The sequence below is a fragment of the Chiroxiphia lanceolata genome, chromosome 2 (assembly GCF_009829145.1).
Source record: "Chiroxiphia lanceolata isolate bChiLan1 chromosome 2, bChiLan1.pri, whole genome shotgun sequence".
Taxonomy (NCBI): Eukaryota; Metazoa; Chordata; class Aves; order Passeriformes; family Pipridae; genus Chiroxiphia; species Chiroxiphia lanceolata.
The window spans coordinates 70,916,739-70,988,827 of record NC_045638.1 but is presented as its reverse complement, the minus strand read 5'-3'; the positions used below and the strand labels follow the sequence as shown (position 1 = coordinate 70,988,827).

The 72,089-nt window shown below is 41.8% G+C and overlaps 1 protein-coding gene across 2 annotated transcripts; it reads right to left on the bottom strand.

Moving 5' to 3' along the window:
* Positions 1 to 45,177: 45,177 nt before the first annotated feature.
* Positions 45,178 to 69,016, bottom strand: HSPH1 (heat shock protein family H (Hsp110) member 1). 2 transcript variants are annotated; one of them, XM_032678785.1, is made up of 18 exons: positions 68,773 to 69,016; positions 67,875 to 67,932; positions 61,836 to 61,976; positions 59,947 to 60,069; positions 58,596 to 58,695; positions 57,664 to 57,797; positions 56,923 to 57,167; positions 55,782 to 56,010; positions 54,755 to 54,861; positions 53,235 to 53,368; positions 51,002 to 51,207; positions 50,092 to 50,223; positions 49,212 to 49,349; positions 48,688 to 48,813; positions 48,061 to 48,168; positions 47,834 to 47,953; positions 46,515 to 46,676; positions 45,178 to 46,040 (listed from the first exon to the last, which is right to left on the bottom strand). In XM_032678785.1, exons 1-18 carry the CDS (start codon positions 68,877 to 68,879, stop codon positions 45,840 to 45,842), a joined length of 2,571 nt encoding a protein of 856 aa, XP_032534676.1. In that variant the 5' UTR covers positions 68,880 to 69,016; the 3' UTR covers positions 45,178 to 45,839. The 2 variants fall into 2 exon arrangements, with proteins under 2 accessions (XP_032534676.1, XP_032534677.1); XM_032678786.1 differs by lacking the exon at positions 50,092 to 50,223 and having other exon boundaries at positions 68,773 to 68,944.
* Between the last annotated feature and the right edge of the window lie 3,073 nt (positions 69,017 to 72,089).

Below are 72,089 nucleotides of genomic sequence, written 5' to 3'. Positions count from 1 at the left end.
AATGGCTGCTTAGAAGGATCCTATGGGTTACGGACCTGGAAAGAAGAAGGGTCCAGAGGAGATGGTTAATTTTCAAGGATCACTCCCTGCAAGCTCAAGAACAGTCCATCCCCACAGGACACACAGGACATCAAACAAAAGTGTCAGGAAGCTTGCATGGAGGTCCTGACAAAACCCAAACACAAAAAAGAAGCACACAAGAGGTGGAAGCGGGATCAGGCACCCATAAGGAATACAGAGTGTGCAGGGATCGGGTTATGAAAGTCAAAGTCCGCCTGGAGTTCAATCTGGCAACAGATGTGAAGAACAGCATGAAGGACTTCTATGGATTTATCAGCAACAAAAGGGAAACCGTGGGGCTGCTGCTGAAGGGGGAAAGGGATCTGGTGACAAAGGATATGGAATATGCTAATGTACCCAATGCCACCCTTGTCTAGGTCATTCCAGTAAGGCCTACATTCAGCAATCCCATGGGTCCTGAGACTCATCGGAATGCCCGGAGCAAGAAAGAGTTACTCTTACTGGAAGAAGACCAGTTTAGGGAATATTTAGTCCAATTAGACATAGAGAAGTCTGCGGGACCTGATGGGAGTCACCCACGAGTGCTGAGAGAGCTGGCCAATTGTAGCTAAAGGCCAACCTCAAATATCCTTGAAAGGTTGTGGTGATCAGGGGAAATACCTAAGGACAGGGAGAAAGCAAATATCACTCCTATCTTCAAGAAAAGAAAAAAAAAAGCAAATATCACTCCTATCTTCAAGAAAAGCAAGAAAAAAGGTATTGGGAACTATAGACTGGTCAGCCTCACCTCAATGCCTAGGAAGATAATGGAGTAAGTAATTCTTGAAACCATTTCCAAATATATGAAGAAAAACATGATGACTACAAGAAGTCAGTGTTGATTTATGAGGGTTATGAAAGTAGAATTATGTTTGGCCAGCCCAATGGCCTTACAAGATGAGATGACTGGTGGATGTATTGAGTTTCTGTGGCTGGGTTTTGGTAGCGAGGGAGGCTACAGAAGTGGCTTCTGTTAGAAGCTGCTAGAAGCTTCCCCAATGCCAGCTGGCTCCAGGATGGACTTCCTGCTGCTGACCAAAGCTGAGCCAATTAGAAGTAATAGTAACACCTCTGTGATCGTATATTTAAGAACAAAAGGTTGTTGCACAGAAGAAATTGCTGCCAGGGAAGAGCAGAGTGAGAACATGGGAATAACAACATAGACACTAAGGTCAGTGTAGAAGGAGGGGCAGGAGGTTCTCCAGGCGCCAGAGCTGAGGCCCCTGTAGCCTGTGGTGCAGACCATGGTGAAGCAGCTGTCCCCCAGCAGCCCATGGAGGACCATTAGGGTGCAGAGACCCACCTGCAGCCCATGGAGGAGCCCATGCTGGAGCAGGTGGATGCATGAAGGAGGCTGTGATCCCTTGGGCAGCCCAGGATGGAGCAGGGTCCTGCAGGAGACCTGTGGCCCGTGGAGAGGGAAGCCCACGCTGGAGCAGGTTTTTCTTGGGTAGAACTTGTGGCCCCTGTGGGGGACCCATGCCTGTACAGCTCATTGGTGAAGGACTGCACCCCATGGAGGAGTGACCCACGGGACAGCAGTTTGGGAAGAACTGCTGCCTGAGGGATGGACTCATGCTGGAGAGGTCCATCAAGGACTGTCTCCTGTGGGAGGGACCCCACGGGAGCAGAGGAAAGACTCTCCTCCCTGAGCAGCAGCAGAAACAACAACTGACCATAACCCCCATTCCCTGTCTCCCTGAACCACTGAGGGGGAGGAGGGAGAACACGGAAGGAAGGAGGGGTGGGGGGAAGGTGGTTTTAAGACTATTTCTCGCTCTTTGGCTCTTATCCTGTTAGTAATAAATGTAAGTGCTATCCCAACTTTGTGTCTTGTTTTGCCCGTGAAGGTAATCAGTCACTGACCCCTCCCAGCTCTTATCTCAACTCATGAATCCTTAGCTGGTTTTTTTTTCTCTCTCCTCTGTCTAGTTGCAGAGGGAGGGTGAGAGAGCGGCTTTAGTGGGTGCCTGGTATCTGGCCGGGGTCAACTCACTACATGGATGAGGAGAGAGAAGTGGCCTTTTTACTCTGATTTTAGTCAAGTCTGTTTCCACAGACAAACTGATGAAGTTCAGGCTAGATATATGAATGCTAAGGTGGACTGAAAACTAACTGAACTGCTCAATTCAGAGGATTGTGACCAGTGACATAAAGTCCTGGTAGAGGCCAGGCCCTAGTGGAATGCCTCAGGGCTTATACTGGGTCAAATATGCTTAACAACTTCATTATTGATCTTGATGATGGGACAGAGTACACCCTCAGCAAGTTTGCGGAGGATAAAAAATGAGGAGGAGGGTTTGATGCACCAGCTGGTGGTATTGCCATTCAGAGGGACCTCAAGAGCTGAAGAAAGGGGATGGCAGGGATCTCATCAAGTTCAGCAAAGAGGAGTGCCCAGCTTTGCCCTTGGAGGAATAACAATATGCACCAGAACACACTGGGGACCAGCTGAAAGAGCTTTGAAAAGAAGGACTTGAGGGGCCTGAGGTACACCGAGCCCTGGGGTACACATAAGCCAGCAGTGTACCGTTGTGGCAAAGGTAACCAGCCACCTCCTGGCTGCATTAGGAAGAGTGTCACTAGTAGGACAAGAAAGGTGATCATTCCCATCTGCTCAGCCCTGGTGAGACACACGCAGGGTGCTGTGTCCAAGTGTGGGATCCCCCGTACGAGAGATATGTGGATACACTGGACAGAGTCCCTCGAAGGACCAAGAAGATAATTAAAGGGTTTGAGCACCTGACATATGAGGAAATGCTGAGGGAGCTGGGACTGTTCAGCCCAGAGGAGGCTCAGGGGGGCCTTACAAATGTACACCCAATGTTGAGAGACAGTAAAGACTGGTCCTACATGGAAGACCGGGAGATAATGGGAATAACCTGAAATACAGGAAATAAATTTTTTTACAAGTGATCCAACAGTGGAACAGGCTGCTCTGAGAGGTTGTGTAGTCACCATCCCCTGGGTTTGGTGTAGTCACCAAACCCATCTGGACATGGTTCTGGGCAGCCAGCTTTAGGTGGCTTTGCTTGAGCAGAGGTTTGGGCTAGATAAACCCCAGGTGCCTTCCATCCTCAAACATTCTGTGATTGTTTTATTCTTTAAATAATCTTGTTTTCAATAAAAGTTAAATGAATATTTTTCCTGAAGTGAGAGCTGAGGCCAAGAAATGACACACAAAGATGAATCAGTGAAATCTTATGATTTCAGAAAATGTTTTCAGTGATATCACTGTTCTTTAAAGTAATTGTGTGACTGAGCCTTGTTGGTAACTTTATTCCTTGGAAACTGAAAGCTTGCTTAATTCCAATCCACATAAAAATCATCCTTGCCAATACCCTGGACACCAGACCAATAACCTACCTCCTCCATCACCATTTGGGCTAAACAAAATACATTAGGCATCTTAATTAGGTACATGCAGTCATCTTGGAAGGCACATAGAAAATGACCTAATCCACAATTAGCTCACTGCGTCCGGATTCTGTGGGAATTTTCTTATGCTCTTGGTTTTGCTGCATACATTACTGTACCTCTGCAAAAAACCTCCGAGGCTGACAAGAATGCAAAAGCACACACGCGACTGCATTGTCCTTGTCCCTCTGGTCTTACTGCTGGTCTGTTTTGTCCCTATGGTGCCCCACAGCGGGAGCTCTCTGAAGCTCTGTTCGTGGGCATCCCAAGCACAGTGGGGCCCTCTTGACTCTGCTGCATATAAATACACCAAATTGCTGCTCTCCTTCTCATTTATGCAATCCCCAGGGGAGCATAAGTGGTGCTTGTGTCAGAAGAAGAAGGGTAAGAGAAAGCTTACCTTACCAGTCCTCCCTCAAGAGTCAGGTACAGCTCCAATCTCTGCACCGAGAAGAGGACAATACTCAATATCCATTGGAGAACCTGTCTTCCTAAACCTGAAAGGAGGGAGGGAGGGACATGCATAGCTGTGATATTCACAAAGGAGGTGAGAGCAGGAGGCACAGTCACAGTAGTCAAAGAGAAATGAGTACACATGTGCAGTCCTAGAAGATGTTTCATTTGGTTTTACTCTTTTGAGCATAAACAAGGTAAAAATAAATCAAAATAAACATTCCAACTTCTACAGGTTCACTGAGGAACAACCCAGCTGTAATAACAACAAATCATACACAGTGTATAGCTCATTTTCCCTTCTGTAGGTTAACCAGAGAAGGTCACAGCAATCACGTGTAATAAAAGAAGGTTTCCCTTATTTTCTGGCACTGGCTTTGAGCAACTGGCCATAAGAGCTGCTTCCGAAATCCCTCCCTGGTTATTCTGTTTCTTTTCTGCTCAATATTCTACTTGCAGCCAAGTTTATTATTTCTCTTTTTTTTAAAAAAAAATAAAATGTTAATTTAGCTCAGATTTCAACCAACAATTATAAGTCTCTGCAGATTGTATATTAGCATGGGAACTTTGAATACACATTAATTGAAATATATTACATTCAAATAAAGTCTCTAGAGGGCAGTTTCAAATGCTGGTTTAATTCTACTGTTTTTTTTAAAGTCTGTGCATGGTATGAAAATAAGTCACTGGGAGAGATTTTCCCTACACTGATGAACTGTTTTACTACTTTCTCCAAATGGTCTCTTTTTTAATTTGACAGCTACCCCAAGCATTTGGTTTCATTATCAACAGACCTTTTAGACTCTAACCCTGGCTACAAAGTGGCCTATGTGTTGCAAACTGTCCTTGTTTTATGCCTTGCCTGTAACCTAGCACACAGTCACTTCTTGGTACATGTTGAGCTGTGTTACTTGCAGCTACATCCATCCTTCCCAAAAGCAAACACGCTGCCCGCATACCCAGTCTAGCTATCAACTCTCCTGCATTTCTGCTCACAGGATGACCCTGCCAGAGCCTTCTCAGGATGGCAGCAGGCTCCACAGGCACCTTCTCATCTGGAAACACCATCCTTTGGGTCTTCTTCACCAGGGCTGGTGCTGTGCCAGGGCTAGGCAATGCCACCAGGCCTGCAGAGCTGAGCTAATGCCCACAGAGAATGACTCAGGCAGCACAGCTGTCACTGCCGCCTACCCAAGGAACTGAGAGCCATGGCAATGGAGAGTGAGCCTGCAGCTCGTCCTAAAAACAGTGCTCACAGGGAGTGGGTGGTCATGGACATGCCACCACCAGGGGATCTTCAGGAGACTGACCATGCATGAGCCTCAGCCACAAGTGACACTGTCCTCAGAGCAGCCTGTTTGTCGCTGGGTTAAGATACTGGACACAGAGATGGCATCTGGAAAAGGGAGGGAACCAGACAAGCTTTCCCCAAGCCACTATTGTACTGGTCACAGATGCCCTTCTGGGAAATCCACCTCAGGCTCCTCAGTAGCTGAGGAGCAGACATCCAGGGCTCTACACCTTCCTGACACCCCAGACCCTCCTACCAGCACAGGCCTTGAAATAGCCAGAGTCTTCTACCTGTCAGTGCCCTGTCTTCACTGGTACTGCTCCAGCCTAAAGGAGTTCACAGACTTGTGGGATTTCTGCTTCCCCTCCCTCAGCTCCTTTTCCCTGTCTAGTAATAGGAAAAAAACCTCAACTGTATTTTAAGTCAGCTGGGTGCAATGAGCTCTTAAAGCTGGATGCTCCCTTGGAGCCTCTGAGGGAATAGTGTGAGAAGAGGAAGACAACCCTTGATGTATCCCCATCAGAAGGCTGTCTAGATCCCATGGACACCCTTCTTGATTGGAAGGTTTTAGTGGGAACTGTGATCCAGCAGCTTAAGTCCACAGAAATCAGCCTTCCTGTACTGCTGGTCTGCATCTCTCATCCCTGCTGCCTACACCCCAGCAGCTAAAGTTTCCACCCCAGCCTGCCCACAAATGGACCTCTGACCCCAAACCAGTTCCCCTCCTACCTGTGCTCAAATCAGTTGCTCCTGCTCCTACACCAGTCTCCTGCTCCAGCTACTGTGGCTCACGTGCTGTATCTTGCAAATGAACGTCATCTGCACCAGGAATTTTAGTAGAAATCAGCCAGCAGAAGAGGTAGAAGATGCCTCACACTTTTCAGGCCCTAGGGAACTCTACAAAACCAAAATATTTCAGGAATTAATTAAATGCTTGTCCACTGTTCTTATCCCTAACATCAGGTTCAACAGCCAAGACTAGTCACCAAGATGTGCCCTTTCATTGGTAAGCTCCAGGCAGAGGTGGAAAATGGCTACAGGGCAAGGAAAGTGCTGAGGATCGTAGTACCCTATGAGCAGGAAGGCAGGGTAGGGAAAAGCCAACAGGTGAATCACTCCTCTTATTAAAGTCAATTAGAAATAGCTCCCATTAGGATGTTTCCAAGAAGGAATTACGGTTTACCAAGAAAGGCCAGGAATGCCAGCATGGATTAGCCAAAGGACAGCTATAGTTACTTAGAAAGCTTAGAGGTGAAGAAAGCTTACTGTTATTGAAACAAAAGTACCAAACTCATCTCTGCAGAAAGTGTGCAGGGAGCTGGGGGACTGCCTTGGCCAGGCAGGCACAACAGCAGTGACAGCTGTGGTGTGGGATTGCTGGCAGCCCAGGAAACACGTGTAGACAACCTTGGGCTACAGGCTGCAGACACCTGGCAAAGCCTATGTGTCTGAAGGCTGTGGAGAGGGCACAACACAGCTTCAGAACAGGCCCTTACTTTGTAGGGTCATTTCGGGCTCACTTGAGACAGGTATCCATGCAAACAAGTCAATAGATGTGTAAAGTAAGACATATGCAGGTATTCTCCAAAAAATGCCAAGGTAGTGGAAAGAATTTGAAAAGGTTTATTTTGGAGACAAGGACACTAAAAAGTGACAAAGAAAAAGCTAGCAGTGCTGCAAGACAGCACTGAGCCTCAGGGGAAAGGCAAGTCCCCACGCTCCCCGGGGCTTTTTGTCTTCTTTCTGTCCTCCCCTGCCCTCTCTGGGCTGAGGAGGCCCTGTTTTCTCTCCTGCATACCAGAGAGAGAGCAGGACCTCACTCACAGCCCTCTCTGCAACTTTCTCTGAAATTCAGAAGGGAAAGGAAAATAAAAAACCATCTAACCCACTTGAGAGATGCATTTTGCAGGCAGAAAGGCTTCCTGAGTGAAAATGAGTTCTAGCCCTAATTTCCCCATTACAAATTCTTCCAGAAAAGGGTACCTATTCCTACAAGATGTCATTGCAATGCCTTCACTCTCAACTGGAAAAGAGGCAGCATGGCAACAAAGCCTTTTATGTACGTATCCCTCTGAAATCCCAGCACCCTCTGCAAGATGGTAAGCAAAGTGATAGACCCAAATTGCTAAAGGTTTCTGAGAAAGAATTTAAATATTCACATAGGCAATAGCACCAAAGTCTAGATGGGAATAGGATATTATAGCTTATTAATTTTTGATGCTACAAAGCACTGTTGCTCTACTCCAAACCACAACAGGACAGCTGAAATCGTTGTCTCCTACAACTCTTACTTTAAAGTGACAACATGGAGTGAAAATGCTAACAATGCTCAGGTGTATGTTTTCCAAGATGTGCTAGTCAATATATTTTTTCTACCACACAGAGATTTTGAAAGTAGGAGGGATCTTTTAGGATTTCTGGGCAGAGAAAATAACTTTGAACTGATTCATCTGTATCTTTGGGATATATGAACACAAGTAGGTTTATGGAATAACAGTTTCACTAATCCCAAAAGGATAGATTTTGATAAAATGAGGAGAGGTAGTTAATGCTTTTAACTATTAAAGGGCTTGCCTGCAGAAAAGGCTGAGAGTATCTTTACTCCAAAGATATAAAAACTATGTATGTTAACTCTGATGAGTTTGTGTTCTAACCAAAAGGAATATCTCCATGATCAATTGGATGAAAAATTATAATTTTTTAAAAAAATATTGGGAGTAAGGAAAGAGCTTACTGAGAGTGAAAGGAAGACATGAACAACAAAACATGCTGTTTCTTCTTGATTAAGAAATACTGGGAAGAAGTAAGCATTGCCAAATATCAAACTGAGTTAGAAAATGAACAACAAAACAAGAAAAATATGGCAAAAGGCTCTTAGAGCAAAGGAAGCTTCTTGCAGTCAGTACAGGGTAAAGATTAGAGACTACTCATGTAGTCCCCAGACTAACACCCATTTATAGGCCTTTGCTGAGAAATTGTCTGAAATACTGTGTACAGTTCCCATAGATCAACTTCAGGGAATATCTGAAGTGAAACAAGTACAGAGTGTGAATACAAAGAGAGGGAAGAGCTCTTCTTCATGGAAAACTGGTTGCAGATGGGTCCTGGCTGGATATCAGAGGGCAGCTTTCAGCTCACAGAGAAGAAATCTGTAATAATTTTTCAGAAAAGGTAGTAAGAGCAAGTAGATTGAGCCATTTTGAGCCTAGCTCATGCAAATCTTTTCTAAGTACTCCTGAAGGTGACATTGCTGTAGACAGCATATTTCTGGTGCCTGCAAGGGCAGAGCACTGGCTGCAACAGACGAAGTGTTGTCATCAACACAAATAAACTTATACAAACAGATTGTAAGGGGGTTCATCTCCAATAAAAGAAACATTATTTTCTCTCTTACATATTTTCACTACATGTCAAATAGGACTGTCATGTTGATTTTTTTTCATCAAGCATTTTACAACCCAGGAAGTAGCATACAAGAAAATCTTGGAGTCATGGAAGAGATGTTAAGTGATAACACTCACCATTTCCAGTACAACCCGATTACTACCATGAAGATGACTTCTTGAATTTACAGAAAGCATTGCTTTGGTTTGACAAATTTCGTAGCAAACCTCTTAACTGCAGTGATTGTTTAGCTCATATTTTTCCAAGATCCGTGTACGCTAAGTACAAATGTTGCTAACTTTTCAGTTCAAGTTTCCTGCTTTGTCCTCAGTAGATTATTTGCAACACTGTGAATTTAAAGTTGTTCCGTTTCTCCAAACAGTTATTTTGTTCACTCATAATGGAAATACCTTGGACCTGTCCTTTCCATTATTATCAGAATAACCAAGAAAGAAGAGGGAAATAACACAAGCAGAGCCCTATCTCAGCATCTAGGCTGCGTCCTGCATATTCCTAGGGTAAAGTCATCACAGAAAAACCTGTCCCACTTGAATGGTGCCCTGTGCTTTTCTGTTCTCTGTGGGGCTGCCAAGCTCCATGGGCCATGGACTTGCCCAGGTTTCCCCTGGGCCTGGAACAGTAGATCTCGCTGTTATCCTTGCAGCTCCACACTGATAATGCCACATGGTTTAGCAGGATAAATATGATCCTGAATAAGAGTAAATACCAAATTTCCCTTCTATTAGATTAGCCTAAGCGAATCAGGATATTTGTTCCAACTCTATGCTTCATCCGGTCTTCTGATGTGTTGTGGAAGGACAAGCGATGCCTTTTCTGGTGTGCAATTACAACAGCTGACAGCAAACCCCACCAGGTGTGTAGCGTGTACTTTCACAAGCATGGGTGAACACTGCCTGTATACCTTGTGTTGTATGGCTGCAGGAGTTTTGATTCATTACTGGGTCATCTAAACCCAGATTTATGTCTCTTAGACCTGCACCACTGCTCTAATTAAATGATGTCTGAAAGGAAGGATGTTTCTCCCTCTCAGGGGTCTGATTAAAGACCAGTTGTTCTGATCCAGGAGGAACAGTGGGCTCTTTTCTGCCCTGAATTGTGCAGTACTTTGCCTGTGCTCCCCTCATTGCCCCGTGGCACTTATGGCAGTACCAGAGCAGAGCCTGGGGCTGGCATCACAGCAATACTGGCGGAGGAAGTAATGAAGGGGAGGGCTCAGCCCTGCCTCAGCCACAGACCAGAAAGCCAGGTAGGCTGTGCAGCAGAAAGGCAGGCTTGGGAACAAGTCTGTCATGTGTTTTCAGACTAATTTGGTTTGTCCTTGGTTGTCATTGCAATATCTTCCACGCTCATTTAAAAATACATTTCTGCAGGCTGAGCAGTGACTAAAGTGGAGCAGTGCAGTCTGATATGCTGTAGGAGGCAGGACAATAGCAGCATACTCAGGTTTTCTTCTTTCCCAGAGGTGCTCCTGAAGCTGCAGTTTTGCTGTTGGCTCTCAGGACACAACCCCAGAGGTGCCAGCACTTTGGAGCTGAGCACACTCCAGCTTCCCTGTGCTTGGTGCCTCCAGCTGCTGCAGGGGCAGCCAGGGGCTTGCTGACAAACCACCTTGTCCTGCTCTTGACTCCATCTCATGCACGATTTGGTTGTCTTCAGTTAAAAACTGTACTTGCATAAGTAATACTAAAACCAGGCTTTTCAAGGAGTTTTACTTCATTATGTCCTTAAGGTACTTTAGCTCTTAGAAAGAGTAGTTCATTGTATAAAACCACAACGTAGTAGCGAAGTACTCCAGCCTTCAGCTTATGTATCACAAGTTCCTTAAAATCCAGGTAGGTTTAGAAATAAAACCTTCAGTTATTTAAAATTAGAAAGAAAAAAGTGGAAGCACATTTTTTTCTGCATGAACAGTGTGTGGATGTTGATTGGTCCTCAAAAACCTCTTCAGAAATGTTTGACATGAATTCTTGGTGGTATTGTTTTGTATCTATCACATATGCTCCCATCTGTAAGATTTGAATCATTCTTGAAGAAAACAGGAGGATCTCCATGGTGACAAACTCCTTTGGTCTAAAAAAAATATGACAATATTTTGTCTATATCCTAATATTTTTACTTTGTGATTTTTTTCTCCCCAAGATGAGTTTACAATGATAAATGCATGAGTGCATGGTTGTAATATTCAGCATAAATAAAATCTTCCTGAATGTTCAAAGCATCTGTCCTCTCTAATGTACACCTGCAAAAAGCTATCAGCATGCTCCTATGTAGTGAGAACTCTGCAGGATGGACACGTTAACACAAACTGCTGCAGTCTCACCCACACAAGAGTTGCCAGAGCTGGAAAATGCTATTTCCTTAGCCTTCCCTTATGAAAAATTAACACAGAAACATCTCTCTCATAGATCCTACCAAGATGGATATTGTAGCATTATGTGTTTATACACCCTAGTGAGTGACGCCTGTGAGGCTGCTCTAAGCAAGTGGTGCAGTGGGAATCCCCTTGAAGGGGGCCTGGGCTTTGCCCCCTGCTGTGATGACAGCAACACTCCGAGGTCCCTCTCGCATGGATAACCCACTGTGCAAAGGCATGTACAAGCCATCAGAGGAAATGCAACATTTGTCCCAAGGGTCTCACACTCCTAGTTACAGAATTTGAGCTGTTTTTCCCAAATCACTGGAAATTATAAAATACAGAATATCCATCGAAGTAAGGGGAAAAAACCTCAGCCTCTTGTACTTCACACCAGCTTGGAATGGGTCGGTCTAAAAAATACCATGGGATTCAACTGTGATTTTAGCACAGACTCCACTCACATTATATAAGCAAAGTAATTCTAGCAGTTGTTTTGTTATTGGTACATTGTACAATCTGTGTGAATAAAACTATTTGGGTTTTAACTGGAAGATTATATGGTGCAAAATGGCTGGCAAAGAAAGTCCAATTATGTTTTACTCTTTCAGTACTCTGTATTCACATTGATCCTGTTAAAAACAATACAGAACTTTCCAATCCCACGTAGGATAGCAACCAGCTGAGTTTATACATTTTCCCATTGTTCCCAACACATTAAATAACAAGTTCACTTGTGTTAAGGCTTCTTGTAAGATATTCCAGATCACACTTTTCTCAGTAAATTGCTTTTCATGTCGAGTTTTTTTCAGTTTCTGTAATTATGATAGGGTACTGGCACAACAAGTTCTCTAAGAAAATGGCCTTGGCTTCCCCTAACCCTATACAGGTTTTATAGCAGAATATTTGTATTTATTCAGTAGAGTAGCTCCTGATTTATATAGGTTTGTTACTGAAGAAAAAAGAAAGGCAAAATAGACAGACCAGTGAATTTTAAGTGTCGTGGTTTAACCACAGCCAGCAATTGAGCCCTAGCAGCCTCTCACTCACTACCCCCAGTGGAGTGGAGGGAGGGAATTGGAAGGGTAAAAATGATAAAAATTCATGGGTTGAGAAAAAGACAGTTTATCAGATTAAGAAAAATTGTACATTCAAGGAAGGCAAAAAAAGGAGTTAATTCACTGCTTTCCATGGTCAGAAAGGTACAGTCATCCCCAGGAAAGCCAGGTTCCATCACAGTAGCTTAGGAGGACAAACATCGTCACTCCAACATCCCCCTCTTCCTTATTCTTCTCCCAGCTTTAGATGCTGAGCATGACACCATATGGTATGGGATATCCCTTGGGTCAGTTGGAATCAGCTCTCCTGGTTTTGTCCCCTCCCAACTCCTTGTGCACCCCCAGCCCACTCACTGGCAGGCTGGGGTGAGGAGCAGAAAAGACCTGGACACTGCATAAGTCCCTCTCAGCAGTAACTAAAATACCCCTGTGTTATCAAATCTGTTTCCAGCACAAAGCCAAAACTCAGTCCCACACCAGCTATGGCAAAGAAAATTAACTCTAACCCCAGTCAAAGTTGGCACAATAGGATAGGTTTTTTTAAACTTTGAATTCTGAAAAAAAAATTAAAATACTAGCACAAATTAACAATTTGTAGGCATGAAAATGAGTAACAGATAAAATGCATTTGTCAAGGACAATCTGTCAAATTAATCCACATCTCTTCTGGGTGATAGGTCTCGTGAGTAAAAGAGAAAAAACAGAAGTTATGCATCTAGAATTCAGCAAGATTTCTGCTTTCATTGGCAGAACAGGGAAACATGGACTAAATGAAATTGTGACTAAAAGGTGCAAAAATAATTAGATCATGTACCAGACTGAAATGAACAAAGATTAACTCATCAAATGAGTGGATATATTGACTGTAGGACATCTGCTGTCTGTCCTGAAATTAAGTTTTTTTGTGTGTTTTCATTAATAACTCGACAGAGGCATCAAGCACTCACCCAACAAACCTGTCTGGCACAAAAGGCAGGTTGCAGTTGTTTGACACCCATCCAGTGTGGCACTGGTACAGCTGATTCTGTCATCCCTGAGGTGGGGGGATGAGCTCAACCTGCTCTTGGTAACGCTTTTTTAAGGGTTCTTTCACAAAGCTTCTGTTCTCAGCAGCGAGTGCTGATTGTGTAAGTTCTTCTTTGCTTTTAGCAGTGGTGGTAAGAATTGAGCATTGGTCAGTACAACAGTGGTCACTGACTTCAGGGGGAGTGGTGGTGTACTGCTCTTCTAACCACTGCTAGTGAGAATCCTGGGCTCAGTTCATTGGTCTAAGCAGGGGATTCTTGGGGGGTGTGAGATTTGTGGGGTTGGCACAGGTTACAGAGCACTCAAATCCTTCTGTATGAGCACTTAGACCCTAACTGGGATGTCCAGGGCATCTCAAGCAGCATTGGGTGCCTATACTGAGGCAACACATCCAGTGGAGCCTATCAGGCACCTCCATTTGGCCATCTGAATTACTGTCTAGACTATGCTGATAGTACCAAGTAATCTCCATTGACTGTAATAAGAGCTGAGATTCTCGTTTCACATATAGACCCCCACATTTTTTCTTAGTCAACAGCTGAGTCAACTTCAGCCACTTTTTATAGAAGTTTTGTTGGACATTCAGTAGTATAGGTCCAATAGCAAACCATTAAAGAGAATAAAGGTTTTGCCCTACTCTTCATAGATTGAAGAGGCCTTCAAGTCTTAGACGCAAAATTCCTTCATTAGGTTCATTTTATGGTTCTGCTCTTTCTGAAAGATGGAGAACATTAGCTCCTATTACCTGTTTTCTCCCCACTATCACCAAGCACTTTACAGACAGGGTTAGGTAATCCTGCCTTTAATCCTGCCTTTCTCCAGACACAGAAATAGAGACAACAGACTTGCTCCAAGATACATGAAAAATCAGTGCCAAACTGAGAACAAGACCACATGATTCTTAGCATATCCACCCATCAAGTCTTACTGATCTGTGACAAATTTTAACTGCAAATTGTCTTTTTCCTGCTCTAATAGTATTCTGCATTAAGTTTTCATGCATCAAAAGACAGCAGCAATAAAGAAAAAAGGATGGAGAAAAAGAAGTTTTAACCTACTGCATATGTATTGAAAGTATTGTTTCTGTCTTGCACTTGTCATCAGGGATTCTAGATCTGGATACTTCATTCGGGTATGTTTGGGATCACATCATGTTAAACAGAAAAGACCTGGTGTCTCCTTTTCCTCTCACTACATAAGGTTTGATCGCACTGTGAGAATGTTTGGCCCCCAAAAGGAGCAGAATCAGGCAAGAAGAGAACAGGTCCTTCTGACGCGATTAAAGCATTTGTGTTCATTAAGATCACAGTTGGGGAAAAGTACAAAAATGGAGGCTTCCAGCCAAGCAAAATATATTGTAGAATATTGAAAAATTGTGAGTAATGAGATGTATGATCCAGCATCATTCAGCTTTTGCATTTCCAAATTGCAGTGAGATCTGAAATTGCCCATTTTCTCGTCATTTACCGAGGGTTAACAAAAAGACCCATTCTTTCTCACACTGTGCTCCCTAGAGAATTTCTAAATCATGTGATTTTGTCATCATGTCCCTTTCTGCTTTCTGAAGTGTCTCTGGAAAAATATCTATTGTCCCCAAATGCCTGTTAATTGTGCTCAGTTTACTATGAAATGATTGTTTTTTTCTTCTAATGGCTTATCCTGCAAATCAAACAGAGATAAGCTCATCCGTCTGAGCTCATGCTTTCTTGCACATTAACAACAGTGCAGAAGAAAGCTAAATTATGCCCACAGTTATTGCAGGCAGTCATGATCTTCCAGCTAATCTCAGAGTAATGTCACTGAATCCCATTATCTTCAGCAGTAGAGATTAGGCTGATTTAAGCAGTTATTTTCCACCAAGTTCCTCCTCCAACATTTACTGAAGTTGCAGGCTAACACAGAGGATTAACAATTTTCCAACACAGATTGGATTTAGTGCTTCAGTGAAGCACGTATTTTCTTGGCTACATTGAGAGTGTACATGTGTGTTCAGAAAGTGGGGTGTTGAGGGCAATGCAAGCAGACAAAATTAATTTGCATCTAACTTCAGCAGTGTATAAGTATTTGGTTTAAAGATGGTAAATATAGGCCATCACTGAACAGATCAACACTGACAGATTTTGCCCCAGGGCACTCAATTTCCTCTTCTTTAACTGCAAATTAAATCCCTACTCTCTAGAAGACCCACCAGGTGGTATGACATGAGCTACAGTTTTACTCAAGGCACCTGCCAGTTTGCTGAAGGCTCCTCTGAAGTTGTCTGCAACATCCTTAGTGCCAAGACATGTCCAATAGCTCAATCAATCTATCAGTCATATTGAACTGAAGTACTTAAGCATAAGTGGCTGGATGTTTCAAGAAGAGCCCTGACACTTCTGTATCTGAGTAAATATTGCCATAAGTTAATTTTTCTGGAGTTAAGATTCTCCATTTGTTCATATTTCGTATGGAAATACTGAAGGGTATTCTCAGTTTGAAACATCACCCCTGCTACTGCTACCATGGATCAAAACTGCCCTTGCTTGGATAGCTCATGGGAAACCTCTGGCAGCAGGGAGATCGTGTGGAAGGGAAGAAAAAAACCTGAAAGTCTTCAAGGTGGCTGAAGTTTGTAAGGTGGGAAACTCATGTATCTTTAAGGTGCTTTCTGTGAAAGCTCATAAAGCACCTTCTCAGATTAGTTTTGCACACTTCCAGAGGCCACTAATGGATGTGAACACTGGATGTTTTCTCTGGCAGCTGCAAATAGAGGATCATGCATGAAGTCTTACTGGAGCCAGCTGCAGGCCATGTGGTCTAGCTGAGCAATTAAAATACCTGGATAATGCACTTAGTGCAATGTGTACAATTACTGTATCTTCTTACCACCTCATAATCTTGAGACTTTCAAACAACAGAACCTCTGTTCTGGCTTCTGAACACAAGCAAAGAGCAGCAATTCATTAAAAGACTTGTTAAGTTGCCTAGAATAGTTTCAGTGTTGTAGTACGGCTTTCATGCTGAGAAATCAATGAAGCCTTTCCAAATATCCATAAATCACCTTGAAATATTTCTTAATAATTTAAACTCCTGCCCAACCCTGATGAAGCCAACAGCATTGAACAGACATGGTTGTTAGACAGAATTCAGTAAAGGACTCAGCCAAGGGGGAGATTTAGGAAAAGCGGCAGAGGTTTGAGTAGGGCTCGTAAGTTAAGCAGTGCACGGTGGCCCTAGGACACCTCCAGCAGAAAACCTCCTGCAGAAATCATTTTTAAAAGATCACTTGAAATTTTACCAGTAGAGGGAAACAAAGCACCTTGGCTGCAACCTGCTCAGAGATGCAGGGCTGTCTCTGGCATCTTGAGTGTCCCTTTTCTTTGATGATGAGCTGTTCTCCTGGCTCTTCTTCAGGTGATTGCCCAGGTTGATCACTTGTGTCCCACAGCCACGCATTCACATGCAGGATGCAGACAGCCCCATGCCTGGAACCAGGCGAGGGCCCTGGACAGGCCATCTCATCTGCTCAGGTCAGAGGTAGAGCAGTACCTTTAACATTTTGCTGTCCAGGCTTGTCTCTTCCCAAAGCTGGGATAGTTTGCCCTTGCTATGTAAATGAAACCTTCAGCATTGGTGTCATGAAGTTAAGTTGCTAAATCTGCATTAAGGCACTTAAATACAAGTAGCTTAATCTTCAAAGCTGTTACATACAGCTCTGACTTAATGGAATTTGTGGCTTCTTAGCACTTCTGAAAATCCGGCCCCTAAATGTGTACTTCATCACTCATGCCTGGCATTAGGATCCTGGCTAGAGAGACAGAGTTGTTTGTAGCAGGGTAAGTTGATTTGTTTTCCTCAATCTGTTATGAAATATTTAAACATTTTTATATTAAATCTATAATTGCTATTTACCTTGCTCTTCAGACACTGCTTTTTTCATAGATGTGACTGTGGTGTACAAGTTCAGACAAAAAGAAGTATGTCTATGTTTTGTGTCGTATGAACACAGCAGCAGTTCCTTGAAAGCAATGAGATCATAAAGTCTTGAAGGGAAAAATAATTCCTTGCTTTCCCTGGGATGGATCCTGTCATTGGTAGCTGAACAGAAATAGCGTGGTCAGAGAGATTTTCTACTCATGCAAATGTGTGTGCAATTTGTGCTTCACCATCCAGCCCAGCTTCCTCTTCTCTGTCCCATGCTCTACAGTGGCACACTCATGTTCTAAAAAATTGCTCCTGATAGCAGTGGTAAAGGAGGGAAGCTGGCATGCTGCATTTTAAATCTGCCATTACTAGTACAGCGGTTATACAGTTATGTCAGGCTGGTCATTGTAACCTACAGCAAGTTGTAAGTAATTTTTTAATGGATTTCATTTCCTGAGGTTACATGGCGGGGAGGAAGAGTGCTCTGAGGTCTGGGTCTCCCATCACCAAAGTCAGGTGAGGTACTGTTGTGCCTTTCGCCAGGACTTGTTGTCTGGCAGCAGTACTTGCTCAAGCACGGAGCCGGGATGGGACTGTGGTGGGCAGATGGGCCAGAAAGGCACTTCTGGATCCTGAAGCTGAGAGCATCCCTTGAACAGACCTAAACATGCAACCCATTATCTGCACATACAAAGGCAACAGCTTAAATTGATACTTTAATTCCTGAAAGCCCCAGTCTCAAAGCAAAGTAGTCAAGAAAAAAAAAATTGTTCTATTCCAAAGTGATAGCTGATAGCAGTACTAATGATGTTTTGCTTTACTGAGCTCTAATGCTCATCATCCATGGTGAGTATGAAGTCTATAGACAAAATCATCTTAAATAAACCATTAGTACTCTTTACAAATGTCTAAATAATAAAAAAAAGGTATCCTAAAACAGTATGTACTTTCTACTCTACTTTTTTTCTCCTTTCATTTAAAACTGTTTCAATCAAAAATAAAGAGTTCACCTGGTGCTACCTGTCCCAGTAAAACTGTGTTTGTTGATCATTTTGTCTGCAGTAATGTATCTCCCTCTAATGCTACTGCCATTTTCCGGTAGCTGTTGTGAAGAGTGACTGCTTGACCTGAAGTTATTTACACATGTTTTGCCACCTATTTTTCCCATGTTCTTAAGATTTAAGCAAATAGCAACTCAAATTCGGAGGTCCAAATAACATATAAAAATACACTTCATATTTCATTAAATTTATTTACATTGGAAGATATACCTTCCTGTGGCAATAAGCTTCAACAAAAAATACTTTATACAGTCCAAGTGAAAGCCATCTTTGCATCTGTATCTCTGTAAATGTTGTCATACCCTTCTTAAGTGCTTTTAGCTTGTAAATTATTCAGATGGAAACATTACACTGCATATGATCACACCGAATAGCTGTGAAATGAAGAGTGAGGCACATGGACTGAAGGGAAGTGTGTAGAAGAGACTTTGAAAGTATCTTGTTCTGTTCCTGAAAATCTCAAATCTGTGAGGATACGAAATTGCTCTTGAGTGCTTTACTTGATGGGGAGCACTCTCCTCACCCTGCCATGCCATTGCTTCTGCTGAAGCATTGCAGCAACACACAAATACAGTTCATAGCAGATGCTTCTGGGGTTTTGTGCTTTTTAGCTATTTGTGCTTCATAACACTATGAAGTTTAACATTGGACCAGCTTTATTCTTTCCTATGTAGCCTCTACTGTCTGGCCTCGTTTTTATTTTGTTAACTCCTTGTAGCACCTAAGGCAGTGGAGCAATAAAGACTGCTGAAGACAAAATAAAACATCTGATACCACCCAGTTGTGATTACAGCTGTCTCTGCTAACTGGCTTCTGCATGGACATGACACAAATTCCAGCCTATGTGAAAAGAGCTCAGGACTGAAGAATTTCTGTTCTGCTTGTAGATTTATGCATGCATTTCATGCTAACAACTCAATGTGGCAGTCACGTAGAGCCTCCCTCCACCTCCTCCCCCACTGCTGGTATGTTAGGAGAAATAATTCTCACTCTGTGGCTGCAAAAGATAATGAAAAAATCCCTGTAATGCATAAACCAGGCACTCCCTCACCGATTCAAGCTCAGCTGTGCTGATGAGCCGTGCTACAAAATGGCCTCACATATGACCTGGAACACCACCTACCATATGGACCACAGCTCCATTGAACAATTTTGTAAGGATGCTCACAGGCATGATTTACAGGAGGCAGGGATTGTTAGTGTTATGCCAGTTGTAGTCTGTGCTCAAGTGTGTATCAGCAATGTTTAGATTTTTTTTTCTGCATGCTGGAGCCTGGAAGAAACAAGCTGTTTTCTGATTATAGGGATCTGAGCTACATGCATATTGTTCTCAGTTACACTGTGTGTTTGATTACTAACGTTTTGGAAATCATCAACTCTTCTTCTGGCAAAAACTGATTCTTTTCTGCATCTCACAGCATGAGCATTGCTGTCACTGAAAATGAGTTTTTCAGGATTGTGTTTTATACCACAGTTCTCTTCTTCCCTTAATTTAGTTTTCACCTATGCTTTTCATAGGTGCAGCTAGAGTACATGTTGGAAAGCACAAACCAGGGCATCGTTCTGTTGCTTTCAGTACTAATATGTTCCTGTTGATAGTAGCTGCTGTGACAAGTGGGAGTCCTGATTCTGGAGCAGGTTCCCACTGAGCAAGCGACTCCACAAACGCAGGAAGTGATGAGCTACACCATGGGAGTTTACAGCTGAGGTGTATGTAATAGGCATATATCAAGTACTCAGAGCTCCATCCAACATGGCCAGGAACACTTCCAGGGATGGGGAATCCACAGTTTCTCTGGGAAACCTGTTTCTGTGCTTCACTACTCTCACAGTAAAAAATTCCTTTCTAATATCTAATCCAAACCTGCCCTTTCACGTTGAAACCCCTACCCCTTGTCCTGTCACTACCTGCTCTTGTAAATAGTCTCTCATTGTAAAGGCATCAGAGAGTACAAGGGCTCAACATCACTTCAAGCCTGCAAAGAGCTTCTGGAAAGGAAAAGAGTGATGAGCGCTGCAGTGTGCATCCCTCAACCTCTAAATGTCTCTTCTGTGAATAGAATTTGGCAAAGAGGAGCCAGACAGCCAGACACAGAACTGTCACTGGCAGTTTGGGAGAGCTAATCACCTAGTAATGTGGGAAAAAAACATGGGTTTGGCATGCTGAATTACATGGCTGTCTGTGGAAGGTAGAGTATAAACCAAAAACATATCCAAGTGGCTGTGCAATTCAAACTTCAAATAGTCCTAGCTATTGGCTCTGCAATGAGCATTTCTGATCTGGCAGAGAAATTAAATCTCTCATTTTCATAGCATGAGCTTTCCAGGCTGATGTTTGTTGCTCAGGCAAGCCATTCCCAGACACCGACATGAGTCAGCCAGGCCACAAGCCAACGATGAACCTACTAAGTGTAGAGCTGAGGTACAACTCTGTTTTTCCTAACTGAGCTCAGCCTCCAAATGATGGAGGAGAAAATACAAGAATGTGTGGATGGGTAGGAGGTAACACTAAGAAAGGGAAGCTGGGATGCTGGAGCATTCTTCTTGTCTGAAGAAAAGCTAATGGGATGTGAAACCTCTGGCAGCAGATGCAGCTAGACAGGCATAGGACAAACTATTAACTGGAAGAAATTCCTATCCATGAATGTTGTCTGCTGCATCTTCTGAGTCAGGCTGGGTTTCTGAGAGGACACAGTGACATGAACTGCTTCTTGGGAGATAATAATGCTGAAGTGGTGTGCAGGACCTGAGTGCCCATGGTGTGAATAACAGATTTCCACAAGCCCGATCACTCTGAATAAAAATATGCCATCTCTTTCATCAGTCAATTATTTATTCACTTTCAAGAAAGCAGGATGGGGTGAGAGAGTGAAAGACTAGCAGCAGATATTGATATTCAAGGGCAGAATTAGAATTTTAATATATGTCTGCTGCTCAGGAGGCAAAATTCTTTATATAAATGCTAAGTATTGCATGGTCTTATTATGATGGTTGCATAAATACGCATTTCTGCTGCTGGTGTGGAGACCCTGCCTTGTCAACATTTGGTTTTTAACACAGTCAGGGTGTACCAGAAAGAGAGTTAAGGAAGGCAGTCAGCAGCTCTACCTGAGGACATCAGCAAGAGAAGGAGCCAAGACTGGGATGGCTGTAGCATGAGGTTAAAATACAGTTAAAGTCAAGTCTGCCTGAGATCTCCCATTGCAGAGTAGATTTCTCTCCCTTCTCATGCTCTGGGAAACACAAACTTGGGGTTCACCCATTTCCTCTCCCCTCCCATGCAGTGGTAGGGACAAAAAGGGCAAGTCAGATAGAGATCCCCCTAATAGGAGCACTAGCTGGAGCTAACAGGGCTGGGCTTTGCAGTCACTTGGAGGTGCCTGCACAATTCTGCTGGGACAAATTCTGCCTCTGGAAGGTGAAGAGCTGAGCAGACTTGCATCTCTTCCAGTATTACTCCTCTTATCTCCTGCTTTCCTCAGCTCTCTTCCCAAAGGTTTCCTGTGCTTAATACAAAAGTGTCTGCTGTGACCAATCCATTTGCTGCTCTCATCCAGCTGCCTCTCCTGTAGGATCTACCCAGTGTCTGGCTCAGCATTTAGACCCTGGCTCTAGGCTGTTTGTACAGTGTTAATAGTACAAGAGCGTGGCTCTGGATCGATCCCTGATTGATGCCATCAGCAGTATGGGTACTGGTAATGAAGCATCATCACTTACCATCTCAGGATCTTGTTAATTACTACTGCTCAAGGAGCTTGTTTACGCAATAAATTATTGATGACAGCAGCTCTGTGAAAATTTGAAGCCGTTGTGTCTCATTCTGCTGAATGACTAAGGGTACATGGAGCACTTGTAGCAAACACCATGTCTCCCTGCTCTGAAGAAAGGGAGGGGAAAATAGACAAAAGCACTTTCCCTGGATGACTGCAAAAGCCCAGAAAATATTTTGCTTCTCTATAATCGTATTTGATTTTATTAGGAACTATATACACATTAAGGAGTGACTGCACATTGGAATAGATTACCCAGAGAGGTTGTTGAGTCTCTCTCACTAGAGTTATTCAAGAATCATCTGGATGCAATCCTGTGCCATGTGCTCTAGGATGGCCCTGCTTGAGCAGGGAGGTTGGACTAGATGACCCATTGTGGTCCCTTCCAGTCTGACCCATTCTGAGATTCTTTGAGTGATAGTGAGCTCCCAGCAGATATCAGAAGACGCTTAGCTTGCAGTGAGGAAACAGCAGTGGATTAAATATAGGATGCTCCCTTCAAAGCATTGAATCCTTATTGTTTTGTTTAGGGAGAGTATACAGAAATGGGATCTTGCTTGCATAAATACAGTAAATTGATTAAGGAAATAATCTGAGGGGAAAAAAAGTGTCTGCTAACTAATTCAGACCTGCCCCTTCTGGAAATATGCACTCCAGGCATTTGGACAATGCACTGTACAGCATTACTGTGAGTGTGACTAACAGCACCATGGGTGACTTTTGTCTTTAACACTTGCTTTCTTCTGTTACTTTGCAACTTTGAACAACAAATGACTCTCGAAGAATTTCAGCAATTGAATTCTGTATTTCAGGTATGGCTTTGCCAGCGTAACTGTTATCTCTATAAGATCATGGGAACAAATGCTCAGAGCAGGCCAAGAACCATGTTCCCGGTGACTGGATCCTCTGAGGCCATTGGGACAGAGTCAAGAGGCTGCAAGAGGTGCGACCCATCAGTCAGAGGGATCTCCTTACCCAGCACAAGGTTTAGGAGGAGGGAGGAAAGGCTCCTCAGTGCAGAGCAGTTGCCCAGCCTGTGGTTGGTGGCAGCACATGCGCTTTTCTGGAGATACGTTTACTCTCCTTCAGCTCAATTTCTTGCTGTTTGGCCCTGGGGGAGGAAGCAGCATAGGAAGAAGAAGAGAAAAGGGAGCTGTGTTCTGGGATTAGACTCCATCTGCTTTGGGGAGCCTTTGACAGGGAAGGAGACAAGAGCTGTCAGCAGGGAAAGATCTTTTCTTCTGGAGGAGGAAACCTGGCACCTGCCTAGAAAGGCAGCTGTAAGTTGGGCAGCCTACACAAAGAGGGCCGTGGCACTGTGTAAGAGGCATTACTGTTCCTTTGCTCACCCTCCAAACTATTTGCGCTCAGGCAGCTAAATACACCCTTTCTCCTGCTGCTGTTCACAAGTTGAGGGGCTGGAACTGTGCTGGGAGGTTCTCCAAATGGCCACGGGTAGGGGGAGCAAGGTTAATAGAGATCTTTGCCTGTGCTCCCAGCTATGCCCCAGCTTGGGATGTTGGTCCAGACGGGAAATTTTGGCAGTAATGGAAAGAGCGGGTTTTTAGTTTGGCAAATTGCTTGCTGCGGAGTCAAGGGTCCAGCTGCAGGAGTGGGGAAGATCTGCAGGATCTGCAGGACACAAAGCCTGTCTGAGGAGGTGACATAGGTTGGGCAGAGACTGTGGGAAGGGGATGCAGCATTCACCCAGTTTCTCCAATTTTTCCGTGGAAATTGCTCTGTGTCCTGGACTCTGCAACAGAGTGAGCCTCAGGAAGGAGAAGAGAGAAGAAATGAAGACCTGAATGGGGAAAAAGTGGAAAAAAGAGGTCAGACAAAGCAGACGAGCCCAAGGAGCCAAGGAGGAGGAAGTGTCAGAGGCCAGGTTAAGAAATTCAAGAAGGAAGAAAATCAGCCCAAATCAGACAGTGAGCTTCAGAGATAGCAGGAGAGTGGAAAAGTGCAAACAAATTGACCACTTTCAGGTTAGAGTATCCTGGCAAGCACATTTGCACATTTTGAGAGGAGCAGAGGAGGGCTGCAGTGGGGGCACTTGTCTGCACTTCCAGGTACTTGGGGACTTGACTTACCTGCCAACCACTGCTTGAAAGCTGCTTTCCTCCTTCGTCTTGCAAGCCCCAGGAGGGCAAAGGACAGTATCACTCTGCAGAGGCTTCAGGGGAATTTCTGTCTTGGCCACCCATTACTGCCCAGGCAGGTGGCAAACACCACCAGCTACCTGCGTCCTGGGCCCCTTTGCCATCTTCAGCCTGTTCAGATCGGCCACCCAAACATGTTATACCTTTCTGAGGATACAGGGAATGGATGACCAGGATGTCTCAATCCTATTATATTACAAAGTCTTGATACTCCAGGCACTGAGCACCATTCAGGTAGATCCACTCTGGCCCATCAGAAAGGAGTGATGGAGGTTTCCACTCTGCAGGGTGGCAAGAAGACCACTTTTGGGTATCCAGAAAAATTGTCCCACAGTTGTACACATAAGATACATAATTTAACCCTAATCCATAACATTTGTAAAGCACTTTTCCATACTTACATAGAATTTTCACAAGCTCAGACTATGCTTTCTCAACAGTGCACTTCTAAGGAGATTGAAATTACCAGAATTTGCTTTGTACTGCAGAGAAAGCCCTTGGCTTATTTCCTGGCATTTGTTTTCATTCATTATTCAACAATAATTATGCCATCGTATCCAGATAACTAAAAAGTAGCCAAACAGGTTTTCATTTTATTTAATAGTATAGACAGGCTGCAAAAGTAGAAAGGATTTAAGCACAGTTGCCATGATCTACTGGAGGCAGGTGACAGAATCATTCCCAAGGTCCTAAGCTAATGCAAAGCTAGATTTTCTCAGCTACTGGAGTAATTAACTCATGGTGGATCTAAGAAAATGAATGTATTTCTAAAGAGAATTTTCCAGAAGTGCAGGCTCACATTAACACACTCAGTAATTAATGATTCTTAAACAAAACCAAAATAATCTTTCTCGGAAATGTTTCTTCCATTACCAGGAGCTGGAAAAAAAGGGCTATAAATCAATGCAAGTTCAAGTGGATAATAAAGAGGTGCATGAGTCTACACGTGACCTACAATTTTTAAAAGCCTAAAGAGCAAGACCCTTTTTTTCTAAAGCATAGCTCTCTTTCTGTGGACCTAATCCTCAAGATAGGAGATCCTACAACAGCATTAAGATATTGTAGACACTGAATTTCCCAGAATATTCTTAAACACTGAATATTAGAAATTTAAAAATATGTAATATGGAAAAGCTATATTTTAAGCATAAAGTTTCTCCCCATGTCCAGAATGGTTACTTGTTTATGGTTTTGAAATGCACAAGGGTGAGCTGTTAGACTTAAATAAAAGCTGTAGGACTGTAGGATAGCTCTGCAAACAGAACTAAACAATATTTGGACCACATTCATATTTGCTCAGTCATGGCAGATATGATATTTTTATGTAAAATAAACCATAATTGTATTAATTTGATCCATTCTTGGAAAAAAAAGTTATTCCTAAAATTCTGATGCTTGTCCAGAAACCAACATGGAAACAAAGACTCCAAAACCCTATTATTTCCAGTTGAGTAAAAATCTACTATGAAAATAAAGCATTCTAATTTAATTACTCTTCACATAACATGTTTGTCTCAAAGCTGTCTTGTACACACTTTTCAGAGCCATAAGTAAGTTGAAAAACTTTTCATGAAAAAGTCTGCATTGCAACAGGAAGAATTTAGTGGGTAGGTGTGCATAGAGGACAGCCGTAAGGTCTTTTAATTTGTTTTTTCAGACAAAAACAGGAATAAGAACTGCAGCCTCAGAAGCTCATAAATAGGATTTTAGTCAAGGTTTATTGTATATTAGAGAGGAAGTATTAAATGAGATTCAAATTTTCACATTAAAATTCTTCTGTAAAATGCAATTTTTCATTCTATTTTAGATGAGAGTTTGCTTGGAACAAGATCTGAGCTTCCTTCTTGGGTTTTGCACAAATTGAGTAAGATATTAGGAAAATTGTCCTAATGTCCTAATCCTGCTCAAATGGGCCCAAAGTCAGGATCCACATTGCTGCCCCTGCTTCTCTCGCTGTGCAACAATAAGCACATGCTGGACACTTTTTCAAAAACCACATGAGCCTCACCATGGCACTTCAAAATGCTGCCAATGCATTGTGAAGATATGAGGCAAGGGTCAACCCCACCAACAGAAAAGGGCGTTGTGGAATAATAGATTAATCAGTGGAATAATAGATTTTTCAGTGCTGTAAGTGACAAGCAAGGTGCATATCCCGGGTGGAATTTGTTGGCTCTTTGTTCTCCATTGTATTTAATAGGATGCTATCTACACTGCACTCAGTCTGGTGGGGGTCAGATGTTATTTGCCTTCAATCTCTGCCGGGTGTCTGAGGTGAGCCCTCAGAGGCGTGAGAGTGCAGCCTTGTGCAGAAACCAGACCTGACAGCAGCACCCTGTCTTTTCATGTAACGTACTTTTTAGAAAGCTTCAAGGAGAAGCCTAAGTGGGTACTGAATTTCACTGCTTCACAGTACAACAAATTCCTTCTGGGAAGAGCGTGAATGGTTCCTGCTTGCACTATTGGGTCCCTCCGGCCTTGACATCAATTAGAGTCTCATGTGATGTTTCTCCACAATATGCTGTTGGATATATGAAGCCATATCATTAAATAGGTCACTTTGTCTCTCCTCATTATAATCTTAATTTTATCACTCTACCCACATTATGTGGTGGGGTGTTTATTGGCCTTGAAGTCAGACATAAATGGTAATGTACGGGTGGGCCCTGCCCTTGATGGTGAGTGAACATGAAATGTAGGTAATGGCTTTTGAGGACCTGCCTCCAAAACATTTGGCACCAAGAAATTTTCAGTACAAATGGGGAGTGACAGTGATAGACTATGCGGTGCAGTCAGCAGCTTAGGCAGTGACCCCAGTATTTCCTCATGTCCAGCCATTCTCTGCTTTCCCAGAGAAAGCCATCTGGCCTTCTGCTGAAGGAGTCTGGGGCCATTTGCCTGAGGAGTGCGCTGGGTGAGTGGGTTTAATCCTGCTGCCTTTCATCTGACAAAAAAGCAGGGTTGGACCCAATGCAAGAAAATGTCTCCATTAACTACTGTGTGGTGTACCAAACAGCCTGCTGTTGCAATAAAATATTTATAACTAATCATTTTGTTAAATGAAACATACTTTATGGCACCTTCTATAATTAACAAGCCATGTTCCAGTTAATTTTGCACATGTTTCACAGTTTATTACCAGGTACTACAAGGATACACAGTGAGTACTTACAAATAACTTCCCATATGAAAATGTAGTATTGCAAACAAAAGCAATTAAGCTTAGTATTATTTGTTTGTAAACAAGTATTAAGGGACGATCTTTGTAAAACAAAAGATTGTGTTAGGTGGGATGATAAAGCAGTAAACCTGCAATGCATGAACACATTATTGTGGACCTACATGCATGAGCAATGAGGATGTTTTAGCAGTTACTTTAATTTTGCTGACGAATAATGTTAAAGATACTGGTATGGTAAGATGTACTTACTGATGCGTTAGATGACCTGAATGCTGGCATTAACATTAAAATAATAGCTCATTGAGTAAGGCATTCTCAGTGGACTACGGTCACTTGAACATATTCAACAGTTACCATTTTCTAATTTGCAAATTATAGACTAAAATAAGACATTTGAGGGGTTTGTGCTGAAGTGAAATCTTGAACAACTGCCATTCATCTTGTCCTCAATAAGTTGGAGGTTGTGAATATACAAAACTCTGAGAGATTCATTCTAATCCAACCAGAGAGCAGAGATGTTGCATTCTTAGTTCACTGACTTGATCACAGCAATGCAGTGTGCTAAGTTATCTCCTGTTTTTTCCTGCTATGCAAGCACAGGACAACCACTGCCACCATTTCCCGTGGCTGTCTGGCAGGACAAACCTAGTCAGGACGTGATTGCTCACCATTCTTCATCTTATTATCAAAAGCTAGAGAAGGCTTAAAGCAACTAAACCTCAATATTTCCATATTGCAGATGTGGTCTGGGGAGACAGTTCCAAATGCTAATTGAAGCATCTTCTGAGGAAGAATCATCCCTTAGTTAGAGCCAACAAAATGGGTATACTGCTCCTGTTATCTCTGCCTGGCAAACAAGCCAGGGTGTACAACAAGGAAGCCTGGTCTGGTGCACCTGAGCAAGCCTTCCTCCATCAGTGTTTCCTAGCATAAACCCCAGTGCACCTTGGGGAGGCACAGGGTGGGAAAATCCCCTCTGATGCACAGAGATGCCCTTCATCTCTCCCTGAGCAGTTGCGTGCTGGCTTGGCCACTCTACACTGTCCCCATGGCAGGGGGACAAGGCATTTCACAGCAAGGAGGCACCATTGCCACCTGGGTCAAGCCAGGGAAGCACTGAGGGCTCCGCATGCTCACCACTAGGGATGCACCATAGTCTTGGGCCCCAGCACTGCAGGATTAGGCCTTCCTGTGAATCAACCAGAAATGTGGCATTTTCTGTCTTACTCTGAATGCAAAAGGCAGGGGCTGGCTCTGCTGGTTATTTAGAATCTGGCAATTCTCACATATTTGTTACTTTTACTGGTGCTCTGGGATAAGTTTTTGCAAACTGCTGAACAGCTGTGCCAAGTTGATGTGCCATCAGCTCTCACTGGCTTAATCATCGGTCCTTTGGTAACCAACATCTACTACATGAATTAGCCATCTGAGAAACACTGCCCCACTCTGTTTATGCCAAACCCCCACATCCTTATTTGAAATCAGGGATTGAGGGGGCACAACAAGTCTACATACACAATTTTCTTGCAAAACATTTCTTGGCTGTTTCTTTTTTTAAGGGCTGTGTCAATATTTGGCTTGTGATCTCTGCAGAGGTAAGCATCCATGTTTCAAATATAAGGCAAAGCCAGGTGAAAAATCAAGGTCTTTAATGATGCTCAGTTTGAATGATGACAAAATTATTGTGAATTTTCACTGCATTTAACTTTCTTTTCTTTGTCCTATCTTCCCTTAATCTGTCAGCAGAATAACTAATGTTCCCTAGGCAGTCTTTCTCTGGTTAGGCATGTCCCTCCTGGTTGCTTTGTTTTGGCGTTGTTGGACCAGTTTCTTTGAGTTTGCCCGAAAACTGGAGGCAGAAGATCTGACGAGACACTCAACCTGATGAAAAATTCCTGTCTTCATCTTTCATGCTGAAGCCAGCAGATGGTGCTTACTGCCTTTGTACACTCCTTGGAGAAAGCTTACATTATCTGGCAGTTAGTTTATGGTATTTACCAGGGAAAAGCTATAGGAGTCACAGCTACTTGTCACTTTTCAGAGAGCTGAAGGATTGGGCTCTGAAAGCAAAACACATTCCACAATATTGAGAGCTTTAGGATTTCAAACCCCTATGAGTTTGGATGTTTTCTGAACTGTTTTCAGAAAATGCTTTGCTACTATCACAGTAATTGGTGGGAGGGTTGTTGTTTTTTGTTTGTTGGTTGGTTGGTTTGTTTGGAAGTTTTGTCTTTGTTTAAAATTGGAAGGTAGGAGGAAGAGAGCAAGTTGTACCACCTCCTTGGATAGGTTTCAAAGTGAAACCTACAGAAATAGGCTGTAAGATACAGATTATGCCTCTGACAAAGGGTTGCTGAGGCCCAGGGAAGCTGGTTCAAGTTGGGGTGATTTACAGGGAATACTGAGCAGCGTGTGCTTCCAGAAGGGATGCTCTGAGACCATTTCAGCCTGAATAAAAAGGGTGATAAGCTCTCAGAAAAGCATCTTCCCAATCCATTCCTAGCACTGTTAAAGAAGAACTATCCATCCTCACTGATGAGTGGAGAAAGCTATTGGGTTCCCATGTTTGCCTTGGGAGATCTTTACACCCCAAATATTTTCCCATAACAACTACAGCTGTTCTTTCTTCCAGTGTGACTTACATCTGATGGAACGTGCACAAAGATTGAGTTACACCGATTAAAAAGAAATAAAAGTAATAAATAAATCAGAGCTGCTCTGTCATTTGGTGATGGAGAGTGTGAGCAGCAGAGTGCTGAGGATAAAAGGCTCAGCTATACATTTACATTAAGCTCCTGTGCAAAGAGCTTAACTTGTTCTTTTCTATTTACCTATGTTTTTCCTTTCTACAGACACAAAACCAGAATAGAAACTTGCCCAGCAGATTGCACCTTCCTATGAACATCTTTTATTCAATATTAATCTCATTCTCTCTTCTTTGCAGCTGAATCATTTCATCTCCATTAGAGCAACAATTTCTACCTCCAGCCACAGGTCAAGGGCTTTAATAATAGGTAACTATTTTGCTTATCTTTAAAACCAGCAGGAATTCCTTTCAAGAAAATATGTGTCCAACAATTTCTCTCTGCTTCCAGCCCTTGCACAGTCAGTGCTGTCAGTGCTACCTGCATTCTTAGGAGCAGTCTCAGGTTTAAACTTTTCCTTTGATGGTGAAAGCAGAAGCAGTATTCTCTTTTTGAATTTTTTTTTCTTTATGGATTTCCTGTTGTACCAGCATAGCTAGGTTTTCTACATGGGAGGGTAATTTCTAAACCCGTAAGGCTGGTTAGAAAAGGCAGCAGCCTGGCAGCTGGGTTGGACTAATTTCCTGGCTGCTCTTACCAGTTTTGGTAGCTAACCCAGGGGAGCAAGCTGCTCCATGCTCTGGACCTGCATCCTCAGGTTTTCTCCAAATGACATCGTTTTCTTCTATCTGCATGTTTACAACAGAAACTTGGTGAAATTACGGAAATATTGGTGTTTGCCTGAGACCATCAGCTAGTTCTCTTCACCTCACTGGAAATAATGTAAGATAAAAATCCCTGATGATTAATATCTTTATGACTTGATCTTATGTGGGTAGTGTGAGCCAAGAATTTTCTAAATAATATGGGAGATGAGTGTGTCTAGGCTTGGGCAGAGGAACCAGACAGGATCTGGCCCACTGTTACTTCTTAATGAGGAACTGGTGTATTTCAAATACCTGGAGCTGATATCAATGGCATTGACACTTTGCATTAAGCAAGATAGTAAGATAAAAGTAAACATATGGAATGACTTTCTAGTTTTCAGCTGTGTCCAGGAGTGCTGACCATTTGCCCTTTAATCTAGCATTTTATCAATGTCTTAAAAAATGGAAATAAATTATAAGCAGTTACTGAGGTATTACTGAGCTACTCACTTTTGGTTTATGTCATGGGCAGGCTGACCAACTTTGGTCCTTAAATAACCAATCTACAAGAAAAAGGCCTGCATATTCAGTTTTCTTTCTGTCCTATTTCTGTAACAAGGTCTTGTTAGTGAAGGCAAAAAGTACTCAGCAACTCCATGACCTCATTTCAGCGAAGAACAGACAGCTGCCAAACACTGAGCTCAATGGGAGATGTGCAAATATGCTTCCTTACTTTGATGCACTGAAGACATAGGAAGGTCTCTAAAATCTGCTTTGCTCCCAAAGAAGTCAGTTGTAAAGCTCCCATTGATTTCAACGAGAAAAAAAAAGCCTGCTATATCAAGGGTAAGTAAATAAATTTATGTCACAAATATAGAGGTCAGAGCTCACACAGCTTTGCAATGTGAAGCACTGAGCACCTCTAGCATCACGGTGAGTGCTGTGCTGCCTTGCTACGGTGTGCTTTTTCACCTAGCCCACTTTCACCTTCCTCCACTTAGTCTCTCTTCATCTGCCCACAGGAATAGAGTGAGAGGAGTCACGTCTCCTCCAGGTCACCTTGGGTTTCCATAGTGACTATTTGAATGTGATTGTCTTATCAATCAGAACCTCCTTCACTCTCACAAGCAACTATAAAATCTCCTCTGGTTTCTATAGCAACCATGTTTAAACCCATATATTTATTTTCTCTAGGCTTAACTGATTTGTTGAAAATAGTGCAAATTAACTGTGGGTGCAATATTTCTTATATTTTTCCCCCTTAAACTATCATTTACCATCATCAACATCAGAAAAACAGTTATGATGAAGCTACTGTCCTTTTGTTTCAGTTACCTAGAGACCCTCTTTGCTGCCTAACCACATGTGCAATGCCTCTTAAAAGATCATTGTTTTCATGAGAAGATTGAAAACCCAAAACCTCTGCAGTTCAGCATTTCCCTTCCCATTCAAATCCCTATGTCCTTCCATCCCCAGGCACTTAGCAGAAAAAATGGTACTGTTCTGATACCCCAAATCACTTCTTGTAGTAATATGCAGGAATAACACCTTCCCTCCAGTGACCTCAAAGTAAAGTACAGTTGTTACTTAAGAGAACACTGTGAGTTACTCAAATATTATTATTGGTGTAGTATAAACAATATGCACAAGGTTAATGGCCCATCTACACTGTAAACCCAATAAATGTCAAGAAGGTTGTGGGTTTTTTTCAACATAAATGCAGTAACTGTAGACAAGGCTGATACCATGTTGTCTATGGTTTCCTTTCATCAGACAGCAGGCAGACGTAAAGTTGTCTATAGAGCTGGCACAGTCACAACTACACCTTTACTTCATGGTCTGACTATAGACACACGTTGCTTAACTTGGCAGGCAGATCAATGCCATACAACCACTTTCTCACTCCCCTCCTCAGCCCCTGATGGGGATGAGAATTGGGAGGGTAAAAAAGTACAGTTCACGGGTTGAGATAAAAACAGTCTAAGACAACAGAAAAGGAAGGGATGATAATAATAATAATAACAATAACAATAATAATAATGTACAAGTCAAGGGGTGCACAATACAATTGCTCACCACCCATAAGAATGTGCCTGATTCAAGGTTATAAAGTTATTAATAGACAATTGTTCTGCTCTGAAACTCTGTGGCAGCATTTTCTGGGATCCTCTTGGTAACAGCAAGTTGCAGACATACCAGATCTACCTCTCTGCAACTTCCAAGTTACATGGAAAGGTAGAATGAAAAGAGAAGTCCTCAACTTCATCTGAAGTGCCGTTTTCAAGCTGTCCTGAGTTTTTCTTATTCCTCTTTCACTGTAGTAGGAAAACAATTTTGGTTTTGGAGCAAGATGAGAGACTTGTTCGCTTTTCTCTAAATTTCTAACGTTTCTTAGAAACATTTGGTCCCTACACTGTCTCCATATGTTCCCCCTTATCCAGAGCTGCCGAAGTCCTGGCACGAGGCAAGTTTATGCCTGTGCAACGGGATGAGCAGCATGTGCAGAAACACTGGCAAAACTACAGTCAGTCTACCTTGCTCCTTAGGAAAAGGATTACCAACAAACTTCAATACACTTAAGGAAAAGTGAAAAAAGAGCCAGGAGGCTGGGATTGTGGTCACACAGTAAAAAAGAATAAGAGAGTTTTGTGTCAGTGGGAAATTCAGTAACTGAAATCTTATGGGTATAGAGGAGGAATACATCGAGATGATAAAAAAGGGAGGAATTATCTACTTCTAAAATTAAAAGTGCAGTGACTCAGGATCACAATGCTGAGTTCACAAAAGGCGGTCGGTACTGCAGGGGTTTGGACACCCCAACTGCCTGGCTATGCTTAGGGAGGTGTCCCTGTTTTTCCAGGGTGCACCATTGATGGTTCTCACATTGAGGTGTAGGTGAAGGAGAGGAATGGGCAGCAGGAAGGCTTGAGGCTGACTATGAGAGCTCCTCCAAGGAGAGGTGGATGTGACCAACCTGTATTCAGAACCCTCAATGAAGTAAAACCATTTATGTTCAATAAGAAGCATGACCTGCTTGTGACAGGAGGAGGGGACCAGGCAGTCCCTGACTTGCCCGGTCAGGGGCTGTGGTGTGCCAGCACAGAGCTGGGTGCAGAGCTAATGGTGTCCCAGCTGTCAGTGCGGGGACAGAGCCACTGGTGTCTTTGCTGACTACGAGCTCAGGACCATGGCTTTGTTGCATTGCTTCAGATATGACCAGACACTCCAGAGCACAGCACTGCAGCTCATTGCTCTGAATACTGCAACCCCTTTGCTCATACAAACCTCAGGGTAAACTCAGTTCTATAAAGAAATGCTTTGCAGAAACTCAAACCCTTTTCAATAGGAGCTTGGCTGGAGCTGTTCTTCATCACTAATCTTTTAAATATACAGTGTTTTTTCCCACACAGATGCCACTCAGATACGCAGGGCTTTCAGCTCTCTGTGCAGGGTCCTGCAGCATCACTGTATGCTACCAAGGCTCTTGCAAACATGGTTACAAATCTGCCAGGTACCAATGGGGGATGCCAGGGGATGCCAGGAATCCAAGTGAATTAGAGTCTGCAGGGGAGAGGGCAGCAGGCAGAGAAAGGGCACAAGGGAGCCGTGGAGCAATACTAACTAGCAGGAAGAGCAGCTTTCTTCAGGCAAACACTTGCAGGACCTCTGCCTTCCTTCATTAAAGGGATTCTACTGCTGGCTAAACCTTCCTGAGAAAACTCTGACAACTTCATTCTCCAAAACACTAGTGTTAATAAATTTGGGTCCATTGTATTTGACTTGGTATAATAAGAAACTCACAGGTTTATATAAAAACTGCTTAACATGAAGCTGTTCTTATCTAAATTTCAGCCTATGTGCAGGCAAGCTCAGAAGCCACACAGCACAGATCTTTTACCTTCACACATCTGAAGTTGCTAAAATCATATAATCATAGAATGATTTTATAAAGTATTTTATATGTCCACTGTTGAGGTCTGTAGAAGCTACTGATATATACTCTTTCTGTGCAGATGCCCTGTAGTAGTCCAATATCTGAATGTGTAACTCATATTCAACCTGTTAAAAATAAACACATGCCCATTGCCAGCAGTAGAAGAACATTTATGAATCTGAAGTCAAATACTCAGGAACTGGGAAATGCCAGAGTTGAAGCTGTCTCTGCAGTAGTATCTTGACAATGCTGCAAAGAACAGAGCATTTCTTGCTCCACTTCCCATCTTCCTCCCCAGGGAGGCTGAACTCCTCTTCCTTCTCTTTCCCCTGTGGACTTAGGTTGCTAAGGACCAGACCTGCTGGTTTTTGGCTTGCACAAAGAGTAGCAGGGATGAGCTCTGTGCTTCCTTCTATGTGGCAGGAACAGAAGCCATTTATGTTACTGTGGATACATTTGTTCTTACCTAAAATTGAGGAAAGGGGCAGCTGGGGAGAAGGGGTGAGAGAGGATGTTTTGCACTGTGATTTTTCCCTGAAGCCTGTGGTGGGGCGGGTGTGAAGCCTATGAGAGCACAGCTCAGTATGGACAGCAGGAGTGCCATATGAGGGGCAGATAAGGAGCACATTTCTTGCAAGAACTAAAAGCCTTATTCCCCTTATCTCAATTTTCAGAGCCACTGAAGCTCTATGTCTTTCTCCTGTTTGACTAATGTATTTAGAAACCGATGTAGAGCAGCTACACATGTTCCAGTCTTCCCTGGGGCATGCACAGCTTGGCCAGCGGTTTCTCTCTCCTTCCCTCCCTCCCTTGGGAGCGTGGGAGATGTGGGCTGTGCATGTTTAACACCCCACTGTCTACACTGCACATCCCAGTCATCTTTTCAGCAGCTGCCCCCAGGAACATGACTTTGCTATTTATGCTGCTCCCTCTCCTGCTCCCACTCCCATCACACTGTGTGGGTCCCTAGCCCACGGTGAGTTTTCCCTCGGCTAAATGACTCAAGTGGCAATAACACCCAGGAGCTGCGCTGGATACTGCCACAGCAGTTTCCACTAGAGTAACCCTAGAAGACTGCCAGTGAGGTAAAGGGGTTTGCATGCTGCTTACTGGGCTCTTATGTCTCTGCAAAGTGGCTTTAGTCCCTCACCCAGAGATCACTTGACTTCCAGCCTTCCTCTGAAGCATCTGAGCAGCTCCCACAGAAATGGGAACAGTTTCTGTAGGAGGGACTGTAGGTAATGACTGGACATCAGCTTAAAACATGGCTAGCAACACCACTGTCTCCATCCCTCATTTGAAGAGGGTGGGATGTGCTCCAAGCACAGGCACAGGGCAGGTCCTGCAAATGCTGTGGTGATTGTCCTCTCCTGTGACTTCCACCAGTGTGCAGGCTGACACAGCCTGAACCTGGGCAACTGCCCACCCAGCAGTGGCTGCTTAAATGCAGCCTCTAGACATATAGACCCAAGTTCATCCAAAGAGACTTTAAGTACTAGAGCCCATCTCTGGCCCCAGGGACAAGAGATTTCAGTAAAGGTGAGCTAAGGACATGCCTTTTCTCTTATGTTCGACAGAAAAGAAAGCTGTGGCAAAAAAGTAGGAGCAAGGGGTAGGAATTTTGAGCTACTTTTTAAAGTCTGAACTTTTTTTTTTTTTAAATTTTCTTTAAAGACATCTGAAGTGTGGGATTTTGAAATATGAAAGCAGTTATTTGAGCTCAAAAGTGCTCACAGAGAAGCAGCAGTCACCTGTTTGACTTTAGACAGCAGTGGAAGAAGCTACATTTCTTTTTATATTGATTACATCTCTGTAGGCACTATTGCTGGTGCCTGCAGCAGAGAAGGCTGCAATTGAGTCCTGTGGTAGGCTGGCTACAGGAGGCAGAGATGGATGTCTGAAGAGAAGTTAGGGCAACAGATGCTGAGTGCTCTGAAGAGGGATAAAAGGTTTGTAAATTTCTAAAAAACTCAGAAACATTTAAAGGACATAAATAAGAGTGGATTTGTTTCATTTTTTTTCCTGCAGAAAGATAATGTGATGAGACCTGTGACTGCACCTATGCAGAGGCAAATAGGAGGAAGTAAAGTTTTCCCTGACATTGTGTAAGTCTTGTCCCAGAGCTAGATGCATCTAGGAGTTTATACTGCAAGTAACTGTGCTTTTCTGTGGGAAGTTCCTCCCCTGAGACATTCCAGAGGGATTAGTCAGATTTGTATGCCTCTGAAAGAAATGTGTACTATGGCTTCTGGAAAGAAAATAATAAAAATAATCCCAAGCAAAGCTGTAGTGTAAGCACATGGAGCTGCCTAGCCAGGCTGAGCAGGCTCAGGCTGTCCATGGACAGCTCTGCCCACCTGCAGAGCATGTGCAAGTCAGATGGAGCTCTAAAAAAATATCTGTGCTGTTCAAGAGAAGACAAAACTGGGGCTTGAAGATGGCAATGAGGGGTGGGAAGTAAGTTTGCAGACAGCACCAAATTGGGCAGGAGTGTTTATCTGCTAGAGGTTAGGAAGGCTCTGCTGAGGGATCTGGACAGGCTGGATCAAAGGGCTGAGACCAACTGGATGAGGTTTAATAGGACCAAGTGCTGGGTCCTGCACTTGGGTCACAACAGCCCCATGCAGCAATACAGGCTGAAGGAAGAGTTACTGGAAAGCTGCTCAGTAGAAAAGGACCTGGGGATGCTGGTCGACAGGCCTGAGCTGAACATGAACCAGCAGTGTGCCCACATGACCAAGAAGGCCAATGGTGTCCTGGCCTGTATCAGCAATAGTGTGGCCAGCAGGACCAGGGCAGTGATCCTCTCCCTGCACTCAGCACAATTGAGGCCGTATGTCAATTCTTGTGTTCAGTTTTGGGCTCCTCACTACAAGAAAGACATCCAGAGCGCATCCAGAGAAGGGCAACAAGCATAAGGAGTGGCCAAGGGCGCTGGGGTTGTTTAGCCTGGAGTAGTCTCAGGGGCAATCTTATCACTCTCTACAACTACCTTGAAAGGAGGGTGTAGCAAGGTTGGAGTTGGTCTCTTCTCCCAGGCAACAAAGGGGACAAGGGGTAATAGCCTTAAGTTGTGCCAGGGGAGGTTTAGATTGCATATAAGGAAAAATTTCTTCACTGAAAGGGTGGTCAGGCACTGGAATACACTGCTCAGGGAAGTGGTGGAGTCATCATCCCTGGAAGTGTTCAAAAACAGGTAGATGTGGCATTTGTGGACGTGGTTTAGTGATGAACATGGTGTTGCCAAGTTAAGGGTTGGACTTGATGATCTAAGTGGTCTTTCCCAACCTTAATATTTCTATGATTCTATGAATTTTAGCAGAAACTTTGAGGTACTTTTCAAAACCCACACTTTCTTTGTCTCTTTTTTTGTTCTCTTTTAAAGACAGCTAAACTGTTGCTATTTGTAGTCTTGCATTTCACACAAGTAAGAACCTTTTGCACTAAGGAGAGGACCAAGTGGATTAATAAGAGGTTCTGTTTTTTCCAAGAGGAATAATAATTCCAGAGCAGGAAATCATTACTATTCCATCCCTTTGGAGACCAATGGGTAAATTTGCTCATGTTTGAGTATTTGAACTAACAGTGTGCAAATTCCACATCTCTTTCTAATTTTGGAAAAGTATGTTGATAAATCAGACATCCACAGCTGTGTCCAGAATGTTCTTCTGGATGTATTGCGGCTGTTGGGTGGGACAGAAGAATAAATTTGTGCTTTCTAAGTAGGAAGACTGCATCTGAAAGATATGATCTGTTAGCATAAAATAGTGTGAAATTGTTTTAAATGAAAATCCAAATTCTGTATTTAGAGCTTTGGTAAAAATATAATTGGTAAAAAAATATATTGATAAAAAATATAATTGAGCAAAAATCACTTTGCCACCACTAGAACCTGCTGTTTGGGCTTGAAACCAAAACTGTGCCCAAGATATATAAATCCACAGAGATATTTCCACAAGGGAAGTGGTGTTACACTGGCCATCTGCCCTCTCTGCCCCACTGGGAAACCACCCTGCTTCTTGTTTGTGGGCTGACTTTAAGAGATGGAGGAAATTTTGTTGAGATCCTCTTGACTAATTAATTGAGAGAGACGTCTGTGTCTGTACAAAGCTGCATTTGCCAGTGATCAGAGAAGAATCCAGCTGCGTTTTCTTGGGATCCAAACTGTGGTGGCAACAGATTTAAGATGCAGAGACAAAACATGTCTGTTGCTTGTGCTGATCTGAAGGGCCTGCTCCTTCCTGCTGAGGTCCAGGATTCCTTCTGGAGCTCATAGGGAGGACCAGCAGCCATCAACCACAAAAGAGGTTTTGACCATTTTATCACTTGTTGAAACCGTATGTATTGGCTTCAACAAATTTCGCAATATTGGAAATGGGAGAGAATGAGGGGGAAAAAAATCTTGTAATAAGCTGCTGGTTTATCTGGGATACTCCTCTTGCTTGCTCTCCAAAGAAAAAGTAGTTTATTTTATCCAAATTGGGTGACGAAAGTCAGCAACTTCTTTGTCATCTCTGAAGTGGATTTCCCATTTTCTGGCCAGCTTCTTTTGCCAGTAGGGCTGCATTGCCTGCATAGGGATAATTTACCTGTTCCCCAAGCAGGGACTGCGTGTCCGGGACCAAGGAGGACAAACATCTTCTAGTGGAGGTCCAACCAGCCTCTCCCTTGGGCCAGGATTTGGTGGATGAGGTCCATTCATGCTCAGAAACCTCAGCCCTTTGGCAGAATGGATATGCCTCGGGTCTGTATTTCAAGCGCGTTATTTGATGAGAGCAGTAAGTTATTGAGTAGGGTAAATCAGAATAACACAACAGTTGAAAACTTGGTCTTGATTTAAGGGTTTTTTCATTAAATGTGGCTATTTTATTGATCTCTTCCTTTTTTTTATCTTAAAGTTTTGAATTAAAGTAGCAATTTGCTTAGAAGGCAAATACCCAAAGAATACTTGAGGTGAACGGTAAAACTGACAGAGGCAGTGTGTTATGGATCTCTAGTAAATAAATATCTTGTAAGCATGATGATCAGCAGAGGAAAATTTGGGATCTCTGCTTCTAATTCTAATTTCATCCCCTGTGTGTTCCCCTCCCAACAGACTCCTGTTCTGATATTCATGAGAAACAGTTTTGCCATCACCATTTGTTCTTCTGCAGGTTCCTTCTACTCCTGAAGCCTGCTCAGCTCTGCACCTGTCAGCTTGCCCATTGACAAATTGCTGCAGACATGCATCCACCTACTCTGAGTTTGCCACAGGCTTCCACACAACACAGTGTATGTCCATTAAACAGCTCATACTGTGTTATCGCAGACTGTAAATTACTGCTTAATCACACAACTGGCCTGGATGTCCATCTCAGTTTGAGCTCAGCTTCTCCATGCCACTGATGATGAAGGATGTGTGCATACCAACAGCACCAAGTATTATTATTATATTCTTGGGAATCCAGAGCAGGAGCCACCACAACGTACGTGATGGGACTTGTTCCAACCTAGATAAACTGTTTGAGAGGTTGTATGGATGTGGGTACATCTGAGCAAATATGATAAGAGAACATAAGGATTTAAATGAGCAATGTCCTACCCTATATAACAATAAACCAAACAAATCAAAACCCCCTCTCCTCCCCCATGTTAATCTCTTTTCTCCTGTTTCTCGTTCTCACAAATCTGTCCTTGGTATTTGCAGCGACCTGTTTTCAGCATGGCAAAGTTTGCCCCCGTGTAGCATTTCAAGTAAAACAATTTAATGGCCCATTGGCTAAACACTGACTAACCTACTTTGAATTCAGTGGGAGGTAAGGACAGAGCAAAATCTCAGCAAGGATTTTGGCATAGCATTCTGTGGCATTCACATCCTTGCAGTTTAGCGGGAGCTATTTACTCATATGGGGCTGTTTCATGCTCTGCATGAAAACTATTTTAACATTTTCTTTGCATTGAAGCAGCATTACTGAGGCACTTACTCAGCTTTCATTTGTCAGGCTTTGCTCTTGGTCCTGCCGAAGTGAGGCCTCTTCGCAACGTCATTCAGCGACACGTTCTTCTCTATTGACCGCTCTCTGTGTGTAACTGCGAATTGTATGGGATATTACAGATTTATTCTTTATTTGGCTGTAGAGAGGTATCGCTGGCAAGCATACATAAACACAGTTATATAGTAAGTATGGTCTGTCATGGCTCAGTTTGGGTTGTGGAAACATCCACAAAGCACACAGACCTACAGCGGGGTGCTATTCAATGGCAATGTGATTAGGTTACTTAATTACCATCCCCCCCTGGTAGCACGGGAAACCTCAGCTCTGACCTAGGAGCAGACACTGTGAGTGATGCTGTCACAGGTTTCCTGGTAGGTGCCTGTGCATCTACATTCTGTTCTACCTCTGCTTTGAGAGATCAGAGGTGATGTGCAAAGGCAGAGTCCTGCTGTCCACATCTACAGATGGCACAGCTGATCCCCGGAGTCTGGCTGGAGAACACATGGGTAAGTAATGCTACTGGCTAAGCAAGAAAGTGGCGTACAGCAGATGCACAGGGAAGGAACACCTGCAGGAAGCCAGTGTGGCCTTTCCTAATCACCCTACCGCTGGATCCATGGGTGGGTGAGTCCCTATGGCTTGGATTCATGGACTGCGTTTAGTGTTTAGACCTATACCTTTCTCTCTTGCCTCTTCTGTTTTAGTCTTCATTTGTGTTTTAAATCACTGGGGCCTATACATGACAGGATGAGGGTTTTTTATTCCACAGGGGATGCCTTTGGGCTTTTTCTATTTTTCCTGTGCAACTTACTTTCTGAAGAGGAAGAACATGGTCAAAAAATATTTTACTTCCTTCAGCCAGAAGAACTACAGACCAGCTTATAAGACACTCCAAAATCTAAAAATGCAGATGCTAAGAGGTTTTATTATGGCTGTTAGGCTTTTTTTAAGAAAAACAAACAAAAAGTGGAATTTCTATGCTTAAATCCTGTTTTCTTCTATGCAGTTTTGTCTCCTTCATCCCTTTTGAAAGTCATCTGAAAGCTCCCTGAATTAACATTCATTGAAATCAACACCAGTTTGGGGGAATTGATTAAGGTTTATTCATGGAATAAACAAACATGTATCTATTTTTGGAATATTTTTCAAAGAGCTGTGCTGTGACAATCACAGGGAGACACAAAACATAAATATATGCATAGAACACAAACTTTATCTGTTGCAGAGCAGCAGGCACCCTGGCAATCAGATGCTCAGTTGTAAAAGAAATCTAAAATCTCTACTCAGATTTAGTAACTCATTTGTCAGTAGAGTATCCTTTTCTGCAGAACTAACTAGTAGCCCCAAACATGAATAAAGGGCTAGGAGCCAAAAATTAGTAATGGAAATGCTTCACAAGTCCCTCCTTCCTTTATAGCTTGTTTAAAACAGTGACACATTTTTCTTTGAGATTTCTATTACGTGTATGTTGTGATCTTGCTTCCTGTTCCTCCTCTGACCAGAAATTAACTGAAGACTTCCTACCAGCTTTACTGCTGGTATTATCCTGAGCTTTGAAGTGAGTCCTCTTGTTACTTCCCTCCCTCCTTCACCGCTGCCCCAGGACCTTTGGCTGAACTCAGCCTTGGGAGGTTCCCCACTAGTGCCTCCTGGAAACACCCCTGGGTTCCCTACGGAACATCAACAGACCCTCAAAGCCTACCCAACCAGCTAGTGCTGGACAGAGGATCTTCTGTCCTGCAAGTCCTCAGCTCAAACCAACAACACAAAGATCAGGGTTAGCCTGGGCCTGAGGCTCATGCACAGACAGCAGCTTGTTTTTTTTGTGCAACAGGCAAGGTCTCCAGTGCTGCATTCCAGTGGAACAAGTGAGGGAAGCAAGATGATGCACTTAGGGCAGGTCTTCACATTTCCAAAACAATGAAGTTCATCATGAGATGCATTAGACTACAATCTGATAAATGAGAACTTCATTACATATGAAGAATATTTGGTATTCTAGAGAGATTAGCTTATTTTGGCTCTATCACTTCCATCACATACATCCATGAAGAAAGTAAAATGTATTATATAATGGGAACAGTAAATAATAAAAGAAACATTTCACTGAGGGGCAAAATACCTGATCTAATGTTGAAATACATCATTTGGACTTTTGTAGTAGTCAGTTTATGTAATGTTAGTCCATCAAAACATCTTAGATCAAACCTGTATGAAAGAGGTTATACAGTAGATAAATTTTAGATTTTACCCTTTTTATTATTTATTTTGTCCTTATCCTTTTGTGGTTCTAAGATCTTTGTGGTTAACTTTAAAAAATAATTTCTCAGACTAGGCATAATCTCACAATTTTAGTTCCATTTTAGTTGGAAAAAACCATAATGGCAAAGGAAAATACAACAGTTCTGACAACTTTCACGTATTTTATGTAAATTTGAGTCATCTAAGATTCAGAATTACAGGAAGATTGAATTTAAGGAAATTTTATGTGTGTTGTGAACTTATAAACTTTATTTTAAAGACAGACTTAACTCACAAGTTTGTTATGTTGGGAAGATAAAGAATATTTATATAAGTAACTAAGGTTAATAATGACCCAATAAGGCAATCTGAATAAGTCCTTTTTGAGTGTTTTCCACTCACATCACTTTAAATATTTTTACTGGGGATTTGACTCTCTTGTATACTTCACACAGATTTCTGGATAAGAAATAAATGTTTATTTTTATTGGACACTTTTCTATGATACTTGAAAGGAGTCCTAAGAATCTCAGAACATAGCTTGAGAAAAGCCACACCTCAAAAACTGAAGTACACTGAATATTGATGCAAATTGTCCCTATTAGTAATGCCACTATAGCAAAACAGTTGTAAAGACTTGGATAAAACTGGGAACTTCAAGAAGTACATTATATGTAAATATAACAACACACACAATCAAAAATCCTTTATAAAAAGAATTGCAAAAGCTTGCCTTAGAGGAATCAAGTTATTTTTTTTGTTCCAAGAGTCAAACTCTCACGCACTATTTAGTCAGTAAGGCTAAATACTTTACACATTAAGGCCCCTACACCACAGTGCCAGTGAAATTGAATTGGCCATTAATCTCTGCCTGGCAGTGCCAAGTGTTCTCCTGGTATGTTGCAGAATGAAGGAAAATGCCTTCTCACTTCACTGTGACTGATGCAGAGATGAAATTGAAACAGGCACACATGATTTTCACATGTGTCCAGTAAAAGGTAAATTAGAAAGCAAGGTCATTAAACTTGCGGGAGGGGAAGGAAGGAAAAGTTGAATCACTGATTTATTCTTCTTTTCATTCTCCCTCTTCTCAGGGTGAAGCATAACCACTGTAAAAAATTTAAATAAGCCACTTACTCATAAGGGATTGATCGCTTACCACACCATTAGCTGCTGTGAAATAGTTAATGTTGCAGAAATCTGGAAAAAAAAAATAAAAAAAATCCACCCCAGATTTGCCTGTTCTTAGTGCACTTTTTATGAAGGTTCATTAGTGGAAAATTAGAGCAGTACCTTCTATAGAGGCAATCCATCAGGGTCAGAAAAGCTGCTTTTTGTAGATTCAGAACTAGTTGTTCTGACAGAATTCCACTTCAAATGTCTCTACAAAATTCTCCTCTGATTCAGCTAAGCTTCCTGCTATAGTATCCTATGAATTTTGCAATGTAAGTCCATATCTCAGGCACTCAGCAATAGGACAAGGGGGCACGGGCTTAAGCTCCGCCAGGTGAAATTTAAGTTGGATATCAGGAGAAAATTCTTTACAGAGAGAGTAATCAGGCATTGGAATGGGCTGCCCAGAGAGGTGATGGATTCACCATCCCTGGAGATTTTTAAACGCAGATTGGACGTGGCACTGAGTGCCATGATCTAGTAAATGGACTGGATTTGGACCAAGGGTTGGACTCGATCTCAGAGGTCTTTTCCAACCCAATCGATTCTATGATTCTATGATCTTTTATGGTGCTAGAATCATAATTTTCATTTCAGCAATAATCTAAGCAAGCAGTAGTCTGTAAATAAAACTTAACCCTTCATGATACCGCTCTACTGGTACCAACACAGAAGTACTCTTCCACACTTTAAACAGTTTTGAAATTTGGTCTGACTTTCTATCTCTTAGCTCTAGGAAAAGGAAAGGGAACAATCAAAATATTCCTGTTGTTGCTAACTGCATACAGTCGTCTAACGGATCAGCAGAAGTGAAGTTCAGGTAGCTCAAAGCAGTCAGTAACAGGGATCTGCATTTTGATAATCCATATGTTTATAGTCAATGCAGAAAACTGGGCACTACTGTGAGAAGCTGCACAGACTGTAGCATTGCTCCTGCCCCGGCTGTGAGAAAACCTAGGATGATGCTAGAAGTACCAACTACAAGTAAAACGCTTGCCTTGAGTAGGATTAGCTGGCCCTAGAAAGCACCAGTCCCTCTCACCTCTTCTTCCTCTTCATTAGTTTCAGTGGCACCAGTTGCTCTTTTCTCCTTTTGGTTGTGTTGTTCCAGACAAAATACTGCTGTAGCAGTAATGGGTTCTTTCAGGTATGTACAGCCCTTGGCGCAAAGACTCTTGGCACACAACTGTTCTGTGTAAAGTGTGAGAGCTTTAAGTCTTTTTATGACTCGTGCACAGGACACAAAGCAATGGCCTGTCAAACCATGACAAAGGCAACACTTATAGCAGAAGTACTGAAAACAGTTAAAAACAAGAGGCCAGGAGATACCAGTAAAACGAACTTTATTTCAAAGCTCATTAAAAAGCTTCACAATAACACTAACAGAATTAGCGCTTCCTTCATTTTATGTACCCCACATGAAAAATGTATTGTTTAGCAAGAGATGAAACATAAGCGTTTCTGCATGCTACTAACACATTTCACCATCTTATTACCTGATACATACTTTAGACTGCAACAATCAAAAAACCTTAGGACAGAAGGATTTCTTCTGGAAAGTCCTTATAAACGGGACAGACACTGGCTTTTTCTGACATACCCAATTAGATGTCCAGACAAAAGAAAACTACCTTGGCATCTACAAATGCCTACAAGTGTTTTGATTATAACCTTTTGAAGGAGCAGTACATTTCAGAATAAGGGCTTCTTTTCATCTTTAGTGATGCAAATGGTTAAATACTGCACAGAAGCTTAGTATGAACTCACAATTCCACAGGAATCTGGAAGTTACCAAGGCAATTTTCCTTTTAGGATAGTCATGACCAACACTATTACTATTCTTCCTCCTGTAATACCACATATCCCAGACAAGTCTTAAGAAAAAAATATAAATAGTTTCCAAAACAATGCATTCCCACCCCCATCACATATGAGAGCCAAAACATCATCTGTCATGGGATGAAATAACTTGCTGCAAGTGCAGTGGTTTAGTCTAGGTCCATGTTAATGGTGTTTTGATCACTTGGATGACATTCGCCATTTTGCTGAGGCATTTCCGAATTTTTGTCATCTTCACCCATGTCTTCAGTTTTATAATCACTCCGTTCATTTAATGGGTTTTCTTCCTTAGGAGAGTCAACTTTTGGTTTTGGTTGTGTCACAACAGGCTCACAGACATTGTTTAATTCCTAAAAGAAATGGAAAAGATGTGGTCAGAATAAATACTAAGGAGCCACCAGCTTCACTAGTGTGAATAGTCCTGTACCCAAAAGACTGTATCAAACTTGCTTCTGTATTTGTTTCTCCTGAGTCCAAACTGACAAATACTTATTGTACCCTGAAATAAATTAACTGATGTTCCGTGGGCAAAGTTCAACTTTGCATTTTGGATTTCACATGACTTTTTTTTAAATTCTGTTTTTGACTACCAGTAAAACACTGGAAAACATGATTTTTTAAGGTGACTGAGAAACATAAAATATCAATTAACTCCACAACATTGTACACAGTATACTGGAGCGCCTCTGCTTTCTGCTCAATCTCTATACTTTATACCTGTTAAGAACACTAGAGCAATAAGATGAAACTGGGGGAGACAAAGGGGACAGATACCAGTCTAGTTTTAGCACCAACCTCTAATGATAGTTTCTTACAATACTTACCTGTAGTTTTGCCTTAATTTCACTTGAATGCACAGCTGGGTCCTGATCTAAGCTCTTCTTAGCCTGTGCACTCACAGCATTATTCATCCACTCTACCACTTCACTAACACACTTCTCTACTTTCATCATCTCCATTTCATCAATATGGATGTATTTCTCATCCTGCCCAAATACAAACATTTTATATTAGTTAATAATATCACCAAGTTATGTCAACAAGGCTCTCTCTTATTTACAATTTATAAATCTTTACTGATGGTCAAAATAAATAGTCATTAGCCACAAGCAAGATCTGTTACAGCAAGTGACAACAAGAAATACAGACGTTAATATAAGGCTTCCTTTGCCCAATAAGCAAGAATTGCAGTTCACAGGGGGCATAGAAGCTTCACAAACAGGTCATGCAATAGAATTTAACGTTCTTAGCCAGCCTGATAACAAAAAACATCCCCTCCCCTCCTGGAGGTTCCAACTGGGCCCAAGGTACTTTAGACAGTGTGATTCTGATGTAAGCAGAAAGGATCGAAGTTTTCAACTTCAGCATTCCCTACAATGCCACAGCTACACAATTAACTGATATCAGGAGAAGGACCTATCAAGCAACACAACCTATGAATCCATATTTAGAATTCTTAAATAAAACCAAGTTTTAAATATACTCTTTACAATGATGCTACTTATTAAGGACTGTGCAACACTACTAGTTATTTCACCTAATGACAACTTCGTAATCTGTAGCTATGGGGTTATAATTGTTTGCAACTGAGAATTGCACTGAGATGCAACTCTCAATGAGTGTTGTGAGCTGCCCTATTCAAATTTTTTAAGTAGAAACCCAAGGAGCAAATTTTCAGGCAGAAATGCTTATCAAGAAAGTAATACAAGTACCATTGAGAAGGCAATAAACAAAAAAACAACCCCCAAACATCCACATATTATAAAACTGGATCTTTTACTTTATCAACTAGTAGCTTTTACTCTAATGCTTCTCACCATACAATAATTCTCATTCCTGAGAGAACTGGAAATGCATTTCTAAGAAGAGTCAGATTAGCTTTTAAAAGGTCAAGAATCTGACCGTAAGTCTAACCCTCACTCTTTATAAAGTGTCCTCTTTAGCCTTAAAACATCCAGAAGTATGAAGAAACTGAAAATTACATACTATGTGAGATTTTGAGTACTGGGAAACATTTGTGATGTTAAATTTGTGACCTACATAAAGTAGGTCGCAGCTCATCTGAGTGAATTTGAAGCCTTTCCAGCCAATGAGCCTCACTGAAACACTGTGGTAAAAAAAAAAGTACTCCAAGGTCACTTACTTTATTCCTGAATTCCCCAGCTATTGTAGCATAATACTGGAGCCTGTGTCCCAGTTCTTCTAATAGCTTTGGTCGTTCCTCTGCTTCTTGATAGCGCATTTCAATTGGAGTACCTAATTTCTAGAAAAAGCAGTTCCTGTGTGTTTATGTGATTCATTAACATTCCTTAATGTTGTTTTGTGCAGTATTTTGGAAATTTTGCATTTTGGGCATGTTAACAGACCTACCTTTAAATCCTCTAATTTTTCTATGTACACCTGCTTTGCTTCATCCTCACCTTCTTCATACAGCCAGCCTTCTGTCTCTGTTAGGAGTGCAGAGAATCCCTGCAGATCCTATGTGTCAATATAATTCAACACAAACATCAAAATAGGTACCAATCAACTGTGTTTGTCTTGCAATAGCAGGACACACATTAATTCTTAGCCTACAATATAAAAATTACATTTCTACTGCATCTTTTGCCAAATTAAGTCACTTAAACCACACCAGCTTCTGAACTGAGAAACACAATCTACAACACAGGTATCATTTATAGCTTTTTGTCCTTCATTGGGCCAATGCTTGGGGTGTGGCTCTAACTCATGGTTTTGGTTATGTGTCCAGCAATACAGCTTCCCCTTCTAGCCACCACAACTTTATTTGAAAACATTGCTCCATTTGTGATAAAATTTATTTTCAGGGATATGTATCTGCTAAGCCTAAACCTAATTCTGGATCAGTCGCTGCCATCATTCAAACAAGTTCTGGTTGTGCAGCTATTTCCAGGGTGGCTTTGAGTAAGCTTGACCAAGGTATACAAAACATATTTTGGTATTAGTATTTTAAGGGAAGTTCCTGAAACCATAACCTACCTTTTCACAAACGAACTTTTCATACGGTCCAGACAGCTTGTCCCTGAACTCATATACATATTCCTCCACTGCGTTCTTTGCATCATTTCTTTCTTTCTCCAGTTTATCTTGCATAATCATCTTTCCCTGTAGGACCACAAAAAATATTTTAATTAAAAAATACCAGTGTTCAAACAGCATTCTATAGAGCACAGCTCTTGTAAAATCTCCCAGAGGCCTTGGCTCACCTAACTGCTGGAATTCTCATTGCTATGCAGTAGACTCATCTGAAGAAATTTTAACAACAGTTCAGACCAATCTGTGACATTCATGGATCACTGCTCTGATACTAATTGTTACAAACACACTTCAATCTTTCTGACAAACATTTATAAGTTGTGTGTTACAAGTCAGACTATATTAGCTCACTGTAAACCGAGTTCACACTCCAGGGTTACAGTAAAAGAACAGAGGTTGCCTGGAAAAGCAGACAAATGATTCATAACTGCATACAAGAAAGCAGTCCAAACCACACTCTAACTCACCTCTGTTTCAATATACATATTGAGGAGATCTTTTCCTAACTGCCAAACCAAGTTAGCTTCAATGGGTAGTTCCACATTCTTCACTTTTATCTTGGGTTTTTTAGCTTCTGGGGGCTGATCACCTTTCTTCTCATTTGTCTGAGTTGGAAAGAAGAAAAATAAGATAATTTTCCTGACTTCCTTCAAATGAAGTAGCACTATGATGACAGAAATATTCAGAGGAAGAACACACAAAGGTTTTTCTCTGTTCTTTCAAAATCTTCAAAACATACTTATGAGGCCCTCTCCTTTCAGGAATTCTACCTCCTATGCTAGTCTCCTTACAGACAGTTAAGTACTGAGCTAAAGGAAGGATGTTTCTCAGATGTTTGATATCATGTGTTTGCAGGTTTTTCAGAAGTGTCCATCTGTAGCTTAGCACTTTGATGATGCTGACATTGGCTAAGATTTTAACCCAAAACATTTTTCATCTTGTACAGATGAAAAACCACAAACCATTAGCAATAACATGCAGACACATGTTTTTCACAGATTATTTCCTTTTAGGTGTATGAATTCCTGATTCCAACTTTTCTCAGTAGGCCTAATAAGCTTGGCCTCTAACAGCTGTTAAACAAATGGAAAGTCTGCAACCCAAATAAACTAGCTGTACAACACTGCAGGAAGACAGGGAAGTGGTAGAGAGATATTTCTTGCAGGAATCCTTTTGCAAACTCTGTACAAAAATTATCACAAGATACAGACATTATTTTTCACAGTAATAAAGGTATGAAAAAGGTTCTGAGCACCAAGTTCCTTACTTTTTCCTGGAATATGTTACCATTTTAAAAGCCTCCATTATAGAGCATAACATTTTCAACAGAGTTAAAGGGTCACTCACTTTCTTGACATCTGGGATTTTGTTTTCTTCAGAGGGAGGTTCTGATGAAGGGGGAGACTGTGACGTTTGTTGACCATCAGTTTGTACCTGGGACTGTGTTCCAGCCTCACTGTTCTCTTGCTGGATATTTTTCTGAAATGAAAGCCCAGGCACAAAGGATGTAGAAGGCATGTGCACTTGCATTTAACTATAGGGCACTTCTCTTCTGATGCACATACTGTCCAAAGTGCCCTACAAAGCATTCTGTGCACACGCAGAAACACACATGCTTTAACTAACGGAGATACAGACTAGGTGCAAGTTCAGAAGGAGTATGAAAATGCTAACAGTGCCAAGCTTGCAGCATGGTACTTGTGTGCATGTGTGCACGTGCTACCACTTCCTCTTACAAAAAGTGGCTTTTAATTTGAGTCAGAGCTTTTAAGTTTTTTCCCCCTCAGGAAACTTAAAACATCAAGTAAACTATAGCAATGCGCATTATTCCCCAGTGTTCCCCTCTCCTTCAATGCTGTAGAAAACAATCCAGCTTTCCCTTTCACAAAAAGTTTCAAAACACTTTACTAATATGAAAGATTACATACAAATCCTTTTAAAACAAAGAGCACAGATGATTAACAATCCAAATGAAGTTTTCCTGTTTGGAACAGTTGGATAACTATGGCAGTAGCAAGTAATCCCACCCTTAAGCAACCCACTTGCTGCTATTGCCCAAAAACTGATTTTGAAATCCACACACTTTCAAGATAGTGTACATTGTCTCCTGTTCTTATAAAGACATTTCCTGACAGCTATGCACGTCTTAAAACTAATCTTCTTTCACCTCCTTAGAAGTATTTTTCTTCCAGAGTATGTAACAGCAGAACACATTTGGCTCAGTGAGGACATTCACACACAAGAAAAGTCAACTTACATCACTTAAGTTGTCAATAGGCCTCTGGTCCTGAGATTCCACTTCAGTCTCAACACTGACATCTTCATACTCTTCACTTTTAACTGGTTCTACCATAGATGCAGTGGACACACTGAAAATGCCATGAGTATTGACACGGACTTTTACTTTGACTTTAGACTTCTCTCCATCTTTCTGGGCTGCCACATTTTGGATAACATACCTACCTAAAACCAAAAGAATCAATACTCACACAGTGGAATTAAATAGGTAATACTCCAGAGATAGGAAAACACCTTTTTCATAGACAACACATTTTCTAAATATTTGATGAAGCCTCTGTGCTAACCTCATGGTCCCCAAACTGAAATAAATACTATCAGGAAAAAAAAAAAACCACGAAAAACCCTCACGAAAAACAAAACCCAAACCCAACCAAAACCAAAGTGCACTGCTTTTCAGCCAACTTCAGTTTACAAATCAAAAGGGAGTATGATTATTTTCATGAGTTAGTATAGGTTCTCCTGACACTACTAATTCAGAATAAATATAAAATTGGTTCTGTGTTACTAGTGGACTGAAAGAAAACTACACAAAGACTTAGTTTAACACCAATGTTAAGCAGTATTTTTTTAACGTAAGTTACTGCCCAACACAGAAACAGTATTTCTAGAAGCACTCTTAAGCTGCTAACATCCACGCAAGTCTACCATAATCTTTTAACCCAAGGCAGAATCTAATTTTTCTGTAACTGCTGTAATACTTCAAACAAGTGTTGTGAAACTAGAAGACAGACAAGTAGTTTAACACTAAATAAACAATCAGACACCCTTGACATTAACAGCAGACAGTTTTCTGCCTACTACATGGTTAGACACATATTACCAAAAGAGTGACCTGGAGACTACAATGCTTGTTTAGCTGCAAAGTACAAGTTCCCTGATTTCATGACAGGCCAGATATACACAGGTTTGAACACACCATTCCTTCAGCAACAGACCTAAACTACAGCATACAAGCTTTTACCTGCTTATTTTACAGGCTAGGGAATACAATTCTCTGTCTTGTAAATCCAATAATATTGGAGATGTGTGACCTATCCTCCCTTTTGGTAGTCTCATCAGAACTATGAACTCACCCATTAGTACTACTAGTAATTCTGTTCTGAGTAAAGAATTAATCAGCAAGTGAGCTGAAACCAGTGTAATCTTCAGTTCTGATTTTACAAGTTTTCAGAACAGCAGTTAAACAGCTTTTTACTTGTTAAAGCCATATAAATTGAACACTCACAAATCCCACCATCAGTCTTAATGGTAAGAGTTAACACAAAAGGCAGTGTGCTGTTTCTGTAACTTCAAAATATTGTCACAGAAGCATAGAAAAGCTTGAGTTGGAAGGGATCATGAAAGATCATCTAGTTCCAACCTCCCCTGCCATGGCAGGGACATCTTCCACTAAACCAGATTGTTCAGGGCACCAATCCAACCTTGTCTTTAACACCTAGAGAGATGAGGCATCCACAACTTTTCTGGGAAATCTGTTCCAGTGCTTCACCATCCTCACAGTGAAGAATTTTTTCCTAACATCTGATCTAAACCTGCCCTCTTGCAGTTTAAATCCATCCCCCCTTGTCCTGTCACTACTTGCTCTTGCAAAAAGTCCCTCTCCCTTGTGCTGGTTTACAAAACATACGGTAAGCAAACATACAACATTTAATTGTACGTTTGGAACTCAAGAGCAATTATTTAATTGGTCTGTCTTTACCATCACAATCTTTTTCTAACCACGTTGTAAATTCTCTGTAAGTGTCAACACTGTCAAGCGCTGCAAATTGTCAAAAAGTATGAAAGAGCTGCATAGAAATGTTACATAGACAAATCAATACTGTAGTTTTGCAGTTGCTGCTATTTTAGGCTGCCTTGATTAAAAATTCTTCAGCATTATGTCAAGCCGAGAAGGTATAGGAAAAACCAATAACTAGTTATTCAAGACATGCTTTTTTTAAATGCAGGAGATTTTTTGTGATTAGTATTTGTGATTAGAAAGTAGCCTGCTTTAGTGATAAGTAGAAAAGAAGATTAAAAAAGTTATAAAATTATCTTTTGCAGTGATAACCCCATTCTAGTCTTAGGCATTCATTTATTGTTTTCCCTCATTTCTTTGTCATATAACCATACTATAACACACCACAATTAAAGAACTGATTTAAGATCAAACAATGAGAGACAACATCATTTCCAGGACAATTACTTACCAATTTTTGACTCAGGATATGGTACTCCATTAGGATCAGAATAAAAAGCTTCTAATTCAAATGGACCTTTCCTATAGAATGTAAGAACCTTAGAGAAAGGTGCTGCATGATTTCTGCTGAAGACCTCATGAACTCTGTAATCAAGGGACAAGTATCATTTTTAGCAGAGTATTTAAGCTGAAAGGCCTTAATATAGGGTCAGAACTCTTCAGAGGAACATCACCATGTTTTGACACATATGGCCTTCTGAACAGTTTCAACACAAATACTTCATTACTGTACTGCAAAGGAAAAAGACTACTGTTCTCAGTTGTAATGGGAAATTGTCCTATTCCACTAACTTTCCATCTCAGAGGCAAACAAGTTTAGATGTCGGTAACAATAGTGACAGATTATCAGTAGATCTCCAAAACTGGTTTCCTGCAAAGACATTATTTTGAGCTTGGAATAGCATAATTTTAATTGTAATTTGCACCCTTCCTCAGTCTCAAAGGGCTAATTATAGCCCTGTTAATTCCTTACTCACTTTCCATGGCTCAGTTGAGAACCAGATTATTATTCATTCCTGGATATGACAAAAGACAAGCAGCATTACTTCACTTTCTTTCTCTAAGGTCAGTCCACTATTATGCCAGTCTAATTTCCAACTAAGTTTTGTCTCCTAACTGTGGAAGATCTCATCTAGTAACCTAAATGTGAGAAAGTGAGAGTTTTACGTAGAATGTGAACCCACAGGCTGCTCTCAGAAGTACGTGACAAAACAATTAGGTTCTGCATCTCCCCAAAAAACAGACATGAAAAGGCAGAATTACAAGGAACACGAGTAAGAACAGGTCCCTCTAGAACTACAATTTTTCCAAAAAAATGAACTTGGAGCTTTTTACATCCTAGACAGCAACTGCATTTGCCACAGGCATGGCACGGTTAATAGTAGAGAAATCAGTGAGACACTGCAACTGCAAGAAATTTCTCTTACACAAGTTATATTCTTGCTAGGAGTTAAATTCTTGCTTCAGTCACATAAATAGCATCCACATAAGCTCACAATTTTTACAGTGCATAACATTATTACTAAACCAAGAATCTCAGATAGGTGGTGGGAACACCTTACATAAAAATAGAAAGCCACGAAAAAAAGTGGGATCAGGATCCAGTCACTGTTCTGGTTAATTTCTTATTCTAAAACCTGACAATCAGATAAGGGCAATGCAAGACAACATATTAATTGGTACCCCATTTATTCACAAATTTTTTTAAAATCTTTATATTTTAACATATGAGGAACTATAGTTAAAATTTCCACTAAGATGGAAATAAAATAAATAAATTAAATAAATAAGTAAAACAAATAAATAAATAAATAAAATGTCTATACAATCTCCACTGTCAACCATCTCTGGTACATAGTCTATGGGTTTTCTGCACCAGAATGTCAAGATCCTAATTTAATGCAAGCAAGAACATCAACCTTGAGTTATAAAGGTCAAAAGCTTCACAGAACTGTAGTCTGAGCTACCTACCCTTCAGTGTCCTCTGCTTCAGTGTTCCACAACAGAGATATTGGAAAAGGGGTAGCATCTGTCACAGAGAATTCTCTCACTTTAAAAGCTGGAGAAAGAATGGCACACTAAAAAAAAAAAAAAAAAAAAGACATGCAATGAAGTTGGTTAACTGTTCTACTCCACTAGCCAAGACAAGCAAGAGAACTATGTTGACTTTGATAAAGCAGAACTAATCAAGCTGCTTGATTTCAACGCAGTACATACCAGACAACAATCTCCTACAGCAGTGTGTTTACACTGTGTTAGCAGGCCCTTTGGCCTCATTCCTTCTGTAGCTTGTGAACAAAGGCAACAGTCTAAGCAAATACCAGGACTGTAAAGAATGGAAATGCTGCATTGCTTAGGCCTAAAAGAAGTGGTGTTTATCTTAAGGATCCTTCTTCCTCCCCTGAACACAACAGATTGCTAGTAATGGAAAGCAGTTAGAGAGATGGAGTAAGGAAACAAAGAAAAGAGTGAAATAACACAATAGATTATAGGAGAAAAGAAAGACCACAATGAGTGGTTTGCTTGTAAAATGTAGTTCACAACTTGGAAATTGTAAAAATTTCCAAGGGAGGGAGGGAGACAGAATAAAAGTCTATTTCACACTGATGGAAAGATGGATATTAGAAAATACCAACTTGCAGTAGAGTTTGGGATCTCCATTAGATACTTCTCATACCTTGTTGATTAAAAATATCTTTCAGCTTGACATCAACTTAAATTTTTTTGTATTAAAGATCTCTAGATCCTGTTCTTTTGAAGAGCAGAGTGGACTGCTTACAGAATACATCCAGCATCAGGACTTTCAATACAGTACTGCACCAGAGGAGTAGTCTGGACTTTTTAAATGGTACAGTCCCACAAAAAGACCTAGTGATGTTCCCTTGCATAATTTAAAATGGACCACTTTCACCATTTTCCATAACTGCTTGGTTAATTCTTCACAGAAGCGATCTCAAGAAATATAACTTAAGTTCATCAAGCGTTGCCAGTACTATACCTGCAGAGCACAGCCCCTAGCTATGGCTTCATCTGCATTCAGTGTTGTACTGACATCCTTGCCAAAGAATTTAGCAATCCTCTCTTTGACAGCAGGAATGCGGGTTGCTCCTCCCACAATCTCCACAGCAGTCACATCTTCCACTTTCAGTTGTGCTTGTTCCATTAATGAAACCAGAGGCATCTCTATCCTTTGCAGCAGGTCAGCACACAATTCTTCAAATTGTGACCTAAGGAAAAAACCATGGAATTAACGAAAGAATGCTTGTCCCACCACTGCATTTCCTGGTATTCTTGTTTCCAAACTGATGCAGACTAGGTTTGTTGACTACACCGTGAAGAGACTTGAAGTTGAACCCCTATGAAGAGGCTGAAGTGGCAACTGTAGACAAGATGGTACACAAATAGCTGCTTACAGATTTTCCTAAGCCATTATCAATGAAGTTATTTAAGATAAAGGTATCATTTGGGCAGCTGCTATATATTTGCCTTTTAGCAGAGATTATAGATAAGAAATCAGAAAACACTGATATTTCCTTTACAATGAAATCATTGCCTAAATACTGGTGGGAACTAAAAAAAAAAAACAAATCCCATCACTCTTGGCAGTAGTTACAGAACTAATAAATGAAGTCATGCCTTGTGAGCATGTGCAAGAGACAGACAGATACAGATTTCATTTACACTCAGACCATAATCAAGTCATTCCTCATGAGCACTGTTTCTGTCCTCTATTCCTCAAACCAATATCCACAGTACAGTTAGAACAGAAAAAAGGAACAAAGCTGCAATTACTGCTATCTTAAGATCAGTATGGGATTTAGGTTACCTGAAATATGCAGAAGCCCTAAATATGCAGCCAACCGCCCCAGTCTGCATGCACCAATTCATGGTTTTAAAAACATGTTATCATACAAAAAGAATCCAAGCTTCTTATGCATGCATCGATGCACTGAAACTTTACTCAGATAGCTGAACATTCCATTTCACAGCCTCAGCTATTGTAGCATTATGAAAATACCACAGGTATTCAGAACTTACGCCTCATTTTAGCACAGTAAATTTCTTTCTAACACGGAAAGATCACTTGTTTAAAAAACATGGGCACCAAAGCAAATGCTTTGGTGTTGTACAGAACTCACCTGTTCATTTTTCCAGAGACATCAGTATCATTCATGAAGCACTCAATATTTAGAGGAATGTCTGTGCTGTTTGAACTCATCAGTTTCTTCAGTTTCTCACACTCCTGATACAGACGAAGAAGAGCTCGAACTTTGGATTTTGGATCTAGTTTGTACTTCGATTTTATTTCTGCACAGAAGTAATCTACTAGCTTTCCATCAAAGTTCCTCCCACCTAGGAAAGGGTCAAATGCTGTGCCAAGTACCTGGTTTGAAAGAACACAATTATTTAGTCTTACACTCAGTAAAATCAAAAGGAATAGCAATCTTCCACTACAAGTAAGCCTTTGCTTCACAAAACTGTTGGGGACAGGTCAGCCTATCTTCCAAGGCACAGGCTTTAAGTACTTCATTCAACCACATCAGCCAAAAATTGCTCTTCACTTTTACAGTGGGAGTAAGACTAAGTAACTAGGTGACAATCCTAATTATTCAAAATTTTAATCCATACACACATTCATTTAGATAAAACAAACTAAATGATAGCAGTTGTATTATGTATCTTACATTTGTGTATTGCAAGGAATTTACAACTTCTGTTTGAAACCACCCTAATGAAATGAAGGACACTGATGAAAACCATCTTTTGACTTGTTGACACTTTCCATGCACTTATTTCAGAATTTAAAGAACAAGACAGATTTGCAGGCTATTTAATTCTAGTATCTCATAAACCCTTTTATTTTCATTTAATTTTACTACCTTCAGTTTGCTCTTGTTGAATGCACAGGCTGATACTTGAAATGCAGAATGTCCCATATCAACAAAGACAACTATCCGTGGCTTCTCCTCAGGAGCAGGAAGGTCTTGTTTATAAATCCCATAATTTAGAGCCACTGCAAAAGAAGTGTCAGATATTATCCATGCAATCTCTAGTGAGTTTCCAATCACATCCCTGTGAATATTAAGCTATAGGATCAGAAGCATCAAGACAAATCCAGACATACACCTATGCAAGGTTTTACCTTTGTGGAAGCTTTATTCAATTAAGTTGCAGGATCTGAGAAGCAGAACATTCTCCCTCAGACATGTATATGCTCTCTAAGTGTTTGGGGGTTTTTTGTTGGTTTTTTTTGTTTGTTTGTTTTTGTTGTTTTGTTTGGTTGTTTTTTGGTTTTTGGTGGTTTTTTTTGCTTTTCTTAGCAATCAAAAGCATAGAACATTTTAACAACAAAATCCAAACCAAGTTTTGTATTTACAATCAGTATCTCCCAGGCAGGAAGGTTTTGTCTGGGAGTTGTATAAATGGTCAGCAGAGCTGCATGTGTGTGTCTTAAAACCACAATTATACTGAAAAAAGTCTTGGAAGTCATGAGGTGCTGATGCTTAATTAAGGAACTTCTTTTCAGATTGCCTAAATCCTGCAATTGTGGATCTGGGCAGTAAACTACATGAACAAGTACTCCAGGCATGTGCAGTGACACCTAAATAAGTGCTCAGGGAGAAAACTATCACTGAAGCTTGATCTTGTCTACCCCTTCACACAGAAGACATTAACCTAAGATAAGAGCAAAAAGTTTTTCAAATGTTTTTGTCTCATGTTTAATTTTTCAAGTCAGTCCTTTTTCTTGGAGTAACCAAATGCACTCTATCTCACCTGTCATTTACAGAAACTGCTCATTTACCCTACTTACCTGCTGTCATGTCATTCATTAATCTAAGACAATTTAAGCCAACAATCTGAGCTGCATCTAGAAGGGACCTTCTTTCAGCATCTGTGAAAAATGATGGAACCTGAAAAGAGCAGGTGAGAATAGGAATTTATTTCCAGAAAATGAGACACCACAATGCTTATTTGAAAGCGTTAATTTTAAAATTTTATCTATTCCTTCTTTTTGAGGAAGACACTTGCTCACTGCAAGCCTCTAAAATGCAACTACCATACTGAATTGAGACTTCAACTATTCTATTCAATCAAAGATGGAATTAAACAAGCATCAGTAAGCACACATTAGAAAGAAACAAGTGAGGTATTTGTATACAAATACTAAGAACCTTAAGTACTGGGCCAATATGTGAAATTGGGTATTATGGAGACAGACATGGAATACGTTTAATCAGAACTAGCAGCTGTACTCCTGTCCAAAACAGCAAAGAGGAAGGTAAAAAATATATGACAATACTACAGGTGTGAGAGATGAAAAAAAATAAGGCATAACAAATACAGAGAATCTATTTTGGTTGAAATTACTTTAGGCAGGAAGTGGTAAGAAATTCTGAAGGAATATGTGGTTGAAAATTTTTTATGTTTGTCTAGCATTGGCATTGGACAGCAACTTCTGATGTGCCCAGGGACACATGAAGAACTAACTTTCCGGGTAAAGACTGGAGAATAAATGTTTCTAATAACAACAGAGCTAAATATCCCTAGATGCAACACAAGACAGACTTGTTCCAACAGTCATTGAGAACAGAGCCAGGTGTCATTTCATACTCAGGGCTTTGCAATGGAATGACTGTTATCGATCTGAGGCCATTTTCTTAGCAGTCATAAAATCGAAAAAAAAACAACCAACCAACCAAAACCCAAAACTTCCTGAAAGGATGAACATAAACAGGACAGAAACTAAGGTTTCCAGCTGCCAGAAGGCAAACTTTCCTTAACAAATTGTTTATCAAAGTAGTTATCAAATTGTTTTGAATTTAAGGAAAAAACACAAGCATAAGTATTTACTTTAATGAGTGGTTAGGATGCTTAGTCATGGAAACAAGCTGTAGTAAAAGGGTATAGACCTGGATCCCAGAAACGTTCTGGATCCAAATGTTCAGACATTTCCAAGAGAATGAGTTCACACAGTGAGTCAGGGTCTGGAATATGGAAGCAGCTCTGGGACTTCTTTAAGTCAAAAGCTCTAAAGCTAGTTAGGATTAATCTCTTTGTAAGTGCTTAGCAGAGTTCTTTTTTGCTCTACACAAATAGAAACAAAATGCCTTCAATAGCTGAAGTTAAAAGACATAATGTTCCTGTGCACTACAATTACTTACAGAAATAACACAGTCTGTTACTGGCTTTTTCAGGTTACTCTCTGCAGTCTCCTTTAATTTAGTCAACAGCATAGCTGAAATCTGTTCCACACTGAAGATATGCTCCTCATCCATGTACATGACCTGGATAGAATAAGTAAAATAATTCCATTATTTCAACAGAAGGAAAAATTACTTCATGTTCTTTGATACACTGCTGGCTAATACTCTATCAATCATGACATGCTTAATTATTTCATTACAGAACTTCACTTTACAGTTTAATTTCCCAGTTGAGTGTTTACAGAAGCAATAATTCCATTCTCAAATTCTTAAAAGATCACAAACTGTATCAACTCTATAGATGAAGGAAATGGTTAGGAAATGGTCAAAAGTAACACAAGTTTAAAATGTGAGTGAAGCTAGACATGGTCACACACTATTAAGTCAAAATCTAAAAATAGCCAACGATTTTCAAACTACTGCCAAATGCAAAAGAAAAGCCCAGAACTGCTTGCTGGCTATTTTCCCTTGGTATTTTTATCCTTCTACTCAAATACATTAAGAGTCTCAAATACCTCAAGAGTCTGCTCAAATACATGAAGAACTGTGCAACACAGTTCACCTATGCACATAAAACAATTAATAGCTTAAGATGAAGCTCAGCAAAAAGTTTATTTATTGCTCTCTTACTAAAAAAATTATTATTGAATCACCATTTTTCTGTGCAATAGAATACATGACAGTGATGAAGTGAAGGAACATGTTACAACTGATTCTTGAAAGCAGTGCTTGCCTTTTATTCACCTCAGTACAATTTCGGGAAAAATTAAGGATTTTGTTTTTAATAGAAAAATTGTTCTCTAAATATCCCATGTTTAAACTGAATGTTACTGAATCAATTATTAAAATTTTTGACCACAGTTAAATAGAAAAAAGTACTAATTTGTTCTCCAAACAACCTGAGAAAAATAGAATACCAAATAGTGGTGTTCTCCCAATACTAGGCTTTCTCATATAGTAAAAGACTGCTACACCCATTAACTAAAGGAAACCATTAATTTGAGTTTGAATTTATCTGTTAGCCTCACAAGTCACAAACAGCAGAAGAAAAAGCATCTACTCTTTTGTAAAGCCTGGTTACTCTTCTAGACAGAATTCTTTCTAATGTATAATCTCTTCTGTGATCTATTCATTACCTAGGACTGATCTATGTTGAAGTTTTGAGGCACCAGTTCAAACTAGGGTCTTCATTAATGAAGCAACATCCTCTGTTATGCCAGCAGGGCTTCATTAGCAATAATTTTATATACTTTTACAAAGGGGTACAAGTTATTAACTGCACCTATTCACAAATAGCTGACATTGTATCAGCAAACTCCTTGAAAGGTAAGCAATAGCCCAACCTGCAATGTGGTACAAACTGGTTTTCATCCCTTGTTTGCAAGTAACTTACTCCAGGCAGTCCACTAAAGATACGCATCACTCATTTATAGCAACTATTCTAAAGAACAGTTCTGACTACCTTATGAGGAATTTGTAACCACATATTTAGACTGCTGCAACATATTTCACACAAGAGTGACAGAAGGTTAATACTTTGAAGTAATACCATACGACCTTGTAATAATCTTAGCAGTTTTTCTGCCAGTATGTTTGAGTTGGATGTGTAATTTTCCAACAGAGAAACTTGCATTTCAGCAATTACTCATAAATGAGCCTTAATTTGATAGTTAACATTCATTATTTAAAGATGAAGGTGTCTATTCATACAAGAGTTCTTCTTTAATAGAAAGACTAAAAAAAACCTCTAGGGTAATTAAAAGAAACCGATATTTTCATGACTAGGTGCTAAAATATAAGATTTCGGATTTAGCTGTAACACCCAGAAAGATACACTGCAGATTTACCTTTACTCCAACTCCACCGTTCTTCATGGGAACCAAATCATAGCTCAACTTTTCTTTTTCCTTCTGAACAAAAGGATCATTAAATGCACGGCCATGGAATCTCTTGAAGTTAGATACAGTGTTGTGGGCATGAGTAATTTGCTGTGAAGAAATACAGGGTATTTAGAAATCCACTCTTAATCAGCCTGCAATGTTCAGTGCTGTTCCGTACACCCCCAAGCACAGGTCAAGTTTTCAGACAAACACCTGCTCCCTTGTCACAGTTGTTTCTTTTAACACCAGTAATTACTATCTGGTACTTTTTATCAGCTCATTAGTACAAAAGACTAGCAGACCACTATTTTTTAAGGATTATAAAAGTATCTCTGAAGCCCTGATGCAACCAAGTGAGCAATGACATGATCTGTAGTGCCTACTACTTTAGTCAACTAATTCAGAATCAGAGAATTATTTATGTTGGAAAAGGCCTTTCAAATTGTTGAGTCTAACCATTTACCTAACACAGCCAAGCCCACCAATGTCCCGAAATGCCACATCCACACACCTTTTAAATACCTTCAGGGATGGTGACTCTACCACTTTTCTGGACAGCCTGTTCAAATATTTGACAACCCTTTTGGTGAAAAATTTTTTCCTAACATCCAACCTAAACCTCTCCCAGCGCAATTTGAGCCCATTTCCTCCTGTCCTATTGCTAGTTAGTTGAGAGAAGAGGCTGGCCTCCACCTGGTTACAACCTCCTTTCAGGTCATTGCAGATAGCAGTGAGGTCTCCCCTGACCCTTCTTTTCTCCAGGCTAAACAACACCAGCTCCCCAGGCTACTCCTCATAAGGCTTGTGCTCCAGACCCTTCACCAGCTCTCTTGCCCTTCTTTGGACACGCTGCAGAACTTCAATGTCCTTCCTGAACTGAGAGGCCCAGAACTCAACACAGGACTCAAGGTGCGGTCTCTCCAGTGCCCAGGAGGACAATCACTGCCCTGGTCCTGCTGGCCACTATTTCTGGCACCAGCCAGGATGTCATTGGCCTTCTTGGCTACCTGGACACACTGCTGGCTCATGTTCAGCTGCTGTCAATCAGCACCCCCCCAGTGCTTTTCCAACAGGCAGCTTTCCAGCCACTCTTCTCCCAGCCTGTAGTGCTGCAGGGAGTTGTTGTGACTCAAGTGCAGGACCCAGCACTTGGCCTTATTAGACCTTATACAACTGGTCTCAGCTCTCCCATCTCGTCTGTCCAGGTCCCTCTGCAGAGCCATCCTAACCTCCAGTAGATCAACACTTGCACCCAATTTGGCCTCACCTCCAAACTGACTGAGGGTGCACACCATTAGTGACCGGCCACTAGCTGAATTTAACTCTATTCACCACCACTCTCTGGGCCTGCCTGTCCAGACAGTTTTTTTTACCCAACTAAGAGTACACTCCAGCTGTCCCAGTCATCCCATCATGTTTCCATGATGGCAACTGTGTCATAGTTTTACTGCTGCAGAAGAGTATCCCACTCCTCCTCTTTGTTACCCCTGCTGCAGGCATTGATGTAGATGCACTTCAGTTGGGCTATTGATCCAGCCACTTTTGGGGATGAAGAAGCTTCAATTCCTACATGAGCATTCTCAGGAGCTTCTGTGGTTTCCAACACATCAATAACCCTTGTGTCATTGCTGCCACATGGATCTCCATCCTCTACCTCCACTGAGACAGTAGACTGAAGGATCTCACTAGCACACTGTACCTCAAATACCAATGAGGTGCCCCCAGGCCTATCTCTAGTGAACCTGGTTTTATCCCTTTTCCTTCCAAATCTAATTTAAAGCTCTCTAAAAGACCCTTGCTAACTCCCGGGCAAAGATCCTTTTCCCCATCTGAGACAGGTGTACCTCATCTGTTGTCAGCAGCCCTGCTGTCATGTAAATTGACCCACAATCAAAAACCTCAAACTCTGCCATTGACACCAGGCTCAGAGCCAGGTATTGGTCTGCTGGCTCTTCCTGTCTCTTCCCACATTTCCTGAAACAGGAAGGATAGAAGAGAACACATCACTACTTGTGCTCCTGATCCCTTAACCTGCTGTCCCAAGGCCCTGAAGTCTCTCCTGATTGCCCCTGGACTTCTGGATGCAACATCATCACTTTCAACCTGAAAAAACAACAATGGATAATAATCTGAGGGCCATACTAGGGTAGGAACTTGGACCCCAAGGAGGCAGCAGACTTCTCTAAGAAGTGGTTCCAGCCAGCATATTGGGCCTTCTGTTCTCTTCAGAAGGGAGTCTCCTACGCCAACAACCTCTCTTTTTTTCTTTATGGAAGCAGTTTTGACATAGACTGGCTTAACCTGGGTGACAGCTTCATGCAGGACGAACCACTGTCCTCATTATTGTTCAGTTCCACTTGCAGAGCCTCACACCCAAGTGCAGGGCACTTGGCAAGGTGGGGCATTCACAGAGATGTGTCTGCCGTGCTGGCCAGGAACTTGTCACCATTGCCTCCATCCCTTCAAGACACTGTATTCAGAGAGGTGGAGAGGAGGGTAAGGAATCCTCTCTATCATGTGTCCCATCTGCCTCCCAGGCCTGTCCCAGGGAAGGCAGGGTACAATTCAGTATTTCATCTCTCTCTTTTGCACTCCAATACTTCTTAACCTACTTACTTCCTCCCAGAGCTCTATCACTAAGTGGAAGAGTTCCTCTACCTGGACACACTCCCACAGCTGTGCTTACAGCTGCTACCTGGTACTGGTACAAGAGCAGGGCTCACCCTCCAGGCAGCACCTAGGTGGCAGCATGTTCCCGCCTGAGCTGTCTGGGCAGCTGTGTCAGTCGTGCTGGGTGTGGAGCTTAAGTGAGGCCATGGCTTTCTGCCAGGTGGATACCGTTGCTCCCTGGTGGAGCTGGCACTGCTTCAGCACCCTTCTGTGCAAACTGCTGTGCCACACCCTGGTCACAACTGCCCCCTAAGGGCTTATTTTATATTTGGGAGCAACTGCTGTTGTTGCTCCTGGCCCCACTTCGGCACCATCAGCCACTGCCGCTCAAGCCGCAGGCTTCTGGCAGCTCTTGGCTCCCTGTGATGTTCCCCCACTCCAGGAAACTCCCCGCTGTGTGCAGCACTGGAGCACTCTGCTGCTGATCATGCCAGCAACCAGAGCCACTACCTTGGCAACAGAGTGACAGAATTCAGATGAAATTCAAATGATTCAAGATAGAAACCAGCTTCACAAGTAGTTGCAATGTTTGTAAACTGGCACTCCAACCCCAGCCATCCCACCTCCACTTTAAACCTCATTACATTAAGGTAAACAACTGCTTCTGTAGTTATGAAGTGTCAAGCTTAAGTGTCCCCATACATTTCAATACCTACTTTTTTCCTCCTCTTGCACTACCTTTAAATCACATCATTTCCTTGTCCATGCTCATCTAGCAGCAACTCAAAGTCTTGCACCAGACTGATGAAGTGCATAGATAACACCAAAAAGTTTGAAACTTTTTTTTGGTAACAACATCAGCTTGAAGTATATCCTAAGCTATAATGCAAGCTCCCCACAGACACAAATTACCTAAGGAAGCATTCATTATCAGGAATGCAAAGCAAAACAAACTGGACAACTAGACTGGTCCAAAAGAGATACTGCAAGTATCTCAGCATAAAATTAATCCTATTCCATTGGAGAGAAATTATAAGAGTATATTGTTCTCTGCAGGACAGATTTAGGTAGGCACAGACTATATAATAACAACTCAAATGCTGATCATACTAAGGAAGATTTCTAACATTCACTACCCTCAAAGGAAAGCATCAGTTCCTTGTTGCATGTAAAATTTTCCATCGTGAAACAGAAGAATTTGAACTACATCTTATATTAGAAAACTATACAACTAGGACAGTTCTCCTACAGAAAAGCTCCCTGACAAAAAAGGAGGCTGTACTCCTACTAACAAACAGTAACTTTCAGACAGCTGTGTGGAGAAATGCCACACTTGAATTCCCTACTGAGAATCATCCTTGGTTTATTCTAATCACCAAACAGTGCTCAGCAATTAATAGTAAGAGCACGAGTTAGGACAGGACAAAAATCATGCCAGGAACTATTCCAGTCATTTAATGCACTTGAGTATTTAGGTTCCTGTGTCTAAGATTGTTGCCCAGCACGGTTTCATTTATTTGTATACCCACAGCTTCAGAGTACTTGAATGCTACGTAATTCACAGCTGTACAGCTATAGAAACAAGAATTATTACCATGTAGTGGACAGAGAACCACAAACACTCTGGTAGCTTTTACAGCCTAATTTAGAATTAACCTAGAAGCCTTTCCTAAGAGAACAATCTTAAAATATTTTTAGAGTAATCGTATGCCATTAGGTCTGCAGCATGTTTTAATATCTTCTTGCTTAGTCACAATTAAGAAAGCTGAGAATTATGGTCTGTTAACATACTGTTATCATCTCTGATGCTACCAGACTTACCTAAAGGTAAGAGAAATTCTCTGAAAATTTGCTCCAGCAGCTGATTCTCAAATATTAAAGAAAGTACCTCTGAGCTCTCTCACATATAATCTCATTGTATAAGGCAATCAAAAACTTGGTTTTTTTTTTTTTTTGTGGGATTTTTTCTTGGTTTGCTTTGTTTTGATTGCCTTTTTTTTTATCTAGGAAACTCATTCAAATGAAAAGCATCATTGTACTCCTTGCTTTAAGTAGCAACTACACCCTAGGACACCAAAAATGCATCCCTCCGTTGTCCATGTCAAGAAACTTCTATATTTACAAAAGAAACACAATTTACATCTCAGGTCATCAGCCAAACTAGACCACTTACAGCAAGACAAATAATTGATCTATTATCTTTTATCATTTTAAGTATCACTTTCTTCTGGTAAAAACGTTTACCTTCAACTGCTAATTGGACAACCAAGCATGAAAAAGTCAATGTAGTAACATCATACAGGTTAGTTTGAAAGCACCTTAAGTCACAGCTGTTCATTACTGCAAATACACACTTGCAAATGCATTCTGAGAGATGGAATCTACTTTACTTTCAGCTTGTTTCATGCTTTCCACAGCATTTACTGGAATAATCTAACAATACTGAAACATGCTCGAGAGTACATAGGTTCAGATCACTTGCCATTTTGAGTAACAACTCATTTTTTGCACACTGATGAATCATACTAGTTTCTGACTTTTAACAGTGGAAGCAGTCAACTAAACAAAACCAATGTTAAAACAAAACTTAATGAAAAAACACAAACATAGACATTTACTTTATTACTGCAAATGTTAACCCATAACTGAGAGCATACATGTGCTTGTAAAGATGTAAACTATTTGTATTACCTCAGCTGTTCAAAATTAAGAGGGGAGATATTACAATAGAAAAAAGCCTCGTTTAGTGCTCTCTCCATGGAAACCCACTGCAGTCCTTTTACTATATGAGAGATATGCACAGGCCAGTGGAGGCTGCATGCTTGATCTCCACCGGCAGCAGTTACGTAACAACATAAAATACCTAAGGATTATTTAACCATTACATTACATTATTCTGAGACTTGTTGGAATCAAGCTCTCCTTCTAAATTGAAAATATGACTTTAATGAAAAATACATTCAACCTTTCAGAGCACCTCAATCAAAAAAAAACCCCAACAAACAACCCCCAAAAATGACTTCAAAACAAGAGCTACCTAATAGCTTTAAGAATCTGAGCCAAATCTCTCCCCTTACAACTAGTTTTAAGAAACTATATACCAAATTTAAAATGTTATCCTTCAAGTGCAAGGAAAACCTACATACAACTGTTAGAAAAAGGAACCCAATGACCTTAAGCTGTCAGAAAAGCAACATATTCAACGGGAAAATATTACATTAATGAAAGAGAGAGCAGTAACATTCTAGCAAAAACATCCTACATTTCTCTGAAGAAAGCATGGCATCATAGTGCAGCATTTCTAAAATAAAAGGCTTGACAAGGAAAATGAAGTTCGGTTTTAACTACACCCAGCCAACTCTCTTTACATCGGTACTTGGACAGGAAATGACCTACCTGGTTTTTAGCCGCAACACCAATAGCTCTGTTTTTGGATCCAAAGGAAACCACCGATCTGAAAAGAACAACAGGCTAATTAACTCAGTACTGACAACAAACATGACTAGATCTGTCACAGATACATCTCCTACCACTTGAAGTAAAACACCAAAGTCTTTCTGTTGAAGTGCCATTCTTCCAGCTTGCCGTAAAAAAACTACAGCAAGACTTTTATCCATCTTAAAGCCTTGGCTCGAATCCAGGACTTCTCAGAACGGCTTATCAAAACGCTAAAACGGGATGACGGCAACTCAGAGCTCACATCCATGCTACACCCTACCCATCTGTGCACGGCTCCTTTTAACTTTGCAGCTAACTCCCGCTTTCGGCTTTCTATACCCGACCTCTAACTAGAGGAGAGCTGCTCTGGAGCAGGTGGCAGAGTCCATCCGCCTGCAGCGTGCGAGAGTGTTCCCTCCATGTCCCACTTAACCCAGGTTGCCACAACCGGGACTCGCCGCCGGCGTTCCCAACCTGCCGCACCGCGCCCCGAGTAGCCTCCGCACTGCCCTCCATCCCCAGGTTAGTGCCCAAGGGACCCGCTCCAGCGCCGGGGCAGGGGCGCATGGGGGCACACAGCGGGTCGGCTCGGGACACGGGGGCACAGAGAGGGTCGGGACACGGGGGCACAAGGGGGTCGCCGCCCGGCCCCTGCCCCCCGGCAGCCCCCGGGGGCCTGTGCGGAGGCGGCGAGCGCGGGGAACGCGCCAGCCCCCTATAGCGGGCAACTCCCCCCCCCCCTTCCCCGCCGCTCCGGGAAACTTCCAGCACCTTCCTCCGCCGCGGGCGCTCCACCGGGCACGGACCGGCGCCCGCCCGTCACCGTGGCCCCCCCACCCCAGCGCCCCTCACTCACGGCGTGCAGCGGTCGCTGAACTCGTTGGCCACGGTCTCGATGCCGCCGGCCCGCGCCACGGCGATGTAGCAGCTCTGGAAGCCCAGGTCAAAGCCTACCACGGCCATGGCCCCAGCGCCAGGGGGAGGCCCCCGCTGTGCCCGGCTGGCTCCCGGTGCTCTTGCGGCCGCCGGCCCCGGCAGCGTGCGCGGGCGGGAGGGGAGGGGACAGAGCAGCGCCGCCGCCGCTTTAAATATGACAATGAGGCGAAGTTTCCAGAAACTGCGGCAGCCACTCACCGGCTCCACGTGCGGCTTCCGCTTCCGCCCTCGGCCGCCTTCTCGAACAATTCCCGCCAATCGGCCGCGCCGGCCCCGGTGACGCGCGCCGTTCCCATAGCGACCGCGGACGCCGCCAGCCCCGCGGGGGCGGGGCCAGGCGGGAGGGGGCGTGGCCGGGCGGGGGCGGTGGGGGAGGAAAAACTGGATGTGTGGGAGTCGGGGAGATAAGCGGGTATCGGTGGCAGGGCCTGTACTTTAGTACGCTGGGAAGCCTCTCTGTAGAGCCGACTGTCACGCTGTTATTGGTATCTCCCCGCCGTGCTGTGGGATAACAGCACAGCTTAAATATATTAACGCTATAGATCCCTTGTTCTCTTCAGAGGGCTGTGCACTGTGCCCAGTGCAACAATCCACTGTAACACAAATGCCCTGTTGCTTCCTAGCTGTTTAGCTCTAGCCGTTTGTTCAAGACCCCATTCCCTGCTATAAGTAGGCCTTAACCTCCTGCATTCCATAGGGAGGGGAGGTATGGCAGGTACACAGACCTTGATTTCAGTTGTCAGTACATCTGTTATGGAATGACAGAATCAATTAGGTTGGAAAAGACCTGTAAGATCATCAAGTCCAACCTGTGGCTGAACACCACCATGTCAACTAGACCATGGCATTAAGGGCCACATCCAGTCTTTCCTTAAGCGCCTTTAGGAATAGTGACTCCACCACTTCCCTGGGTAGTCCAGTTCAATATCTAATTACCCTTTCTGCAAAGAAATTCTTCCTAATGTCCAACCTAAAGCTCCTCTGGTGCAGCTTAAGACTATGTCCTCTCTATATATTAGATGCTGCCTTTCAGGTCCTCACTGTTACAAAGGGCAGGGAGAGGTGAAAGTATTCAGAGTCCTGAGTTTCCCTGTGTGGAAGAGGCAAAATATGAATATTTGACCCCTACTCCCTTTCTAGGTACAGTGGTATAGCAATTTCTGATAAAGCTTTGCTTCATAGTTGAGTAACATTCATCTCTGTTGGTTCTTGACCCCTCCCGAATGTATATGGCAAGGATTTGGTCCCCTGAAATAGTGTTTGCCTCTTTCAGAGCAACCACAGAGCTTAAAAATCCATTGAGATCAGAGTGACTAGCTGAAGATGCAGCTTCTAACTTCAGAATAAGCTGATAGGTTGGCCCAAAACTTAAGGTACGTGTGTGTAAGTTGATGAGGTTTCCTGTCCCTACTTGACATGGTAAATATTCCTGATAATGCATTTCCAATTTTAAATGAGGAGATAGACTTCTTCAAATATTTAGGTTCTTAAATATCCTGATACAAAAATGCTTAAAATACTAAAGCTGCCTTCGTAAGCGTCCAAAGTCCTTGCATCCTGGATAACACTTCTCTAGGACTTGAAGGTAAAAATCCAGTGTCTTTATTACCAGTTCACCTGTACATCAGCTATCACCCTATCTGATGAGAAGTTGGGTGCCTAGTATTTTTCAGAGGTTGTTTAGAAAATCCTGTTGTGGCAAATTATGGACATACAGCATGCCCAGTAGTATAAGTGTCGCCATAGGTGATAGAAGTAGATACCAAACATTCTTTTTGCTTTTTCTCTTTTGTTGTAAATTGTTTATCCTTGAATAGAAATACGGAAAGCTTGACTGTTTGCCCAGATTTGCAGCTGCTCTCTAAAGGGAGAAAAAGCTCAGCAACAAATTTGGAAGCTACTCTGCTGGCATAATCTGTCTGATGGTGCAGTGCAGTGGTTGAGCTATGGCTTCAATGAACTGGAATCAAGGAATAAAGTTTTTCTTACTTGGCCTAGAGCAGAGGCACATGTTGATAGTGACTTGCTATCTGGGAGGTGAATTCCCACTGTGGAACTGTAAATGATGTCAGGGAGGAGTAGAGAGAAGATAAGAACTGCTGAGGGAGATAATATTGGGAAGATGCTTGCTAGAGATGGTTCCTACATCTGGACCTGGGGTAGCTGACACAGTGGTGAGGGCCATTCTGAAAGGGTAATGGCTGGTGGTACACTTTGCCAGTAATCTGTAGGCTGGAAACCCTGTGGCTGTGAGCAAAGCCTGTGTACCACTAGGAAGTGCTCTGTGAAGGAACAAGTTTGCCTGTTATGAAATGAATAAGAACCCTCTGGTTTTTATCACCAATGAAAGCCAACAAATACAAGATCAAAGAGCCATCAAGAAATGATACAGCATTGATTGGCTAAGGTTAACACACTGATGAGGCCTAGTAGTGAGAAGACTTGCATCTATCTGTCCAGACTGATGCTTTGGAAAAAGCCAGCAGGATTGGAATAATTAAAACACTGATTTAGCAAAGGCTGTAGAGATGATAAACTTTATTTTAAAAGTCTGGGAAACAATTCTGAAAACTCTTGGTTCTTTCTTCCAGTGATGTGGAGATTCTGAGTGTCTCCTTTCTGAATTAGAGATAGGAAGGGTTATATATAGACTATTAACTGTCATGTACAGATGGGTGAGGAAACACTGTAAACTCTGCTGGTGTTTACTAGTGTTGGAGAGCTTGTGAGTTTAAGAACTGAGACTGACTGGTGTGCTGCCCTTCTTTTTGGTTGTCACACCAGCCTTTATTGGATGACCATGTGGACAGACATGCTGACCTGATGTAAAATTTCCATTAATGCTCTCCTCAATCAAGTAATCTGGGATTTTAATGCTGTTGGGAAGGGAATAAGGTTCTGCTATTCTTGCTTTCTCATCCTTCAGTGGGAAACTGGATTCTTACACAGGGGTGCTATGTTTTAACCACTGTGTTTTTGTAATGCACCAACTATTGCAGCTTGTTACCAGAATATAATGATTGACCCACGTTTTTCAAATTTTTAAGGTTGCCTTTCACAGTTAGGATGAGTGTTGCTCAGTCTACCCAAATATTCTCTCCATTTCAGTGTTTAGCTTATGATAAATAAAGAGTGAGTTTGGTGACAAAAAAGTATCTGTTGTGGGTTTTCCTTTACTCCTCAAGCACGTGCAGGGAGTTTAGCTCTGTAAGTGCTCTTATTGTCTGTGATGTTAAA

What these genes read in the sequence shown, in the direction of transcription:
- HSPH1 (XM_032678785.1), bottom strand. Translation starts at nt 68,879, where the DNA reads ATGGCCGTGGTAGGCTTTGACCTGGGCTTCCAGAGCTGCTACATCGCC. An exon ending in ATATCCTGAGTCAAAAATTG is followed by an intron (nt 51,208 to 53,234) that starts GTAAGTAATTGT and finishes TTTTGGTTTTAG; the next exon opens with GTAGGTATGTTATCCAAAAT. An exon ending in ATATGTATATTGAAACAGAG is followed by an intron (nt 48,814 to 49,211) that starts GTGAGTTAGAGT and finishes GTGGTCCTACAG; the next exon opens with GGAAAGATGATTATGCAAGA.